The sequence below is a fragment of the Scyliorhinus canicula genome, chromosome 14 (genome assembly GCF_902713615.1).
Source record: "Scyliorhinus canicula chromosome 14, sScyCan1.1, whole genome shotgun sequence".
In the NCBI taxonomy this organism is placed as follows: Eukaryota; Metazoa; Chordata; class Chondrichthyes; order Carcharhiniformes; family Scyliorhinidae; genus Scyliorhinus; species Scyliorhinus canicula.
The window spans coordinates 122,850,751-122,922,839 of record NC_052159.1 but is presented as its reverse complement, the minus strand read 5'-3'; the positions used below and the strand labels follow the sequence as shown (position 1 = coordinate 122,922,839).

The following is a 72,089-nucleotide window of genomic DNA, read 5'->3' as shown; positions in this document are numbered from 1 at the left end:
GGATTATGAGGAGAGGTTGAGTAGACTGGGACTGTACTCGTTGGAATTTAGAAGGATGAGGGGGGATCTTATAGAAACATTTAAAATTATGAAGGGAATAGATAGGATAGATGCGGGCAGGTTGTTTCCACTGGCGGGTGACAGCAGAACTAGGGGGCATAGCCTCAAAATAAGGGGAAGTAGATTTAGAACTGAGTTTAGGAGGAACTTCTTCACCCAAAGGGTTGTGAATCTATGGAATTCCTTGCCCAGTGAAGCAGTTGAGGCTCCTTCATTACATGTTTTTAAGGTAAAGATAGATAGTTTTTTGAAGAATAAAGGGATTAAGGGTTATGGTGTTCGGGCCGGAAAGTGGAGCTGAGTCCACAAAAGATCAGCCATGATCTCATTGAATGGCGGAGCAGGCTCGAGGGGCCAGATGGCCTACTCCTGCTCCTAGTTCTTATGTTCTTATGTTCTTATGTTCTTATGAATTTGATTGACTCATTAGGTGCATCCCTAATTGCAAACAGTACGAATGAAATTCCTTTATTCCAATCCTCTGGATAATCTTGACAATACGCCCTCAACATTGTCTTTAATGTCTGATGCCACCTTTCTCACGCTCCCTGCAATTCAGGATGGTACGCAGTTGATTTAAAATGTATTATTCCTCAGCTATCCATAACTTCTTTGAATAACCTTGAGGTAAAATTCGATCCTTGATCCAATTGTATTTCTGTGGGTAGTCCATATGTAGTAAGAATTTAAATAATAATAATAATCGCTTATCGTCACAAGTAGGCTTCAATTAAGTTACTGTGAAAAGCCCCTAGTCGCCACATTCCGCCGCTTGTTCGGGGAGGCCGGTACAGGAATTGAAACTGTGCTGCTGGCCTTGTTCTGCATTCCAAGCCAGGCGCTTAGCCCACTGTGCTAAACCAGCCCCCTCCCCCACAATCTTTTTAGCTGTAATATTACGTACTGGAATGGCCTCTGGAAACCTAGTAGACACATCCATTATAGTCAAAAGATATTGATTCCCACTCTTCATTTTCGGAAGCAGTCCTACGCAATCAATTAGGACCCGTGTGAAAGGTTCCTCAAATGCTGGAATGGGTATTAATGGTGCTGGTTTTATCACTGTTTGAGGTTTCCCTATCACTTGATATGTGTGACAGATTGACAAAATTTAATTTCATCTTTACGTAGTCCAGGCTAATAAAAATGTTTTTGTATTTTAGCTTGAGTTTTTCTATTTCCCAAATGAACTCCCACTGGTTACTCATGTGCAACGCGCAACACCTTCTTTCTATACCCCACCGGCAATACTACTCAGAACATTAAAAACTAGAAGCAGGAGTAGGCCAGCTGGCCCTTTAAGCCTGCTCCGCCATTCAATGAAATCATGGCTGATCTTTTGTGGACTCAGTTCCACTTTCCGACCTGAACACCATAACCTTTAATCCCTTTATTCTTCAAAAAACTATCTATCTTTACCTTAAAAACATTTAATGAAGGAGCCTCAACTGCTTCACTGGGCAAGAAATTCCATAGATTCACAACCCTTTGGGTGAAGAAGTTCCTCCTAATCTCAGTCCTAAATCTACTTCCCCTTATTTTGAGGCTATGTCCCCTAGTTCTGCTTTCACCCGCCAGTGGAAACAACCTGCCCGCATCTATCCTATCTATTCCCTTCACAATTTTATATGTTTCTATAAGATGCCCCCGCATCCTTTTAAATTTCAACGGGTACAGTCCCAGTCTACTCAATCTCTCCTCGTACTCCAGCCCCTCACTCTGGGATTAACCTAGTGAATCTCCTCTGCACCCCCTCCAGCACCAGTACGTCCTTTCTCAGGTAAGGAGACCAAAACTGAACACAATACTCCAGGTGTGGCCTGACTAACACTTTATACAATTGCAGCATAACCTCCCTAGTCTTAAACTCCATCCCTCTAGCAATGAAGGACAAAATTCTATTTGCCTTCTTAATCACCTGTTGCACCTGTAAACCAACTTTTTGCGACTCATGCACGAGCACACCCAGGTCTCTCTGCACAGCAGCATGTTTTAATATTTTATCATTTAAATAATAATCCCATTTGCTGTTATTCCTACCAAAATGGATAACCTCACATTTGTCAACATTGTATGCCATCTGCCAGACCCGAGCCCATTCACTTAACCTATCCAAATCCCTCTGCAGACTTCCAGTATCCTCTGCACTTTTCGCTTTACCACTCATCTTAGTGTCATCTGCAAACTTGGACACATTGCCCATGGTCCCCAACTCCAAATCATCTATGTAAATTGTGAACAATTGTGGGCCCATCACGGATCCCTGAGGGACACCACTAGCTGCTGATTGCCAACCAGAGAAACACCCACTCATTCCCCACTCTTTGCTTTCTATTAATTTTTTTTATAAATGTTTTTTTATTGAGTTTTCATATTTTATATATGACAAATTACAAGTTATTAGAGAGAGAGAAAAAAAAAAGGAAAACACAAAAATTTTTTACATGAATATTTACAGGTAAGCATCTTCATAACACTAATTGTGGACGCCCCCTTTAGCCAGCATACATATTTTACATTCCCCAATATGGCCGAGGCACATGTTTATAGGCATTTATTTATAGTTTGGTTTTGGGCCTTGGCTTGCCATCAAACCCCCATACCGAGCCCGTAGCCCCCCCCCCCCCCCTCCCCCCTCCCCCCGGCTACCTTCCCCCGATTCCCGCCCATTTTCCCCTGGTTCTTGGCCACCCGACTATTCTTCCTCATGTACGTTGGCCACAAACAGGTCCCGGAACAGTTGCATGAATGGCTCCCACGTTCTGTGGAAGCCGTCGTCCGACCCTCGGATGGCGAATTTGATTTTCTCCATTTGGAGAGATTCCGAGAGGTCGGACAGCCAGTCTGCAGCTCTGGGTGGTGCTGCTGACCGCCAGCCAAACAGGATTCTACGGCGGGCAATCAGGGAGGCAAAGGCAAGGGCGTCCGCCCTCCTCCCCAGGAATAGATCTGGCTGGTCTGAAACCCCGAAGACCGCCACTATCGGGCATGGCTCCACCCTCACCCCCACCACTTTGGACATAGCCTCGAAGAAGGCTGTCCAGTACTCCACAAGTCTGGGGCAAGACCAGAACATGTGGGCGTGGTTGGCCGGGCCTCTCTGGCACCGCTCACATTTGTCCTCCACCTCCGGGAAGAACCTACTCATACGGTTTCTCGTTAAGTGGGCTCTATGTACAACTTTTAGTTGCGTCAGGCTGAGCCTTGCGCACGTGGAGGTGGAGTTGACCCTATGCAGTGCTTCGCTCCAGAGTCCCCACCCTATCTCCATCCCCAGGTCGTCCTCCCATTTCCTTCTTGTTGCGTCCAGTACGGTGTCGTCCCTGTCTACCAGTCGGTCATACATGTCACTACAGTTCCCTTTCTCTAGGATACTTGCGTCCAGTAGGTCTTCCAATAGTGTCTGTCGTGGCGGTTGTGGGTACGTCCTTGTCTCCTTTCGTAGGAAGTTTTTGAGCTGCAGGTACCGTAGCTCGTTCCCCCCAGCTAGCTGAAATTTCTCTGTCAGTTCGTCCAGTGTTGCGATCCTGTCGTCCGTGTATAGGTCCCTGACTGTCAGTGTCCCCCCGTCCTGCCTCCACCTTTTGAAGGTGGCGTCGGTCAGTGCTGGTTTGAACCTATGGTTGTTGCAGATGGGAGCCTTGTCCGACATTTTGTACAGGCCAAATTGCTGCCGCAGTTGGTTCCAGGATTGGAGGGTGGCTGTCACCACTGGGCTGGTGGAGTGTTTTTTGGGTGGGGATGGGAGTGCTGCCGTGGCGAGGGCCCGGAGGGAGGTTCCCATGCAGGAGGCCTCCTCCGCACGCACCCACTCGGCTTCTGGCTCCTGGATCCATCACCTTACTCGCTCGGCTGTTGCCGCCCAGTGGTAGAATTGTAGATTCGGGAGGGCTAGCCCCCCCCTGGATTTTGTTTTTTGTATTACCTTCTTTGGGATCCTAGCATTTTTACCCCCCCATACGAACGGCATGATATGTTTGTCCAGCGCTTTGAAAAAGGCCTTGGGGATGTAGATCGGAATGGATCTAAACAGGAAGAGGAACCTGGGCAATACGTTCATTTTGATCGTCTGGACTCTCCCCGCGAGGGAGAGTGGGAGTGTGTTCCATCTTTGCAGGTCCTTTTTTACTTCCTCCGTCAGGCTGGTGAGGTTCCATTTGTGGACCCCTTTCCAGTCATGGTGCTTTCTATTAATTAACCAATCCTCTATACATGCTACTACTTTACCCTTAACGCCATGCATCTTTGTCTCATGCAGCAACGTTTTGTGTGGCACCTTGTCTGGAAATCCAGATATACCACATCCATTGGCTCCCCGTTATCTACCGCACTGGTAATGTCCTCAAGAAATTCCACTAAATTAGTTGGGCACGAACTGCCCTTTATGAACCCATGCTGTGTCTGCCCAAGGAACACTCCTCTCCTCTTTATTCTGTAGTATGCAACCTTGTCACTCAGAGCTGGGAGTGCTCCCACTGAGCTGCAGCAGACACAAGCACAAACCTTTCAACTGATGCCCATGTCACAAGAATGATCTTTTGAAATATTACTATTTTAAAAATGTGATTTTACAGCTGTTGGGTTTACACTTCACCACCAACGTAAAGCAGCACAAAGTTAACTGCAGGAGAGGGCTTCACATCTCTTGCTTTCTATTGCCAATTTGCCTTGAGTGATATAGTCACTTTTGTGTCAGTATGGTTAAAGTGCTATATGTAGTAAAAGTAGAAATCTGAATGATTTTAAATCTGCTAAATCTCTTCCCCTCATATCACGTTACCTGTAATTTTCATTCTGTTAAATTATCATCCTTGGATGAAGGAAATACTTGTTAATAAATCATATTCACATCCATAGTCATAACATAATATTGTTTCAATGTAAAAATGAAGTGAGAGAATAAAAGTAAGTCGAGATAGAAAGAAAGGGAGAAGAAATAATTTGCTTTCAATACTGTGTTTCATAGCGTATCCCAATGTGCTTTACAGTCAGTGAAATATTTTTAAGTGTTGTCACAATTGTAATTGCAATTTGATCTAATTCCTCCAGAATTTGGAGGAATTTCCCTGGGCAGAAATAATTGGCTCCAAAATCTAGTCATCGTCCTTCGTGTGCTGGGTTTGATTGTTGCAAATGGACAGTATGACCCTTGAATTCCATTCATTTCTATTTTATCAGGGCCGCTTGGTGCCACACTCTTTCAAATACTGTTAATGTCAAGGGCAGTCACTCTCATCTCACGTCTGGAATTCAGTGTTTTGTCCATGTTTGACCATGACTGTAATGAGGTTTGGAGGCGAGTAGTACTGTCAGAACTCAAACTGAGCATTGGTGGGAGCTAATTGATGTGTTATCTGTGTTGGTCTAACATCGACTGCAGGTGCTGCCTCGAGGTCGGAGGCCTCATTATACAGGAGGAAGAAAAGCAAATTACTGCGGATGCTGGAATCTGAAACGAAAGGGACAATGCTGGAAAATCTCAGCAAGTCTGGCAGCATCTGTAGGGAGAGAAAAGAGCTAACGTTTCGAGTCTAATGGCAGAAGGTGTAACACCTGCCCCTTTACCTCTTCCATGCTTAACATTCCAGGCCCAAAACACTCATTCCAGGTGAAGCAGCGTTTCACTTTCATCTCTTCCAATTTGATCTACTGCATTCGCTGCTCCCAATGTGGTCTCCTCGATATCGGAGAGACCAAACGCAGACTGGGTGATCGCTTTGCTGAGCATCTTCGGTCTGTGCGCATTCAGGATCCTGACCTTCCTGTTGCTTGCCATTTTAACAAAAGACCCTGCTTCATGCCCACATGTCTGTTCTTGGCTTGCTGCAATGTTCCAGTGAAGCTCAACGCAAACTGGAGGAACAACATCTCATCTTCCGGTTAGGCACGCTACAGCCTTCCGGCCTGAACATCGAATTCAACAACTTCAGATGATCAGCCCCACCTCGACCCATTTGTTTTCATTTAATTTTAACTGTCTTTTACCATTTCTTTCTTTCTTAATATACATTTAATTCCCCCCCCCCCCCCCCCCACAATCTTATCCACCTTTCCTGCACCTTTCTCCTCTTTGCTTCCCCTTCCCCTCCCCCACACCTACAGTTCATCCTCTGATGTTCGTTTCCCTGCTGTTTGACCTTTCACATCTTTTGTTCTCTCTGGGGACTGCCATTAGCACTCTTTCTCCTTGGTATCTGTGGCCATTAGCACCCGGTTTCCCTGGGTTTCTGTGGCTATGACTCATCTTTCATTCTCACAGTATAAATATTTCCCACTTTCTCTGTCTGTTAGCTTTGACAAAGAGTCATCAGACTCGAAACGTTAGCTCTTTTCTCTCCCTACAGATGCTGCCAGACTTGCTGAGATTTTCCAGCATTTTCCCTTTTATATACAGGAGGAACTTCTGTTTGAAGACTTTCCAGTTGGCACCGAGGTTGCCGGAGATCCGGAGTTGCGGAGGAGGTTGGATCTTTTCCAAGCCGCAGGATGGCTGCGTGCTGGTCATTGCAGATTCACTCGAGGTAGGTTCGTTAGAGTTAATAGCTCCCTGGTACCATGATGTGTTATCTGTGTTGGTCTAACATCGACTGCAACTGGATGCAGTGAAACGAGAAACAAGCTACCGACACAGGAGATGGTCCAACACTATTTTATTGAACCTGCTGATTGCTGTACATAATCTGCTGTGGGTTGACACTCTACAGTAGTCCCCCGTTATACCGCGCTCCGCAATACCGCGGTTCGCGATATACCGCGGGGGGGCTTATGGACCCCAACTGTCAGTTGTGTCAATTTCAGCGGCCGGCTCACTTTGATCCGGAGAGGGAAGCTGCTCTCACTGAAGCAATCAGCCGGCCGCTGAAATTGACACTGCCCACTGCTCTCTCCCTCCAATCCAACTTTTAAGTTTTAATGTTTCTGATTGGAGGGAGAGAGCAGCGGGCAGTGTCAATTTCAGCGGCCGGCTGATTGCTTCAGTGAGAGAGCAGCTTCCCTCTCTGGATCAAAGTGAGCCGTCCGCTGAAATTGACACTGCCGGCTGCTCTCTCCCTCCAATCAGAAACATTAAAACTTAAAAGTTGGATTGGAGGGAGAGAGCAGCCGGCAGTGTCAATTTCAGCGGCCGGCTGATTGTTTCAGTGAGAGCAGCTTCCCTCTCCGGATCAAAGTGAGCCGGCCGCTGAAATTGACACTGTTTTAATTGGATCCACGATGGGGGTTTTAAATTTATTTAAAAATCTATGCTAGCGCTTCCCATTGTGAGTCTACGGGGGTCTGACCTCTCCCCCCGCCCCCCGTAGACTCACAATGGGAAGCGCTAGCATAGATTTTTAAATAAATTTAAAACCCCCATCATGGATATCCGCGGCTCGGATACAACGCGGGTTGGGGTCTTGGACCCCAACACCTGCGTTATAAAGGGGGACTACTGTATTAACCTAACTGATAACCTCCTACTGGCTTGACCAGACCAGCTCTCTATCACATAGTGATGATGTTCATTGGCCTGTGCACTGTGACTATCTCCCTAGCCGTGTCCTGTGAGAGAGAGAGAGCATTAATGCCCTGTGGTCTTTATAGTGGTGGTGTCCTGTCTGGTGATCGGTTGTTCTGTGTCGTGTGTGTTCATTGGTTATCCTGTGTGTCAATCACTGCCTGTCTGCATCTCATGATATACATGATGGAAGATATAGGGGGGATGTCAGAGGTAGGTTCTTTACCCATAGGGTAGTGGGGGCATGGAATGCACTGCCTGTGGAAGTAGTTGATTCGGAAACATTAGTGGCTATTGGATAGGTACGTGGATTACGGTAGAATGATGGAGTGTAGATTAATTTGCTCTTAAGGGCAGCACGGTAGCATTGTGGATAGCACAATTGCTTCACAGCTCCAGGGACCCAGGTTTGATTCCGGCTTGGGTCACTGTCTGTGCGGAGTCTGCACATCCTCCCCGTGGCTGCGTGGGTTTCCTCCGGGTGCTCCGGTTTCCTCCCACAGTACAAAGATGTGCAAGTTAGGTGGAGTGGCCATGATAAATTGCCCTTAGTGTCCAAAATTGCCCTTAGTGTTGGGTGGGGTTATTGGGTTATGGGGATAGGGTGGAGGTGTTGACCTTGGGTAGGGTGCTCTTTCCAAGAGTCGGTGCAGACTCGATGGGCCGAATGGCCTCCTTCTGTACTGTAAATTCTATGATAATCTATGATTAATCTAGGACAAAGGTTCGGCACAACATCGTGGGCTGAAGGGCCTGTTCTGTGCTATATTTTTCTATGTTCTATGTTCTGTGAGTGGATATTATGACAGTTATTGGTAACCTACTCACATGACAGAATACTTGATGACATTGCTAATGATTGATACAACGGCACTAGTCTGAAATTCCGTGGACAGGACATACTTGGAAAAGTTTCCACTTTATCAGGTAATATTTTCCACACAATGGCAGCAATATTGTGAGGGCCCATAGCCTTTGCTGCATCCGGTGTGCTCAACGATTTCTTGATATTGCATGGAATAAATAAAAAATTGACTGAATCTGTAATGGCAAGTGTGATAACCATCACAAGGATCATGAGGGATCACTCCTTGATCTCCCTATGGAGCTCGTGCAGTACGAGTTCCCATGGTTACCGGTGGAGGCCTGTCCACCTGGGACTCATTATCGAGCCTTTTAAACATTGTCCTAGACCTGGGCTGGGAGTTTCTGTTAGTCCCAGGCTAAGACATTTGTGTTACTCCCCGTGAGTGCAGCTTTACTTTTGAGTTAAAATAAATTTGGTTTAATCTTTATCTTTGTGTCATAGATTACTACACTGGCGATGAGGAGCAAGAATGGGATTCTGGACAGCCCTGCTGAAAAGAAAAATGCCGCCGGTAAGAAGTGTACAAAGGGAACCTGGAAATACTGTTATTTGGGAAACTCAAACCTTATGATGCAGGTGTGGAGGATTGACCCCTGTGCGCCGAAATAATGTGTTATTTCTTTCATGCGAATGGCATAGAAGGGGAAGACCAACAGAAAGTAATCCCTATGACTGCCTGTGGAACCCAGATGCTCAGCATCATTAAGAGCCTGACTTACCCAGCAGCTCCAGACTCAAAACCACTGAGCTGACACGGTAGCACAGTGGTTAGCACTGTTGTTTCACAGCTCCAGATCCCAGGTTCGATTCCCGGCTTGGGTCACTGTCTGAGTGCAGTCTGCACATTCTCCCCATGTCTGCATGGGTTTCCTCCGGGTGCTCCGCTTTCCTCCAACATTCCAAAGATGTGCAGGTTAGGTGGATTGGCCGTGCTAAATTGCCCTTCAGTGTCCAAAAAGGTTAGGTGGGGTTACTGGGTTACGGGGATAGGGTGGACATGTGGGCTTAAGTAGGGTACTCTTTCCAAGGGCAGGTGCAGACTCGATGAGCTGAATGGTCCCCTTCTGCACTGTAAATTGTATGATTCTATGGTCGACTTAGTGGCAAACCACTACGACCCGAGACCACCAGTTAGTTTCCAGCGCTACAGGTTTAGTGTAGTCGGGTGGTGCTCGGGAGAGCCTGTAACTGCATCATCACCCCCAAAATTAAACTCTGGGTCAACGGTCACCCTTGGAAATGGAAGTGGACATGGGAGCAACCATCTCCATTGTGGGGGAACAGATTTTCAGGCACCTCCGAGCCGACATCGTGCCCCTGTGCCTGCGGGTCAGGGCCTGGTTGGCCAGGTATGTGTCCTTGGCAAACAAAAGGAACAAATGCAGACTTTGACCGGAATTCTCTGCTGTTCGCTGGTGGCGGGATTCTCTGGTCCTGCCAGCAGTGACTTTCCTGATGGCATAGAACAAAGAAAAGAACAAAGAAAATTACAGCACATGAACAGGCCCTTTGGCCCTCCCAGCCTGCTCCAATCCAGATCCTTTATCTAAACCTGTTGCCTATTTTCCAAGGTCTACTTCTCTCTGTTCCCCGCCCGTTCATATATCTGTCCAGATGCATCTTAAATGATGCTATCGTGCCCGCCTCTACCACCTCCGCTGGAAAAGCGTTCCAGGCACCCACCACCCTCTGCGTAAAAAAGTTTCCACGCACATCTCCCTTAAACTTTCGCCCTCTCACCTTGAAATCGTGACCCCTTGTAACTGACACCCCCACTCTTGGAAAAAGCTTGTTGCTATCCACCCTGTCCATACCACGTAATGTTTTAGACCTCAATCAGGTTCCCCTCAACCTCCGTCTTTCCAAAGAAAACAATCCTAATCTACTCAACCTTTCTTCATAGCTAGCACCCTCCATACCAGGCAACATCCTGGTGAATCTTCTCTGCACCCTCTCTAAAGCATCCACATCCTTCTGGTAATGTGGCGACCAGAACTGCACGCAGTATTCCAAATGTGGCCGAACCAAAGTCCTATACAACTGTAACATGACCTGCCGACTCTTGTATTCAATACCCCGTCCGATGAAGGCAACAATTCTGTATACATAGAACATAGAACATAGAACGATACAGCGCAGTACAGGCCCTTCGGCCCTCGATGTTGCACCGACATGGAAAAAATCTAAAGGCCATCTAACCTACACTATGCCCTTATCATCCATATGCTTATCCAATAAATTTTTAAATGCCCTCAATGTTGGCATGTTCACTACTGTTGCAGGTAGGGCATTCCACGGCCTCACCACTCTTTGCGTAAAAACCCACCTCTGACCTCTGTCCTATATCTATTACCCCTCAATTTAAGGCTATGTCCCCTCGTGCTAGCCACCTCCATCCGCGGGAGAAGGCTCTCGCTGTCCACCCTATCTAACCCTCTGATCATTTTGTATGCCTCTATTAAGTCACCTCTTAACCTTCTTCTCTCTAACGAAAACAACCTCAAGTCCATCAGCCTTTCCTCATAAGATTTTCTCATTTATACCTTCTTAACCACTCTATCGACCTGCATTGCCACCTTCAGGGTACAATGGACCTGAACTCCCACATCTCTCTGTACATCAATTTTCACCAGGACCTCTTCCATTGACCGTATAGTCCGCTCTCGAATTGGATCTTCCAAAATACATCACCTCGCATTTGCCAGGATTGAACTCCATCTGCCACTTCTCTGCCCAACTCTCCAATCTATCTATATTTTGCTGTATTCTCTGACAGTCCCCCTCGCTATCTGCAACTCCACCAATCTTAGTATCATCTGCAAACTTGTGAATCAGACCATCTGTACCTTCGTCCAGATCATTTATGTATATCACAAACAACAGTGGTCCGAGTACGGATCTCTGTGGAACACCACTAGTCACCCTTCTCCATTTTGAGACACTCCCTTCCACCACTACTCTCTGTCTCCTGTTGCCCAGCCAGTTCTTTATCTATCTAGCTAGTACACCCTGAACCCCATGTGATTTCACTTTTTCCATCAACCTGCCATGGGAAACTTTATCAAACGCCTTACTGAAGTCCATGTATATGACATCTACAACCCTTCCCTCATCAATTAACTTTGTCACTTCCTCAAAGAATTCTATTAGGTTTGTAAGACATGACCTTCCCTGCACAAAACCATGCTGCCTATCACTGATAAGTCTATTTTCTTCCAGATGTGAATAGATCCTATCCCTCAGTATCTTCTCCAACAGTTTGCCTCCCACTGACGTCAAGCTCACAGGTCTATAATTCCCTGGATTTTCCCTGCTACCCTTCTTAAACAAAGGGACAACATTAGCAATTCTAAAAAATTAGCATGGATTGGCTTGAATGGGAATTCCTATTGACAATGGTGGAACCAGAGAATCCCCCCCCCCCCCCCCCCCCCCCCCCCCCCCGCCAGTGAACGGCAGGCCCCCTCTGCCACCAAGAAACATGAGGCTGGGAGGCCGGAGAATCCTGCCCTTTGTATTTTTCATCTGAACAAAAGCTTAGTGAACAATTATTCCCTGGTTCATTCCCCAGGGCAATGTTGTGAGACCTATCAGAGTCGACATGCCCGATTTGAATTTGAACAAAGCTGAGCAGTTAACTGTTTCATGCTGTATTCTCCATGGCTGCACCTTCACCAATCAGAGTCCACTTGGCAACCAATCAGTACTCTCTTCTCATGCAGTATAAATTGCCGTTCCCTCCCAATTGTTGGAAAGATATTGTGAGTTATCCTGGTGCGTGCATTTTTCAGCAATACTCAAATTCTGTACCACCAAACAACTATAGGTAGAAGCTTGTGCAATACATCCTGACTTGTACAGGTGAGGTGGATTAGGCACATTGAATCATGCAGAGCATGCTATTAACAACAGAAAATACCTGGGGCGGGATTCTCCATTGAATGAGCATTATGGCAACATGGTAGCACGTGGATAGCACTGTGGCTTCACAGTGCCAGGGTCCCACGTTCGATTCCCCGCTGGGTCACTGTCTGTGTGGAGTCTGCACGTTCTCCCCGTGTCTGCGTGGGTTTCCTCCAGGTGCTCCGGTTTTATCTCATAGTCCAAAAACGTGCAGATTAGGTGGATTGACCATGATAAATTGCCTTGGTGACCAAAATGGTTAGGAAGGGATATTGGGTTACGGGGATAGGGTGGAAGTGAGGGCTTAAGTGGGTCCGTGCAGACTCGATGGGCTGAATGGCCTCCTTCTGCACTCTGTTCTATGAATGACGCCAAAATCGGGAAACGTGATTGGGCGGAGAATAGGTTCCGATGCCAAAATCGCGGCCGGTGCCGATTTGACGCTAAATCGCAATTCTCCATCATCTTGCCAGCGGTGTCAATGGGGTGCAGAGCGCAAGTACAGTAAACAGTGTTTGCATATCATTAGCGGCTGCAATGCTCCGCTTCCGATGGGCCACATTCCCAACGTTCACCTAGGTGCCAGCCTGGCACTGTCAAGGTTCCCAGGTAGCACTGCCAGCAGGAAGGGCCACTGCCAGGGTGCCAGATTGGCACTGCCAAGGTGCCAAGCTGGGATATTTTGTGCATGCTCGGTCGGGCCGTGGTTGCCCGGTGTGGGTGTTGGTGGGTGCAGCGGGTGTGGGTGGAGGCGGGGACCCTCCCATGTTGTATTCTGGCTCAGGGGAAGCCATGTTTCCCGGCAGTGTGAGTGCTGGGAAACACGTGGCTAAACGCACTCGCTCGGCAACTTTGTTCCCTTTTGGGAAGATTGTGCCCTTAGTCTCAGGAATGGAGAATCCAACCCCTGGTCTTCAACTCAACCTTAATTAAATGAAAGAATCTCACAATCATTTATTTATTTATTTTTATTTTATTTATTTTAAAGTATAGCCAGAAAGTGAGATATGAACATTTATTTTGCATAGCAGGGCCACAAATTGGAGAATTAGATGCGGAACAAAGTGAACAAAATCTGGACCATAAATCAAAGCTGAAAGGGTAGAAATGCTGAATAACGGACACACTGTACTGTAACCTAGGCTCTCATCACGCAAGCTGCAAGTTTGCCGTTTACACTGCACCAATTGTTTAAAATTGTTTAAATTGTTTAATTGTTTAAAAATTGTTTAAAATTGGATTGTTTAAAAAGGTTTCAAATGAAGCCGTAATGCAGCTTTGGCATCATTCTAAAATACATAGATTTTGAAAAGTGGAAATAAAACTCAACAGCGAAATTTGCGATCTAAGTAAAAATGAAATGTAACTTCAACAAGAGTTTTAAAAATGTAGTTGCTGTGACATGGACATCACTAGCAAGGCCAGAATCACCGTGTCTTGACTGGTAGCACTCCCATTTCTGAGTGAGAAAATTCCATTTGAGATGGATGCAGAAAATCGAAATTTGAACCGCAGTGAAACACTGAGGAAGGGTGGCATTGTTGGAGGTGCCAACTTCAGGTCAGCGATTAAACTGATACCCAGTCTGTATTTTGAGGTGAATGTAAAAACTCTGATGGGGCTATTCTGAAGGAGATGAGTTCTCTCTGGGGTCCAACCAATATTTACCCTCCACAAACAATACTGGTATAACAAATTGGCCAAAGGCTGAAAACAAGAACTAAAATGGATGCTGCGCTAATAAGACTTGCCTGTTTGGAAGTGTGTATTTAGCACACAATGATCAGGCTAATTGATGAGCATCATGATTTAAATGTGCCTGCAGCTACTCAAATCACCATCCACAACGTTGAGCACTGAAATGCTGATTGGACACAAATTTCCTGCCGCTTATATGTCGCCTGCATTTACTTAATTCCACTGGTGTTGTGGAGTGCACTGGCTAGGAAAGAATTGAGCAAAGATAGCGGGGGATTTAAACACCCTAATACAAACTGGAGATAAAATCAGTATGAAACGTTTGTAGGGAGCAGAATTCCTCAAATGCATTCTACACTTTTGCAGAATGCAACAAGACTAACTTGTGAAGGGGCATTCTTATGATTGGCTTTAGGAAATGAAAGCAGGTAGATGGAAAGGGTATCAACGGGTGAGAATTTTGTTGACAGTGACTATAACTCAGTTAGATTTAGCACAGGAAGGAGTACAGCCAAATAGAGACCAATAAGGTAACTTGTTTGAGGAGGTGGAAAACATGAGCCATGATTAATCAATCAGCAATTTCTTCATCAATTTCTTTAATAACCTGAGGTAGAAATCTTTTGCGTCATTAGTTTTTCCACAACCATTATTTTAATATATTTGAATTAACAGCATGGTAGCACAGCAGTTAGCACTGTGGCTTCACAGCGCCAGGGTACCAGGTTCGATTCCCAGCTTGGGTGACTGGCTGTGCGGAGTCTGCACGTTCTCCCCGTGTCTGCGTGAGTTTCCTCCGGGTGCTCCGGTTTCCTCCCACAAGTCCCAAAAGACGTGCTGTTAGGTAATTTGGACATTCTGAATTCTTCCTCTGTGTACCCGAACAGGCACCGGAATGTGGTGGCTAGCGGCTTTTCACAGTAACTTCAGTGCAGTGTTAGTGTAAGCCTACTTAGTCATAGAATTTACAGTGCAGAAGGAGGCCATTCGGCCCATCGAGTCTGCACCGGCTCCTGGAAAGAGCACCCCACCCAAGATCAACACCTCCACCCCATCCCCATAACCCAGTTACCCCACCCAACACTAAGGGCAATTCTGGACACCAAGGGCAATTTATCATGGCCAATCCACCTAACCTGCACATCTTTGGACTGTGGGAGGAAACCGGAGCACCCGGAGGAAACCCACGCACACACGGGGAGGATGTGCAGACTCCGCACAGACAGTGACCCAAGCCGGAATTGAACCTAGGACCCTGGAGCTGTGAAGCGATTGTGCTATCCACAATGCTACCATGCTGCCAATACTTGTGACAATAAAGATTATTATTATTATAAATTAGTACCCTCCCTTAATTTATTTTTTATCTTTCCTTGTACCTTTTATCCTCATCCTCTTCTATAGTGGTCAATACCGATTAACTATTTAGTTAGTCAGCTACTTCCTGATTGCCAATTACAACATCACCTACGTCTGTCATTAAGGACCTTGTTCTTAGAAAGTCTTTGTCTTAATATATTTGTTGAAGTCTTTTGTGTTGCCCTTGATGGCCCTTGCAAGCTTTTTCTTGTATTTCATTTTGCCGTTCTTATCACCTTCTTCATACAATGTTATGAGATGGCAGAATAAGAATAAGTTGCTGTCTAAAAGCTGAAATAAGCGTATTCCATGTACTGTAATTAAAATTTCTTTTAGTTGCTTTGCTGGATCACAGAATAACTGACTGAAAAGGGTTTGAAAAGAAAAGAAAATTCCGCCACTTTTAAACACAAACAGGTGCCCAATCAGCAGGGATTTGGAGAGTATTGAACGCCACAAATAAACTGCAAAGTCTGTAAAGATGAGATTTAAAGCCTTTTTTAAAAAAAGAACAAATGAATCTCCCAGCTTTGCATTCACTTTCATCCCTTGTGCTGTATTGATACTGTTTATTTTCACATCCAGTTTGTGCTGTACATACAAGAATCAGTGTACTGTTTGGATTAAATTCTTTCTGCCAGATATTTCCAGTTTCGATAGGTTCAGTACTTGAACAAGACAGTCTGTGATAAGGCCATCGTCCATCATGCTTTGTAACTGTCAAAACTAACAGATTAGTTATTAGGGTAACATGAATATGAGGTGTACATTATTGCATTTCACTACCGTTTATTTGCCTCATGAGATGTGCTTCATATGTGCATTTCAAACTACATCATTCTCTATTCGAGTAAAACAGGAGCACTAAATAGAATGTGAGGTGAAGAACGTGGTAACATTTGTGAATTACTTCAGTTTTCATTTAATCTGCATTGACAATATAGTTGGTGACTAAATATTAGCATAAGTATTCCTATGATTCTAATACTTACATATGCACTGCATTTCCCAATAGGTTATTTCCAAAAGATTAATCATACGTGAAAAATTGCTGAATAAACAGTGTCTAGGACATTGTGATGGGAGGATTAAGGTAAAACTACTCATGCTTTTGACATTCAAAGGGAACATTTATTTTGTATTAACCAAAGTAAATGCTGGAAATGTGAAATAAAACCGAGATGCTGGAAATACTCAGCTGGTCAGTCAGCATTTGTGAAGAGAGAGAATGAGGTTGTTTCAGGTCAATGACCTTTCAGCGGGTATTCTGGTGAAGGGTTACCAACCTGAAATGTAAATTCCCTTTCTCACTTCCCAGCTGCCACCCGCCTGCTGAGTCTTTCAGGAACTCTATGGTTTTATTCTTTATTGTGTACTTCCTGTTTGAATACAAATTCAAGCCACTTACACGATTGTAGAGGCTGCACTTGCAACCTCTACAATCCCACGTGCAGCACAGTCTGAAGAACAAAAGTATATTTTTAGTGTACAAGCTATCTATCATTTGGCAGGTCATTGTAGTTTTTAGTTCACCAATAAGATGACAATAACCATAAGAAATCACAATGACAGACAGCACTGTGGCGCAGTGGTTAGCATTGCTGCCTCTTGGCGCTGAGGATCCTGGTTCGATCCCAACTCCGGGTCAGTGTCCATGTGGAGTTTGCACAATCTCCCCGTGTCTGTGTGGGTCTCACCCTACAGCCCAAAGATGTGCAGATTAGTTGGATTGGCCACGCTAAATTGCCCCCTTAATTGAAAAATAATTTTTAAAAAATAAATCACAAAAGTCAAGATTTCAGCCAATGGGATGCTGCTTTGTTAAACATATTTTTATCAAACTGTCTGGGAATTATTTTGACTTTTGGTGATATCGGACAAGATGTATAAAAGGTCCGTGGATCAGTATTGCATGTCTTATACAGTTGCCCAGCCAAATTTATCCCCACAGCGACAAAGTGAAATAAAAATTGTTCCACTAATATATCGTCACCTTTGCAGATGCAAGAAAACAAACAAAGAACTTGCATTTACATAAAATCTTTCTACAACCTCAGAAGGTCACAGTCATTGCTATAATGGTTGGTGCACCCAAAGATCCCACAAAGAGAAATTAGATAAATGACTATACAATCTGTCTTTAAATAACGTGGTTTAAGGATGAACATTGCCCATTAACAATAACTGGAAAAATTCCCCAGCCCCATTTTGAATAATTCCGTTGGATATTTTACATCTACCTGACAGACTGGGTGGACTCTTGATTCAACATTTTATCTGAAAAATGGCACTTCCAACACCGTAGCACTCCCTCAGTAGTGCACCGAAATGTCAACCTAGATTCTACGTTCAGGTCTCTGAAGTGGAGTTTTAATCTATGACCTTCTGATTCAGAGGCAGGAGGTGATCACTGACTCATGACCAACACACTTGACTCAGTCATCGCAATATATTTAAATATTTTGGAATTTTAAAATTACATGATTGTGAGTGTTTTCTTTAACAAATGACTAGTGACAATCAACAATAAGAATAGAAGGCTTCCGGTTGTGACATATAGGTGGAGCTCACATGTTTGGTGACTCCTGCCTTTTTGAACTCATTACACCCAATTTGGATGAAAATTTAAATGTGAGAAGTTGTGGGAAGGTGTGAGGCATTTCGAGAATATCAAAAACTGGAAAAACGAAGCCAGGGAGAAAGGGAGTGAAAGTCTTCCGTCAAACGTGGCGAGGAGTTGAGTGCGAGGAAAGTTGGTGGGAACGAGCTCGTCAGGTGGAGCCGCGCCCATCATGGTGGAAAAGATGGCTGAAGCGATGCCAGGGGAGTTTGAGCTGTTCTCAAAACATGTTGAAAGGCATCGGACAGATGTCCTCACTAAAGGAATGGGTGGGTGAGACCCTTGCCCGATAAGGCAGCATGGTAGCATGGTGGTTAGCATAAATGCTTCACAGCTCCAGGGTCCCAGGTTCGATTCCCAGCTGGGTCACTGTCTGTGCGGAGTCTGCACGTCCTCCCCGTGTGTGCGTGGGTTTCCTCCGGGTGCTCCGGTTTCCTCCCACAGTCCAAAGATGTGCGGGTTAGGTGGATTGGCCATGCTAAATTGCCCGTAGTGTCCTAAAAAGTAAGGTTAATGGGGGTTGTTGGGTTACGGGTATAGGGTGGATATGTGGGTTTGAGTAGGGTGATCATTGCTCGGCACAACATCGAGGGCCGAAGGGCCTGTTCTGTGCGGTACTGTTCTGTGTTCTATGTTCTAAGACAGGAGTTGGTGAAGATTTTGATGGTGGTGCCGGGGCACGGACAGACAATGAAGCATGTGGAGGAGGCCTTGTCGCAGCATAGTGACCAGTTCACCTCGATGGGTGAGCAGTAGTGGAAAGTGGCAGAGATCAACGGAGGGCTGTGGGCCAAAGTAGAGGACCTGGAGAACAGGTCACAAAGGCAGAATTTGAAGTTTGTGGGTGTGCCTGAGGGTGTGGAGAGTACAGAGTACTTCATCGAGATCCTTGCGAAGTTGATAGGGGAGGGGGAGGAGTCCTCCCATTATGAATTGGACAGGGCCTATCAGTCACTCCAGCCGAAACGAATACTGAATGAACCGCTGAGAGCTGTGATTGTCTGCTTTCACAATTTTCAAGTGAAGGAGAAGGTGCTGAGGTCGGCGAAGCAGAAGCGGGAGGTGGACTGGGAAGGCAATGGTATCCGTATATACCAGGATCTGACGACGGAGCTGGCGAGGAGACAGGTGGCCTTCAGTCGAGCTAAGGCGCCGTTGTATAAATGCAACATGTGGTGGTTTGGTGTGGTCTACCCGGTGAAGCTGAGGGTCCCGTACAATGGCAGGGATTACGACTTTGAGGTGGCGGCGGTGCCGATTATGAAGGCAGAAGGCCTGGGACTGGACTGAGTTTGGACTTTGATGGTTTTTAACTGGGTTTTTCCTTTATGTTGTTCTTTCCCTTTCTGGATTATGGTTAACTGTTTTGTGTAAATGTGTTTGTGTTGGGGTGGTTTGGGGAGGACGGCTGGGATTCATGATTTGTTGGGTTTTAGGACTTTTTTGGATGTATGGTGTTGGGGGTTTGAATGGGGTGGGTGTGGGGGGCTTCGGAGTTGGTGTGTTTTTTTGATGTGGGGGAGGAGGCTCTGGCAGAGGCCACCGCACTTGCAAACATAATGTTGGTAATGAACGGGAGCAAGGTGGGGGGAAGGGTGGCGGTCATTGGAACCTGTATGGGCAGGTTTCAATGGGCCTGGAATGTGTGAATGGAGGGGGGATGGGGATGATACTGGATGAGAGTTTCCATGGGGAAGTGATTGGGCGTTTCTGGGAAGCAGGGGGGCGGGGCGGTGAAGGTGACTAGGGCTGGGGCTCAGGGCCTTGGGGGGGGGGGGTGGTTATGACAGGTAGGAAGGGCAGAGGTGGTGACGTGGAACGTGCGAGGGCTGGGGGTCCACTGAAGAGAACATGGGTTTCCTCGCACTTGAAGGGCCTGAAAGCGGACATGGTGCTGTTACAGGAGACCCATCTGAGGGTACAGGGCCAGATGAGGCTGAGGAAGGGCTGGGTGAGCCAGGTGATTCATTTTGGCATCGATAGCAGGACCCGGGGGATGGCAATGCTGGTGGGTAAACGGGTGAGGTTCCAGATGGAGATGGTGGTGACAGATCGGGGGGCAGGTATGTGACAGTGATGGGTGCGTTGGAAGGGAGGCTGGTGGTACTAGTCAGGATGTATGCCCAGGGTTTGTGAGGAAAATGCTACCACCCATGGTACCAGATTTGGATACTCACCAGTTGATATTGGTGGGAAACTGGAACATGGTGTTGGACCCGAAGGTGGATAGGTCCTGGCCAAGCGGTGGTGGGGGGATTGCAAAGTGTTGACCAGATTCATGAAGGAGATGGGAGGGCTGGATTCTTGGAAGGTTTTACATCCACGGGATAGGGGGTATTCGTTCTTGTCGTTGGTGCATAAAGGTGCACTCAAGGATGGACTTTTTGTGGTGGGGAAGGCAGAGTATTCGCCGATCGTGATATCGGACCAGGCTCCGCACTGGGTGGATGCGGTCTTGGAGAAGGTCCAACCCAGAGGCCGTCATGGAGCCAGATGTGGGTTTGTTGGCAGAGCCGCACTAAAATGGGGAAGGTGAGTGAGGCGTATCTGGTTTAACCGGAAAGGGGACGTCTCACCGTCGGTGGTCTGGGAGGCGTTGAAGGCGGTAGTGAGGGGCAAGGTCATTTCATTCAAGGCAAATGTGAATTGGGAGGTGCGGGAGGAAGGGCAGTGGTTGGTAGAAGAGATTTTGGAGGTAGATGGGATATATGCAGAGGATCCGAAGTCGGGACCTTTGGTGAGGTGAAGGAGTTGCAGGTGAAGTTTGATCTTCTATCCACGAGGACGGTGGTTCGGCAGCTGAGGCGAGTGAGGGGGCCGTCTATGAGTCTGGTGAGATGGCCAGTCGATTGCTGGCAGGCCAACTCCGTCAGCAAGTGGCACCGAATGAGATGGTGCTGATTAGGGATGGGACAGGTGGGTTGGTGGTGGTGCCAGCGCAGGTGAATAAGGTGTTTGAAAATTTTTATAGCAACTTGTAAAAGTCAGAGCCGCCCGGGAATGTGTCGGAGATGAGGGAGTCTCTGGAGCGACTGGAGAGGGCGGGATTGGAGGAACCAGTGGGGGTGGAAAAGGTGCAGGCAGTGATTGGGAAGATGCAATCGGATAAGGCTCCGGGGACGGATGGGTTCCTGCTGGAATTTTATAACAAGATGAAGGATACATTGGCATCAATGATGGTAGAAATGTTTGAGGATGCGATGATTAGGGGAGTATTGCTGGAGACGATGGGACAGGCATCCATCTCACTATTACTTAAAAAGGATTTGGTGGAGTGTGGATCGTACAGGCCCATTTCTTTACTGAATGTGGATGCTAAGATATTGGCGAAGGTGTTGCCGTTGAGGCTGGAGGAGTGCCTTCTGAAGCTGTTGGGGAGGATCAGACGAGGTTTGTTAAGGGCAGGCAGCTATTTTTGATTGTGCGGCGGCTGCTGAATGTGGTGCTTTCTCCGGCAGAGGAAAGGGAGCTGGAGGTGGTGGTGGCATTAGATGCGGAGAAGATGCTTGACTGAGTGGAGTGGAGTTATCTGTTTGCGGCGCTGGTGAAATTTGGAATTGGGCCTAGGTTTGTGGCGTGGGTGAAATTGTTACACAAGGATCCGACAGCATGTGTACGGACGAACGATATGAATTTGTGGTACTTTCCACTATTTCGGGGAACATGGCAGGGATTCCCATGTCCTCCCTTCTTTTCACACAATGATTGAGCCCTTGGCCATTGCGCTGAGGGGTTCGGACTTTTGGAAGGGGATAGTGGGGGGGGGGGGGGGGGGGGGAGGAGCACCGGGTGTCTGCACGCGGACGATCTGCGGTTGTACATCTCGGACCCAAACGCATAATGAGGGATATAATGAGGTTGCTAAGGAAACTCCAAAAGGGGTGGCAGTCGCGGGTGGTGAGGGTGAGGGGTGTGGCTCTTCCAAATTTGTTATACTATTACTGGGCGGCGAACGCGGTGAATTTTCAGGGCTGGAATAGAGAGATGGAGGCCTTGTGGGTCCTCGCTGCTGGAGGAGATATTGTTGGTGAGGGGCTGGGGGGGTGTCGTTTCGGTGATCGATGATAGGATCATGGAGGAGGATAAGGTGTTCATGGAAGAGATTAGGTCAAATAGGAAGAAGGGGTGGGGATGAAGTTGGAGGAGGGATTATGGTGCAAAGTGCTGCAAAGGATCAATGGCTCAACCAGTGCGCGAGTCTGGGGGTGATTCCATTAAAAGTGGTGTACAGGGAGTACTTAACGAAGGCGAGGCTGAGCTGGCTGTTTGAGGGGGTGGAGAAGAGCTGCGAGCAGTGTAGGAGGGGCCCAGTTAATCATGTTCATGTGCTCTGGTCCTGGGAGGCTGGGTTGCGGCTGTGGGGGCACCCGTACAGCCAGTGTCACTCTGCAGAACCAAGGGCCAAGGTGGGTGGTCAGTGGGGTGCAAGTAAGATGGCTGCCTTGCACACTGCGACAATGGTAGTCCATCACTGGACACGCCCAGTCTCGTGGGAGGGGGGGTCACCACCAGCCAACGGCCCATCCCCCTGTCAGCACCCCCCCTTTCCCCCTCTCCCCCAGCCCTGGCAGCCCCCCCCCCCCCCCCCCCCCCCCCCGCCCAGCCACCCAGCCAGCCAATGTCATGACTGGCAGTTACGGTCACGCCTCTCCGTGTCCTATCGCCTTTCTCTCCCTCATCAGCCACAGCACCTCTTTCCCAATTTAAAAATAAATAAATTTACAGGACCAATTAATTTTTTCCAATTAAGGCAATTTAGCGTGGCCAATCCACCTACCCTGCACATCTTTGGGTTGTGGGGGCGAAACCCACGCAAACATACGGACAGTGACCCAGAGCCGGGATCGAACCTGGGACCTCAGGGCCATGAGGCAGCAGTGCTAACCACTGCACCACCGCGCTGCCCGTTTCCCAATTTTTAAAAGCGCAAGTGAAACTGGTCGCTGGGAATTTCCCCCAGTGGAGGCGGAGAATCGCGGAGGCCCCAGAAAATAATATCAGGCCTGCTACTGAGATGCCAATGGTGTTTAATGTATGTGTGGAGTGGAATGTATTGATGCCGCACTCGAGGCATCGGTGAACAGCGATTTTACGTGAAATCGGCGCCCTCCATGATTTCGCTGTCAGAACTGATTCACCGCTGAATCGCATTTCCCAATTCCAGTGTCGGCCGACGAAGAATCCCACCCACAATGTTTTGGCCTCATCTAACTTTTGTGGTAACAAATTCCACAGGCCGACCACTCTGTGGGTGAAGATATTTCTCCTTGTCTCTGTCCTAAATGGTCTTCCCCGTATCCTCAGACTGTGACCCCTAGTTCTGGACACACCCACCACCAGGAACATCCTTCCTACAGGGAGCACGGTGGCGCAGTGGTTAGCATTGCTGCCTCAAGGAACCGAGGTCCCAGGTTCAATCCCGGCTCTGGGTCACTGTCTGATTGCCCCCAACGTTTCCTCTACCAGGTGTAGGCCATCCCAATTCACAAGGTAGGCCAAGTTTGCAACTTTCCCTCTTGAAGCAGATGCCTGACTCAGAAAAACAGCAGAGGGCCTCTGCCAGGTTGCTCAGGTGCACCCCTTCTGTGGCTCCAGTGACCATCATCCAGGTAGTCCACCACACACAATAGCCCTCGCAGGATGTTCTCCATAACATGATGAAATATTGCGCAAGTCGACAATCGTCCAAATGGCAACCATGGATATTAATGGTTACCTAATGACTGGCATCAGCGTCCAGCTTCAGCTAGTGGTAGACATGGCTCATGTTGAGCTTGGAAAGGAATGGCCACCAGCCAACTTCGAGTATAGGCCTCCTATCCGCGGCATTGGATACCTGCCCTGGGGCATGGTGCCACAGTGGTTAGCACTGCTGCCTCATGGCGCCGAGGACCTGGGTTCGCTCCCAGCCACAGGTCACCAACCATGTGCCATTTGCACATTCTCCCCATGTTTGCATGGATGATCAAAAAGCAAACCACTACCCGAGGGACTGCTTCAGGTGGGAGACCAGGCCCCAGCACAAGGGAACGAGAGTAGCGGAGAGGGGAGAGCAAGCGAGAGGAGTGCTGAGATGGATGGGGAAAGAACGGGCAGAAAACTGCAGAGGCCGGGCAAGGGAGAGGCGAGACGGTAACTCCCGAGAGAGGGGCCACTGCACTAGCAGGAAAGCTAGCGCCGGGGACATGCAACAAAGCAGGGCCATAGCGCACCCCCAACAGGGGGGAAGGCGCAAGGCAGGGAGGAGGGGGACGGCTCAATGGAGGTAGGGGAGCAAACGGGGATAGGAACATGGGAAAGAGGGACAAAGGAGGTTGTCAAAGGGGTGGAAAGGGAGGGACGGGGTGGTGGGGGGAACACAGGGAGGGCGGGACCGGCGGGGGGGGGGGGGAACACAGGGAAGAAGGGACAAACAAGGCTAGAAAGGGAATTAGCAACAGGGCTTCAAAGTGCCACAACTAAGGGCTTGGAACAAGGAATCGCTGCAAGCATTCACCCAGTACTGTCTCTGGGCAAAGGGAAACCCCGGAGCGCAGGGGGCTACCCGTATGGCGGTCGCACAGCGGGCAGCCACGTCGGGTGCCCCCTTAACGAAGGGAAACCCCGGAGCGCAGGGACCCGATCGCATGGAGAGAGCAGCGACAGCGGCCATCCTGAACGCCCCCCTAGCAAAGGGAAACCCTGGAGCGCAGGGACCTGATCGCATGGAGAGAGCAGCGACAGCGGCCATCCTAGACGCTCCCCCTAGCAAAGGGAAACCCCGGCGGGCAGGGGCCCGATCGCATGGAGAGAGCAGCGACAGCGGCCATCCTAGACGCTCCCCCTAGCAAAGGGAAACCCCGGCGGGCAGGGACCTGATCGCATGGAGAGAGCAGCGACAGCGGCCATCCTGAACGCCCCCCTAACAAAGGGAAACCCCGGAGGGCAGGGGCCCGATCGCATGGAGAGAGCAGCGACAGCGGCCATCCTAGACGCCCCCCTAACAAAGGGAAACCCCGAAGGGCAGGGACCTGATTGCATGGAGAGAGCAGCGACAGCGGCCATCCTAGACGCCCCCTAACAAAGGGAAACCCCGAAGGGCAGGGACCTGATCGCATGGAGAGAGCAGCGACAGCGGCCATCCTAGACGCTCCCCCTAACAAAGGGAAACCCCGGCGGGCAGGGGCCCGATCGCATGGAGAGAGCAGCGACAGCGGCCATCCTGAACGCCCCCCTAGCAAAGGGAAACCCCGGAGGGCAGGGGCGCGTCCACCAGGTAAGTATGGTTAATCCCACAGGAGTGAGGGGACAGAAGCCCCCCAGGATAGTCACCTGGAACGTATGGGGACTCAACGGCCCAGTGAAGAGATCCAGAGTTCTCACTCACCTAAGAAACATGAGGGCCGATATAGTCTTCCTCCAAGAGACACACCCGAGAGAGCAGGACCGACTGCGGGTAAGAAAGGGCTGGGTGGGACAAACCTACCATTCCTGCTATGGGACGAGGGCCAAGGGGGTGGCAATCCTGATCGGAAAGATGACGATGTTTAGGGCGACAAAGACGGTTACGGACCCTGGAGGACGTTACGTCATGGTCAGCGGGGCCCTGGATGGGGCACCAGTAGTACTAGTTAACGTGTACACGCCCAACTGGCACAACACGAGCTTCATCAAAAAGACCATGGCAGAAATCCCAGACATAGCAACGCATCAACTAATCATGGGGTGGGGGGGGGGGGGGGGGGGGGGGGGGGGACTTCAACTGTGTACAGGATCCAATGACTGACAGATCAAACCCCAAAATGGGGAAAACCTCAAACATGGCAAGGGAACTCAGTCACTTTATGGAGCAGATGGGAGCGGTGGACCCCTGGAGGTTCACCCACCCAGGGGAGAGAAGGAGTTTTCCTTCTTCTCCCCAGTACACAACGTGTACACCAGAATTGACTTCTTTGTGATGGGGAAAATGGTGCTTCCGGGGATAGACAAAATGGAATACTCCGCAATTGTGATATCCGACTACACTCCACACTACATGGACGTGAGGCTGGAGATGGGCAGGGCCCAATGCCCCACATGGGGGTTGGACGGTGCCTAAATACTCGGACCATAAATACTCCGAGGCCCCGACCGTAGAGCTCCTGGCGGAGAGGAAAGAGCTACAAAGGAACTTTGACCTGCTCTCCACCAGGAGAGCAGTGCACCAACTCTGCCAGGCGCGCGGGACCCTGTACAAACACGGAGACAAAGCCAGCCGCCTGTTGGCACACCAGCTGGGAAAGCAGGCAGCCACCAGAGAAATTGCACAAATCAGGGGTACCGGAGGCACGTTAGAAGCAGAACCAGGAAAGATCAACAAAACCTTCAAGGTCTTCTACCAAGGGCTGTACACCTCAGAGCCCCCAATGGGGGAGGCCCGGATGAAACGGTTCCTTGATGGACTGGGCATTCCAGTCGTGGGAGAGGGCAGAAAACGGGGCCTGGAAGCACCACTAGCACTGGGAGAGATCATGGACAGCTCCATGCAGACGGGGAAGGCGGCGGGACCGGACGGATTCCCGGCGGACTTCTACAGAAAATTTGCGACTGCACTGGCCCCGCACCTGAGGGAGATGTTCACAGACTCTCTAGCTAGGGGCACACTGCCACCCACGCTAGCACAGGCCTCAATCTCGCTGATACCTAAGAAAGATAAAGATAAAGAATGTGGGTCATACAGACCCATCTCACTGCTGAACGCAGATGCCAAAATACTGGCCAAAATCCTAGACAAAAGGCTAGAAGACTGTGTACCTGAGGTGGTCACAGAGGACCAGATGGGCTTTGTCAAAGGTAGACAGCTTACATCGAACATCAGGTGCCTGCTGAACGTGATAATGACCCCCTCCGGGGAGAGAACACCGGAGGTGATCATCTCCCTAGAAGCAGAAAAGACCTTCGACAGGGTTGAATGGAAATACCTCATAGAGGTACTGGAGTGGTTCGGGCTTGGAACAGGGTTCACCTCCTGTTCACCAGCTCCTATACAACTCTCCCATGGCGAGCGTACAGACCAACAACACCAACTCCCAATACTTCCAGCTGCATAGGGGCACCAGATAAGGATGCCCACTGCCCCCTCTGCTGTTCGCTCTAGCGATCGAGCCACTAGCTCAGAGCAGCAAAAAGCTGGATGGGGATCCGAAGGGGAGGCAGAGAGCACAGAGTCTCACTCTATGCAGATGATCTGCTCCTCTACATTTCGGACCCACAGAGCAGCATCGACGGAATCATTGCGCTCCTGAAAGAGTTTGGCGCCTTTTCGGGCTCCAAACTCAACATGAGCAAAAGCGAGATCTTCCCGGTACGCCCACAAGTAGGGGGGCAGCACTAACGGGACTGACGTTTAAACAAGCCCGACACAAATTCTGCTACACAAATAGCCATGAGTGGAAAGGGATCCACAAATGGAACCTCAGCAGTCTGACAGAGGAAGTAAAAAAGGACCTGCAAAGATGACACACACTCCCACTCTCCCTCACGGGGAGAGTCCAGACAATCAAAATGAACGTACTGCCCAGTTACCTCTTCCTACTTAGATCCATTCCGATCCACATCCCCAAGGCCTTTTTCAAAGCACTAAACAAACTAATCATGGTGGGGGGTATGGGGGGTGTGGGGTTGGGGGAAGAATGCTAGGATCCCAAAGAAGGTCTTACAAAAAACAAAATCCATGTTAGTCCTCCCAAACCTACAATTCTACCACTGCGCGGCAGAGAACTCCTGCATGGGGGCCTCCCTCCGGGCCCTCACCACGGCGGCATTCCCAGCCCCACCCAAAAAACACTCCAGCAGCCCAGTGGTGATAGACACCCTCCAGTCTTGGAACCAACTACAGCAGCAATTTGGCCTGACCAAAATGACGGACAAAGCTCCTACATAATGTATATCTACCTCCCCAGTCACCCCCCCCCCCCCCCCCCCCCCCCCCCCCCCCCCCCCCACAGCATAAACAGATGCCTACTTATGTGTTGTAAATAATATTGCCAACTGTACAGAGTTGCTGGTGCCTAATACTTTATCAGTTACTTTATTTTATATTTTATTTTTGTTTATTACATCTTTTTTCTTTTTATGGTATGTTTGTGTGTGCCCTGCTCTTCGATATATATATATATCTTATTCTGTGTACATAACGATAAATATACTTTGTTCAAAAACCCAATAAAAAACATTTATTAAAAAAATGTTTGCATGGATGTCAACCCCACCACCCAAAAGATTTGCAGGGTAGGTCAATTGGCCACGTTAAATTGTCCCTTAATCGGAAAAAAAAAGATTTGGGCACTCTAAATTTTTAAAATTAAAAAATGGATATCTGTCCAGACAGAAGGCCTTGCTTCCAGTCAACTTATAATCACCGCCTGGGCATATAGTTTTGTCAGGTTTTCGTACTGGGACTATAGGCGCTGACCAATCATCAAACTCGGATGACAGAGGCCTTCCAATCGGTTGAGTTCATCCTCGACTTTCGCCAGCAGTGCATACGGGACCAGGTGGGCCAGAGGTGCTTTGGCTGGGCCTCAGGATCCCTTAGATTTGCCCAGGCCTTCCTGGAAGACTTCTGGGTACTTCCCCAAGACTTCATAACGTCCTCCAGTCCCCGTCTGGAAGATCTGTTGTCAGTCCAACTGGAGGCGTTATAGCCAGTCGCAGCCCAGCAGACTTGGTCCGGGGTCCCTCACTATTATTAATGGCAGTCTAACGGACTAATTGGGCCATCTATGTGGGTCTGGTGGGGGTTATAACAAAAACCTACCACTTTGCTTCGGTTTTTGGTCATCTCCCCCCACATCTCCTTACGAGGATTGGTGTCATATTCTGGGAAGCACCTTGATATGTTTTAATTACATCAAAGGTATCCTATAAATATATATGTTGTTGTTGTTGACATACTTCAGTATCAAAATAAAAGGAATTGTCTTTTACAATCCAGCTGAATTCAAAGGCAACATTTCTTACCCACAAAGCAACTTGTAGTTACATCACACACGCAGGGTCAGAGGATGAAACTCCATACTGCGTCTGAAACCCACAGCTTGGTCAGAGAGACGGATTTTCCAGATTCCTTAAAAGCAAAAAGAGACATGAAGAGAAGGAAAGGTTTAGAGAGGAAATTCCAAAGCTTTGGGTTTATGCAACAGAAGGCCGAGCCACGAAGGTGGAACAATTCCAAGTAGGGATACTCAATAGGGTAGAGTTGGAGCACCACATAGTTCTTGGAGGAGTGTAGGGTGGAGGGAGATTTAAGGGATGGGGAGGGGTGAGGGCCATGGTGGGATTTGAGAACAACAATGAGAATTTAGAAATGGAGGCATTGCTGAACGGGGAGCCGAAGTAGGCTATTGAGCACAGTGATAATGATATATGGGGTTATGAATTAAAACATATTCCCTGTTGGAGGCAATGGTCATTAATTGAGGCACAGTCACCACAACAGCAATGGTGCATGACACTCGCATTGAAATATGGGGTGGCCCACTCCTGCTGGGTGAAGTAAAGGTGGAACCAGAGCGACAATCCATGTTTACATTTCACCCAAGAAATCATAGGCACTGTGCTTTGATGGCTGGATGGCTTGATTGTACGGCACTCTGTTCTTTCTGTCTTTCTTCATTTATTTGTCACCCTTATTGCTTCTTTGTACTGAATCTTTCCCTTTGGGCAGCATGGTGGCACAGTGGTTAGCACTATTGCATCACGGCGCCATAGACCCGGGTTTGATTCTCGGCTAACTGCCTGCATGGACTTTGCACGTTCCCCCGTGTCTGCGTGGGTTTCCTCCCACAGTCCAAAGATATGCAGGTTAGGTGGATTAGCCATGATCAATGCACAGGGTTACGTGGATAGGGGGTGCGATTCTCCGCTCCCCAGGCCGGGTGGGAGAATCGCGGGAGGGCCGCTCTGGCACCCCCTGCAATTCCGCCACCCCCCCCCCCCCCCCCCCCCCCCCCCCCCCCCCCCCCGTTTTTTACGGCGACCCGCGATACTCCGGCCCGGATGGGCCAGCGGCCTCCCGTTCCCGACCTGTCCATGCCAGCGGCAACCACACCTGGTCGCTGCCGGCGTGAACAGTGCGCGAAAGGTGAGTTTGGGGCCTGTGGGGGGCGGAGAAGGGATTGAGCACCACGGCCGTGCTCGGGAGGGGACTGGCCCGCGATCGGTGCCCACCGATCGTCGGGCCGGCGTCTCCAAGAGGCGCACTCTTTCCCCTCCGCCGCCCCGCAAGATCCAGCCGCCACGTCTTGCAGGGCAGCGGAGGGGAAGACGGCAACCGCTCATGCGTGGGTTGGACCAACATGCGCATGCGCGGCTGACATCATTAGGCGCCGCCGGCCGCGTCATTCTTGGTGCACCGCCTTGACGCCAGCATCAAGGCCCGGCGGCCGAGTTCTCCGCAATGCCGCTCCTAGCCCCCCCCCCCGGGGGGGGGGGGGGGGGAATAGGGGGCGAGGAGCGGCCTTCGACGCCGTCGTGAAACACTCCGGGTTTCACGACGGCGTCGGCCGTTGCGGAAAATTCCGCCCCCTAGGGAGTGCGAGTGGACCTAGGTAGAATGCTCTTTCGGAGGGCCGGTGCAGACCCGTTGGGCCCAATGGCACCTTCTGCACTGTAGGGGTCATATGGATTGACTATTCTCATTGTTTGACAGACACCAGCTAGCAACCACAGAGTATCTGGAGGCTCTGGATGATTGTCTCAGAAGATGAATTCCATGAAAAAACAAATTTTTGTTTTAAAATCTCATTAGTTTCTTCTATTGTTGAGGCCTGTGAGGTGTTTAGCTCTCCTAGTGGAGAAGATGGCTGGTTAGGTGAAGGAAGTTGTGCAGAAAGGGGTACGTATGGTCTAAGAATTATTCCAGGGAGTTGGATCATTGGCATTCTGAGATGGTGATGTGAGGCTGGTCTCCTCATGATCATCAGTGCAGTATGCAGAATCACTAAAGCCCTTTGGAAAAATGGGGCCTGCAGTCTGCTCCAAATGCTTACCAGAAGAGGTGGTAAGATCATTGTCATCCAAGGATGGTGGCATAAGATTCTTCCTGTTGGTGAAGACTCACCAAAGTCAGTTGGAACACTGGGAACTGTTACATCTAAAGCTACCTCATGCCAATTGTACAACACATTTTATTCAACCCAGTGCTTTCAATCAGGGCCTTTACTTTACTATTAGAAATGTGCCAAGTGCAGCACTACTGTTGATTCAGACTCACCCAGTAGAACAGATCCATGACCGTCACAGCACAAGTTCAGTGAGCTATTCTTGAAGGCAGATGGTGAAATTTTAATTAAATAAAAATCTGGAATTAAAAATCCACCTGGTTCAGTGAAATCCTTTGGGGAAAGAAATCTGCCGTCCTTACATGATGATAATCTTTATTAGTGTCACAATGAGGCTGGTGGTTGACTCTTAACTACCCCCCACTGAAATGGCTGAGCAAGACACTCAGTTCGAGGGCAATTAGCGATGGGCAGCAAACCAGCAGGGGCTGGTTCAGCACCATGGGCTAAACAGCTGGCTTGTAATGCAGAACAATGCCAGCAGCGTGGATTCAATTTCCGTTCCGGCCTCCCCGAACAGGTGCCGGAGTGTGGTGACTAGGGGCTTTTCACAGTAACTTCAGCCTACTTGTGACAATAAGTGATTATTATTATTTTATTATGCTGGCCCAGCCTGCGACGCCCACATCCCATGAAAGAATTGTTAAAAAGTGGCTGGGAATTTGGGTCCTCCATTTCTGGTTTCCCTTCTCAAACATGTGGCTATTCAGTTTCCTAAATAAACTCCCTATCGTTGAAACAAGAACTTGCATTTAACTGGCACCTTTAATGTATCAAGATATCCAAAGGAACTTCAAGAGTGTGCTTGCAGCCGAGGTTACTTGTTGAATCTTCTCCAGTTTACTAATTAACTTGTTCTCACTACCAAACTGGGAATGGAAGTGTAGTGGTCCTGTTGAGCGATATCGACCCAAGTGGGGACAGGTTGCCGTAATGCACGCGATTAACTAAGAAACAATCCGTGATCTAATGCCCAACCGAGTAGATCAGGGGTCTCAGTGGGTAATGCACAGCCAAAACCGCACTCAGCACCATTTTCTGCACTATGGAGTTCCACTCGCCGGAACTCCCCAGCACAGCGAGAGATCGGGATGCCATTTTTAAATGGCACCCAGAGCACTCAAGCCCCCAACACGACCCCTGAACATCTCCCCCCAAGCCCCAACTTTCTGCCCCCAAACCCAGGCAGGGCACACCCCAGCCCAATCACCACCAGACACAAAAATGCTACTTTTGAACCTTGGCAGTGTCCCTGCCACCTGAGCACCTTGACAGTGCCAGGTTGGCACCCAGGTGCCACTGCCTGAATGCCAGGCTGGCAGTGCCATGGTACCACTCTACCCAGAGGGCAGGCACCTGGGAGACCCCACAAGTGCCATTCCATCTGGTCCCCGTTTGTGGTGACCAACACTATATGGCGCTCACTCACCCGAGGTCTCCAAGGCAAGGGAGTTAGACCCCAAGCCTTGGTTAGCTCTTGGGAACCCATGTTAGAGCAAAACTAGCATTCTCACTCCAATATGCAGATTTGCCAGAAAGTGATCCCCCCACAATGGGTGGGACTCACATCGCAACATCCCATGAGATTGCGTTAGATCTCGCGGGGCACGGCAAGCCGGGTCGATCCAGGAAGCTGGAACTCCTGACATCTACCAATCGCATTGTGCCATGCCGCACTGCTTTTCAGGCAACCAGTAGATCCCGCCCATTATAAGCTAATAATCCAAATGCCTGAACTCGTGCTCCAGAAACATGAGCTCAAATCCTACTGCAGCAGCTGGCGGAATTTAAATTCAATTAATAAATCTGGATTTTTAAAAATTGCTAGTCCCAGTAATGGTGACCATGAAATTATCAAACTATTGTAAAAATCCATCTGGTTCACTAATCCCCTTTAAAGAAGGAAATCTGCCATCTTTACCTGTTCTGGCCTACATGTGACTCCAGACTCAAGGCAATGTGGGTGACTCTTAACTGTTCTCTGGCATGGCCTAATCAACCACTCCATTCCATACCCTGGCAGTGACCTAAGCAATGGAAACAACAAAGGCACACCCTACCTTGTAATCCCTGCAAAGCCCTCCTCACAAGAATCTGGAATCCCGTGCCAGAATTGGGAGACCTGCCCCACAGTTAAACAACAGCCTGATCCGATCCTGCTCCCCGAAACATAATTTACAGCCAATGGCCTAGACTCTTCCATCAGCATCCCAGAGGTGGCAGCATTGGGTATACAATCTGGAGAGAGTGGAAACGAGAATACTTAAAATGACCTCTGATCCCCAGGAGGAAATGTTATTGTAACAAACCCTGCTGATTACCACCTGCAGCTCTCCCTCACATGATGAATCCTCCATGTTGAATGCCACTTGGAAGAGGTATTGAGGCTAACAAAGACACAAAACGTACTCTGGATGAGGGGCTTGAGTGAGATTTCAGAGTGACTCGATCGCACCATTATGGAACATAGACACACAGGATTTAGGATTAGGAATAGACCATTCAGCCCTTCGTGCCTGCTCCACCATTCAGTAAGACCATAGATGTTCTGGTTGTGGTTACAACTTCACTTTCCCGTCTGCTCCTGGTAACCGTTCAATCAAGTCCGATACGGAGCTTATATTTATCACCTCCTAATCCCCTAAATTTCAACCGATATAGGACCAAGCTGTTTCAGTTCCTGAACTCCCTCCCTAACAGCACTGTAGATGTACCTACACCACATGGACTGCAGCAGTTCAAGAAGGCCGCTCACCACCACCTTCTCGAGGGCAATTAGGGATGGGGAATAAATGCTGACCTGGCCAGCGTTACCCAGATTACATGAACAAATTTTAAAAAGTCTTCATAAGATAAGCCTTTCATTCTAGACATGAGTAAAATAAATCTAATGCCATTATTTTTCCAAATAAGGAGACCAAAGCTGTACCCAGTACTCCAGATATGGTCTTCCCATGGTCCTGTACAGCTGCAGTATAACTTCCCTACTTGTATATTTAATTCCCTTTGCATGAAACATCAATGTTCCATTTGTCTTCCTAATCACTTGTTGTTCCTGCATACTAACTGTGATTGAGGCTTACCAGGACACCCCATTCCTCAGAACCACTGGGTTCTGCCATTTGTCTCCATTTAAATAGTATACTACTTTTCTAATCTATCTACTTGAAAATCGCTTGTTGTCACGAGTAGGCTTCAATGAAGTTACTGTGAAAAGCCCCTAGTCACCACATTCCGGCGCCTGTTCAGGGAGGCTGTTACGGGAATCGAACCGTGCTGCTGGCCTGCCTTGGACTGCTTTCAAAGCCAGCGGTTTAGCCCAGTGTGCTAAACAGCCCCTTAAGTGGACTTAAGTGGGCGTGTTCACATTTATGCACATTATACTCCGTCTGCCAAATTTTTGACTGGTCACCCTTATCTCTATCCGTTTGGGAACTCTCCACCTTCTCTTGCCAATTTTCCTACCTATCTTGGTGTCATCAACAAATTTAGCTGCTATGCATTCAGTCTTTTCATCCATGTCATTTGTTTAAATTTAAAGTACCCAATTCATTTTTTTCCCAATTAAGGGTAATTTAGCATGGCCAATTCACCTACCCTGCACTTCTTTGGGTTGTGGGGGTGAGACTCATGCAGACACGGGAAGAATGTGCAAACTCCACATGGACAATAACCCAGGGCTGGGATCGAACCCAGGTCCTCGATGCCGTGAGGCAGCAGTGCCAACCATTGCGCCACCGTGCTGCTTTCATCCATGTCATTGATACAGATTGTAAATAGTTGAGGCCCCAGTAATAATCCCTGTGCTATTCCACTAATTATAGCTGCCAAAACAAAAAAGACCCACGTATCCCCAATCTCTGCTTCCTGTTGGCTAATCAATCCTTTTCCATGGTACGGTAGCATGGTGGTTAGCATAAATGCTTCACAGCTCCAGGGTCCCAGGTTCGATTCCCGGCTGGGTCACTGTCTGTGCGGAATCTGCACGTCCTCCCCGTGTGTGCGTGGGTTTCCTCCGGGTGCTCCGGTTTCCTCCCACAGTCCAAAGATGTGCGGGTTAGGTGGATTGGCCATGCTAAATTGCCCGTAGTGTCCTAAAAAAAAAGTAAGGTTAAGGGGTGGGGGGTTACGGGTATAGGGTGGATACGTGGGTTTGAGTAGGGTGATCATGGCTCGGCACAACATCGAGGGCCGAAGGGCCTGTTCTGTGCTGTACTGTTCTATGTTCTAATATGTTACACCTGAACCATGTGCTCTTATCTTGTGTAGTACCCTGTGATGTGACACTTATCAAATGCCTTTTGCAAATCCAAGAACACCATGTTTACAGGTTCCTGTTTATCCATCTTGCCGTTGCTTCCTCAAAAAACTCTAATAAATTAATTAAACATGATTTTCCTTTCACAAAGCCATGTTGGCTCCACCTGATCACATTATAATTTTCTAAGGATCCTGCTATAACTCCTTAATTATGGATTCTAGCAACTTTCCTATGACAGGTACCTGGATGAGCACTTGGCACGTCATTACATTCAAGGTTATGGGTCAAGTGCTGGCAAATGGGTTTAGGTAGACAGGTCAGGTGTTTTTCATGTGGTGGTGCAGGCTCGATGGGCCGAAGTGCCTCTTCTGTGCTGTATTATTCTGTGATTCTGACAGGTATTAGGTTAATTGGCCCATAGTTTCCTGTTTCTGTCTCCCTCCTTTCTTGAATAAAGATGTTACGTCAGCTATTTTCCAATCCATAGGGGCTCTTCCTGAATCAAAAGGAATTTTGAAAGATTATAACCAATTTATCTATTATCTCTGCAGCCACTTCTTTTAAGACGCAAGGATACAGACCATCTAGTCCTGGGGATTTGTCAGCCTTTAGGCCTAACAGTTTTCCCGAACCTTTTCCCTGGTGATGGTAATTGTTTTAAGTTCATCTTTCCCTTTCATCTTTTAGTTTTCAAGTACCTTTGGGAAATTTTCTAAAATCTTCTACAGTGAATACACACACAAAATATCTATTTGCCACCTCTGCCATTTCCTTCTTTTCCATTATCAATTCCCCAGACTCACTCTCTAGAGAACCAACACTAGCTTTCTCTGCCTGAATACTTACTAAAACTCTTACTCTCACTACTAGCTAGCTTTCGTTCATACTCTATTTCCCCCTCTTATATTAGTTTTTCCACCATATTTGTTGGTTCTTAAAATCTGACCACTCTTCTAACTTATCACGAGTCTTTACAGATTTGTAGAGTGTTCCTTTCAATTTGATATTGGCCTTAACTTCCTTATTAACCATGGACGATACATCCTTCTCAAAGAGTCTTTCTTTGGATCGGGCTGAGTTCTGAGGACATATTCGCCAAATTGGGCCTGGGACTGGTAATAAGGGAAGCAACAGAAGAGAAAAAAACTTGACCTAATCCTCACTAACCTGCCTGTCACAGATGCACCCTGTCCATGAAAGTATTGTAAGAAGTCTTACAACACCAGGTTAAAGTCCAACAGGTTTGTTTCAAACACGAGTTTTCGGAGCGCAGCTCCTTCTTCAGGTGACTGGAGAGGTATGATCCAGAAACATTTATACTGTATAGACAAAGTCAGAGATGCTGGACAATGCTTGGAATGCGAGCATTTGCAGGTAATCAAATCATTACAGATTCAGGGAGAGGGATAATCACAGGTTAAAGAGGTGTGAATTGTCTCAAGCCAGAACAGTTGGTGGAATTTTGCAAGTCCAGGCCAGATGGTGGGGAGTGGATGTAATGCGACATGAATCCAAGATCCCGGTTGAGGCCGCACTCATGCGTGCGGAACTTGGCTATAAGTTTTTGCTCAGCAATTCTGCGTTGTCGCGTGTCCTGAAGACCGCCTTGGAGAACGCTTACCCGGAGATCAGAGTATTAATAGGGTGACCTTTGCACTGTGCTTGTGAGGAGGACGCCCCAACTTCACATTGAGGATATCCTCCAACATGTTCTGCGGCACGACCATCGTGCTAAATGCGACATATTCAGAACAGATCCAGCAGCTCAAAACTGGGCATCCATGAGATGGTCATGACACGGTCATCAACGGTAGCAAAATTTTATTCAACCACATTTAGGCCTCACGGTAGCATGGTGGTTAGCATCAATGCTTCACAGCTCCAGGGTCCCAGGTTCGATTCCCGGCTGGGCCACTGTCTGTGTGGAGTCTGCACGTCCTCCCTGTGTGCGTGGGTTTCCTCCGGGTGCTCCGGTTTCCTCCCACAGTCCAAAGATGTGCGGGTTAGGTGGATTGGCCATGCTAAATTGCCCGTAGTGTAAGGTTAATGGGGGGATTGTTGGGTTACGGGTATATGGGTTACGTGGGTTTAAGTAGGGTGATCATTGCTCGGCACAACATTGAGGGCCGAAGGGCCTGTTCTGTGCTGTACTGTTCTATGTTCTATGTTCTGTAATCTCATGGTCTGGCATATCCCTCACTCTATCATTATCATCAAGTCAGGAGGTGTTACCCTGGTTCAATAAGCTGTGCAGGAGGGTATAGGGTGGATACGTGGGTTTGAGTAGGGTGATCATGGCTCGGCACAACATTGAGGGCCAAAGGGCCTGTTCTGTGCTGTACTGTTCTATGTTCTATGTTCCTTCATTATCACTGGGTCAATGCCCGGAACTTCCTCCTTAACAGCTTTGCGGATGCATCTGAATCACGTGATCTGTGATGGTTCAAGAATATGGCTCACCAGCACTCTCTCAAAGGCAACAAACATGCCAACGACCCTCACATCTCATGAACAAATAGAAAACAAGAAAACAAGAACTCTAGGGATGTAAAAATAGCAAGTAATTCCTTTATTATATCAATTGGATTTACCATCATGGACATCAGTGGCTCAAACCGATCACAAAGGAAGCATCAGGTGGAAGGTGTTTCACGGACAGCATGAATAGATTTAACAATGAATTGCAGGCACATGCGCACCTGGTCATTCATAATTTTTCACTTTTCATCAAACTCTTTTAAAGCATTTGAGAACATATAGGGGGATCCAGGGGGTTATGCAGAAACAATTATGAGGAATTAAAATGGGGCAGAATTTGGTGGTTCCTTTCAGCTGAGAAGCAGAAGGGAATTAGCACAGGAAAGTCAATTCTGTACCATAAAACAAATCGTTGGAGGAGAAAACTGGTAAAGCAGCAGTACATGCCAGGGAATGGGCATTGGTCAGCTCTCATGGAGGCTTGGCTTTTGGAAGTAACATTAAAATACTAAACATGGCTGCAATACACCATGGGAGGTAGAGGAACTTACACAAAGGCAGATAGGTGATTGGCAAGGGAAGAGATGAAACATAGCAACGGAAAGGCACAGATTCACATTCGCAGCAAACAAGTACGCCAGCCCCAGAGTGATGGAATTTCTCACAAATAGCATTGCACTTTACTGAAAGTTCTGATAAATAAATTATAGATGACTGCTCAAAAATACTCCCATCTGAAATAATTTCATGGTTTAACATTAAATTTTAAATCTTCAATGACTCTCTGGCAGAGCATGCAGCTTGAATGTTTCAAAAGTCATGCTGAGTGAATATCCAGTGAGTAATAGTTTATGGTAACATTGTCACACATGCCTGCAAAAAGACATGCATCTCTGCAAAATGGTGCTGCCACTGATGGTTGGACTGACAGGCACCCTCCAATGACACCATTGACTTGAAAACGGCATGTTTGAGCAGATGCAATAGAAGAAGGGTGCACATGCATAAATATAGGCATACAAAAAGGTGGACCAATATCAGGAAATATCTTAAGGGCATTCATGGTGTGTTTTTCATGATTGGGAACCTTGAACTGGGGTGGTCAGAGCCTCAAAAATAGCAGTAGGGCATCTGGGCGGCACGGTAGCACAGTGGTTAGCACGGTAGCTGCGCAGCACCAGGGTCCCAGGTCCCACAAGTCCCGAAAGATGTGCTGTTAGGTAATTATTTATTTATTTTTTTAAACAAATTTAGATTACCCAATTATTTTTTCCAATTAAGGGGCAATTTAGCGTGGCCAATCCACCTACTCTGCACATTTTTGGGTTGTGGGGGCGAAACCCACGCAGACACGAGGAGAATGTGCAAACTCCACACGGACAGTGACCCAGAGCCGGGATCGAACCTGGGACCTCAGCGCCGTGAGGCGGTTGTGCTAACCACTAGGCCACCGTGCTGTTAGGTAATTTGGACATTCTGAATTCTCCCTCTGTGTACCCAAAAGGTGCTGGAATGTGGCAACTTTGGGATTTTCACAGAAACTTCATTGCAGTGTTAACCTCAGCCTACTTGCGATAATAAAGATTATTATTATAATTATTATTTAGGAATGATCTTTGGAAAATATTTATTCTGAAAAGGATTGTGAATCTTTGGAATTCTCTACCGAAGAGAGCTCTGGATGCTCAATCATTGAGTATGTTCAAGTCAGATACCAACAGGTTTTAAATATAAGGGAACCAAGAGTTATGGGAATAATGTGGGAAGGTGTGGTTGCAGTACAAGATCAGCCATGAGGGGGTCAAGAAGGTATAGTCCTGTTCATATTTCTTGTGTTCTTTTTTTTTTATTAAGGGGCAATTTAGCATGACCAATCCACCTACCCTGAACATCTTTGCATTGTGGGGGTGAGATACACGCAGACACGGGGAGAATATGCAAACTCCACACGGACAGTGACAGGGATGGAACCCGGGCCCTCGGCGCCATGAGGCAGCAGTGCTAACCACCGTGCCACTGTGCCGCCCCTATTTCTTACGTTCTTCACTGCATTAAGTTTGGTCTTCAAGATGATGACATACCCACTCATTTGATTAGGTTTTCTCTCAGATGTGCTCACACATCCTGATCAATGTGAGCATTACAAAAAAGCAAATTTCCCTGCTGGGTGAATTGAATCATAGTTCTATGCCATCAGTAAGGAATAAGATGGAGTACAGGGTGGAATGGATGCTGAAATGAGAAATGGAAGTAACTGGGAGGGACAAATGTACTGGGCTATTTAAATGTGAAGTGGATCTTTACCTGAGAAGTGACACCATTAAGGAATATGGAGAAAAGGCAGACAATGGAATTAGAGAGAGCTGCTATGCCTAAGAAAATGGTTGAGCAGACTTTAAGAGTTTGTTTCTGTTCCTGTAAGATTTTCCCAATGCGACTTCCGGTTGCGGCTATGCGGAGCTAAGCCGCACGTTCGGCAGCTCCCGCTAGGAACGGACCTTTGGGCTCTTTTTAGGGCCCCCAGCGGCACTTTTTCGACCATTTCCGATGTGGGAAGGAGTTAGCAGCAGTTCCCCATCGGTGTATGGCCTGGACCAGGAGTGGGACAAGCAAGAGAGCGGTGGCAGCGCCTAAGAGAAAGTGAGGGAAGAAGCACAAGATGGCGGCCGGCGGAGACCTAGAGGAATGGAGGCAGTGGGCGCAGGGGCAGCAGGGGACTCTCCAGCGCTGCTTTCGGGAGCTCAAAGTAGAGCTGCTAGAGCCGTTGAAGGCATCCATTGACAAGCTGCTGGAGACTTAGACAGCCCAGGAGGTGGCAATCCGGGAGATCCGACAGCAGGCCTCTGAAAGAGAGGATGAGGCCTCAGCCCTGGCGGTAAAGGTGGAGATGCATGAGGCGCTCCACAAAAAGTGGCATGAGCAGTTCAAGGAGATGGAGAACCGGTCGAGGCGGAAAGATTTGCGGATCCTGGGCCTCCCGGAGGGGCTGGAGGGGTCGGACTTGGGAGCCTACGTGGTCGTCCTGCTGAATTCGATGATGGGAGCTGGGTCCTTCCAGGGGCCCCTGGAGCTGGAGGAGGCCCACAGAATACTGGCAAGAAGGCCCAAGCTGAATGAGCCGCCACAGGCGGTGCTGGTGCGGTTCCACCGGTTCGTTGACCGGGAGTGTGTGCTCAGGTGGGCCAAGAAGGAGCGGAGTAGCAGGTGGGAGAACACGGTGGTGCGGATTTACCAGGACTGGAGTGCGCAGGTGGCTAAGCGGAGGGCCGGGTACAACCGGACGAAGGCAGTGCTACACAGCAAAGGAGTGAAGTTTGGCATGTTGCAGCCGGCGCGTTTGTGGGTCACCTACTTTTACTTTGAGTCCCCGGAGGAGGTGTGGGCCTTTGTGCAGGCCGAGAAGTTGGACTCAAACTGAGGGTTGGGTGCGGGGGTCTGTATGTAACTGTTATTTTCTGAGGGGGGGGGGGGCTTTCTGTTAAATGCTGGTTCTGTGTGGTTTTCAGGGTGGGCGGGGCACTGTCTTTTTGCGTGGGTTCGGTGGATGGGCTCGAGGTAGGGGGGTAGATTTGTAGTGTGGGGAGCTGATGGTGGGAAGGGGGCTGGGGCCCGACAATGGGAGCTGCCTTAGAGGAGGCGGGGTCGGGCAGGTGGAAAGCGCGGGCTTTTTCCCGCGCTGAGGGTGGATGGGGGCGGGGTTGGAGCTGAGAAGCGCGGGCTTTTTTTTCTTTTTTTCCCGCATGAGAGCGGGAGGGGGAGGAGGAAAGCCTGCTGGTGGGCACTGGGGAGGAGGGGTAGCCCCACGCTGGGAGGGGTCAGAGGAGTGGCGGGAGTTGCCGGGGTCAGCAGGAGTCAGCAGACATACGGGAGTATTATGGAGGGAGTAACGCGGCTAGGAGGGGTCCTAGCTTGGTGGGGGAGGGGGGTACCGGGTTGCTGCTGGAATGGCCAGGAAGGAGCTGGAGTATGCAGGGGAGATCGGGATGGGGGTTTGCCGCCGTGGGGAACGGGCCGAGCGTGGGGCGCTGGCCAGTGGCGGGCAGGGGAAGGGTTATGGCTAGTCGGCGGGGGAGGGGGGCAGGGAGCCCCCTGATCCGGCTGATAACTTGGAATGTGAAGGGACTGAATGGGCCGGTCAAATGGGCCTGGGTGTTTACGCACCTGAAGGGGCTGAAGGCAGACGTGGCTATGCTTCAGGAGACGCACCTGAAGGTGGCGGACCAGGTTAGACTGAGGAAGGGATGGGTGGGCCAGGTGTTTCATTCGGGGCTGGATGCAAAAAATCGGGAGGTGGCGATTCTGGTGGGAAAGAGGGTGTCGTTTGAGGCGTCAAAGGTGGTGGCTGACAGCGGTAGGAGGTATGTGATGGTGAGCGGCAAGCTGCAGGGGGAGCGGGTGGTGCTGGTGAACGTCAACGCCCCGAACTGGGACAATGCGGGTTTTATGCGGCGCATGTTGTGCCGCATTCCAGATCTGGAGACGGGGGGCCTGATAATGGGGGGGACTTCAATACAGTGCTGGATCCCCCATTGGATCGATCCAGGTTCAGGACGGGTAGGAGGCCAGCGTGTTGAGGGGGTTTATGGACCAGATTGGAGGGGTGGATCCTTGGAGGTTTGCGAGGCCGAAGGCCAGGGAGTTTTCATTCTTCTCCCACGTGCATAACGCCTATTCCCGCATCGATTTTTTTATTATGAGCAGGGGGCTGGTTTCGAGGGTAGAGGATGCTGAATATTCGGCAATAGTCATTTTGGATCATGCCCCGCACTGGGTGGACCTCGAGCTGGGGGAGGAGAGGGACCAGCGTCCGCTCTGGTGCTTGGAGGTGGGGCTGCTGGCAGATGAGGAGGTGGGCGGGCGGGTTCGAGGATGTATCAAGAGGTACCTGGAGGCCAATGATAACGGGGAGGTCCGAGTGGGGACAGTCTGGGAGGCATTGAAGGCGGTGATTAGAGGGGAGTTGATCTCCATCCGAACCCATAGGGAGAGGGGGGAGCAGAGGGAGAGGGAGAGACTGGTGGGGGAGCTGTTGAGTGTGGATAGGAGGTACGCGGAGGCTCCGGAGGAGGGATTGCTGGGGGAGCGGCGTAGTCTTCAGGCCAAGTTCGACTTACTGACCACCAGAAAGGCGGAAGCTCAGTGGAGGAAGGCACAGGGAGCGGTGTACAAATATGGGGAGAAGGCGAGTAGGATGCTGGCGCATCAGCTCTGTAAGCGGGACGCGGCCAGGGAGATTGGTGGAGTTAAGGATACGGGAGGGAATGTGGTGCGAAGGGGGGCAGACATCAATGGGGTCTTCAGGGACTTTTACGGGGAATTGTAGCGGTCTGAACCCCCAGCCGGGGGGGGGGGGGGGGGGGGGGGGGGGATGGGGCGCTTCTTGGACAAGCTGCAATTTCCGAAGGTGGGGGAGGGGCAGGTGGAGGGACTGGGGGTGCCGATTGAGCTGGAGGAGCTGGTCAAGGGGATGGGGAGCATGCAGTCGGGGAAGGCGCCGGGGCCGGATGGGTTCCCAGTCGAATTCTATAAAATGTATGCAGACCTGCTGGGCCCCCTGTTGGTTAGGACCTTCAACGAGGCAAGGGAGGGGGGGGGGGGGGGGGGGGCTTTGCCCCCGACTATGTCCCAGGCACTGATTTCCTTTGTCCTTAAACGGGACATGGACCCCCTGCAGTGTGGATCATATAGGCCGATCTCGTTGTTAAATGTGGATGCCAAGCTGTTGGCGAAGATCTTGGCCACAATGATAGAGGACTGTGTGCCGTGGGTCATCCACGAGGACCAGACGGGGTTCGTGAAGGGAAGGCAGCTGAACACCAACATACGGAGGCTCTTGAATGTCATTATGATGCCGGCGGTTGCGGGGGAAGCGGAGATAGTGGTGGCGCTAGACGCGGAGAAGGCCTTTGATAGGGTCGAGTGGGGGTACTTGTGGGAGGTGCTGGAAAGGTTTGGGTTTGGGGAGGGGTTTGTCAGATGGGTGAGGTTGTTATATGAGGCCCCGATGGCGAGTGTGGCCATGAATAGGAGGAGATCGGAATACTTTCAGTTATACCGAGGGACGAGACAGGGGTGTCCCTTGTCCCCCTTGCTCTTTGCATTGCCGATCAAACCCCTGGCCATGGTGTTGAGGGAGTCGAGGAACTGGAGGGGTCTGGTGCGGGGTGGGGAGGAGCACCGAGTGTCGCTTTATGCGGATGACTTATTGCTAGATGTGGCGGACCCAGTGGGGGGAATGCCGGAGGTGATGAAGATTCTCAGGGACTTTGGGGACTTCTCAGGGTAGAAGCTCAACCTGGGTAAGAGTGAGCTGTTCGTCGTGCACCCGGGAAACCAGGAGGAGGGGATGGGTAGGCTCCCACTAAAAAGGGCGGAGAGGAGCTTTAGGTACCTGGGAGTCCAGGTGGCCAGGAGCTGGGGGGCCCTACACAAACTTAACCTTACAAGGCTGGTGGAGCAAATGGAGGAGGAGTTTAAAAGATGGGACATGTTGCCGCTGTCGCTGGCGGGCAGGGTGCAGTCCGTCAAGATGACGGTGCTCCCGAGGTTTTTGTTTCTGTTCCAGTGCCTCCCCATCCTTATCCCGAAGGCCTTTTTAGGAGGGTCAATAGGTGTATTACGGGATTTGTATGGGCGCACGGGATCCCGAGGATGAGAAGGGTGTTTTTGGAACGGGGCAGGGATAGGGGGGGGCTGGCGTTGCCCAACCTCTGTGGGTACTATTGGGCTGCCAACGCAGCGATGGTGCATAAGTGGGTAATGGACTGGGAAGGGGCAGCATGAAAGACGATGGAGATGGCGTCCTGTGTGGACACGAGCTTGGAGGTGCCGTTGCCGCTCCCTCCAACGAGGTATACCACGTGCCCGGTGGTGGCGGCTACCCTCAAAATCTGGGGGCAATGGAGACGGCACAGGGGGGATGTGGGGGTCTCGATGGGGTTCCCGATACGGGGGAACCACCGGTTTGTTCCAGGGAGAATCAATGGCGGCTTCCTGAGTTGGCACAGGGCAGGCGTCAGGAGGTTGAGGGACCTGTTTGTAGATGGGAAGTTTGTGAGCCTGGGTGAGTTAGAGGTGAATTCTGGACTTCCCCCGGGGAACATTTTTAGGTATATGCAGGTAAGGGCGTTTGCCAGGCGGCAGGTGGTGGGGTTCCCTCTGTTGCCCCCATGTGGAGTCGAGGACAGGGTGCTTTCGGGGGTGTGGGTTGGAGGGGGGAGGATTTCGGACATATACCAAGTGATGCAGGAGGTAGACGAGGCCTCGGTGAAGGAGTTGAAGGGTAAATGGGAAGAGGAGCTGGGTGAGGAGATTGAGGAGGGGCGTGGGCGGATGCTCTGGAAAGAGTGAACTCCTCCTCTTCATGTGCGAGGCTTAGCCTCATACAGTTCAAGGTGCTGCATAGGGCTCATATGACCGGGACGAGGATGAGTAGGTTCTTTGGGGGCGAAGACAAGTGTACTAGGTGCTCGTGGAGCCCAGCGAACCATGCCCATATGTTCTGGGCATGCCCAGCACTGGGGGAATTTTGGAAGGGGGTAGCAAGGACGGTGTCGAGAGTGGTAGGATCCAGGGTCAAGCCAGGCTGGGGACGCGCAATATTTGGGGTTGCAGTGGAGCCGGGTGTGCAGGAGGCGAAAGAGGCCAGTGTCCTGGCCTTTGCGTCCCTAGTAGCCTGGCGGAGGATCTTGCTTCAATGGAAGGATGCGAGGCCCCCAAGCGTGGAGGCCTGGGTCAATGATATGGCGGGGTTCATTAAATTGGAGAGGGTGAAATTTACCCTGAGGGGATCAGTACAGGGGTTCTTTATGCGGTGGCAGCCTTTCCTGGACTTCCTGGCGGAACGGTAGGGGGAAAAAAGGCCAGCAGCAGCCCGGAGGGGGGGGGGGGGGGGGGTCATTTCGGTGGGTTGGGTTGAAGGGGCGTGTACATGTGTTCTTTGGTTATGAAGGGTATTAATCGTTTTCTTCTTTTTGCATTTAACGGGGAGGGGGGTTTGTTCTTTTTTGTTTTTCTTAATTGTTAATAATTTTGTTTTTTGTTAATATTTTCTGTTGTTGATATTTTGTGAAAATCTGAATAAAAATTATTTAAAAAAAAAAGATTTTCCCAATGCCAGTTAGTCCATTTTCTTCAGCCTGATGGTGGGGGTCATAGTTCCCACTTATTTGGGATGCTGGTGCATTATCAGATGGATATATCACTGATCATGCATCTCTGATATGAATCAACTGCTGGAAGCAGCCTATCCTTCTGTTCTCTTGCGCTAGAAACTGCGGGTTCAAGTCCTACTTCAGGACTTGTTGACCATGGAAGGCGTGATCATACTTGCCCCAAAAAATTGATAACCATCCTGCCAATCCTTCCAATGTCAGGGGGTTCAGAGTGGAAGAGATTCCTGGTCACCCTGCTTGATGCAGAGTGATGTCTCGAGAGAGATGATTGTAGCTCATTGCTTAACAATACCAATGTTCTCCTAATTTACATACCCATCAATATCTTTCAATGGTGTGTGTTAAGAAAATGCAATCTCGTTTTGCACGCATAATTCTCCAACAAGTTGTTAATTGCAGTGAACAAACCATTATCCTCCTGGTTATCTTGATTCCAGCACTAACAAATTTCCAGCCCACGTTAAGTTCCATTCAAATGAGAAGATACATCTTAAATGTACGAGGAGGATGAAATTGTGACTCAATTTGCAAGAATAAATCCATGTTAAAAGCAACAAGTGACCAAACTATAAGGTTTGGGCTAATATATGACCTACATTTCTTGGGCAAAGAGGTTGAGTCATGAATCGGTACCAAACAAATCTGTGCTTAAAGTTGTACATGAGCCTAACCACATGATTGAAGCCAATATTTCTACCTCTCCCAATTCTTACTGTATTTGATTCTTGCCAAAATTTGTAAAATCAATAATTTCAGCTTTACCGAGGGGATAGAGGGGATAGTCTTAATTTATCGTTTTGGGGAGAGAACATTCAGAAGACAGAACCCACAAGGGGTTGAGCCACTCTCTAACAATCTTGTAGCCTAAATATTAACTTGCCTTTCACTTTCCACGTGCTGATGAACATATCCATATATATATATATATACATATACCAGCTTTCTTTCTCCCGTAAGTTACCAATTCATTTTCAGTGCACCTTAAGATTTACACCATATATTTATTTTGTTTAAAGAGCGAGAAGAAGGTCAATGGCTTCGTCAAGATTTTTCTTCAATACTTCATAGGAGCTGTAACAGGGCTATCATCAAAAGGATTCTGGCAAACGTTCTTCTGACTTCTTCAAACTTCACTAAACTTTGCGAAAGAGAGGAAAGTCACAACATAACCTTTCATCCCAACTTTTGTACAAAGTCACCATGATTAAGCGAAATTTTAGGTTACTCCAGGTAGAAGGACAATCCTCTTCTACGGTTCAATCCAGTTGCTCTCCCTGCCCCAAGAATTAAGTGAAAATGTGTTCAGGTACAATTGTGCTATGTCCTTTGCTGTAATATTTTATCTCCTGGCGAGGGTTGAATTATACTTCAAGATTTCAAACTAAAGTGTCGCAGATGCATCGCGAATTTATATCAGAAAGTGCAATATAAGTGAAGGTTCTCCTCCTGTTAAAAAGGCCCATTAACTTTATACAAATCTCAACAGCACCATTCAACCGTCTCCGTTCATCAATAGTGTCACACACTTGCAATTTGCATTTGGGACTATAACATTTAAATCAAATCAGTGGCGGTGATAAGACAATTGAACTCTGGTGGTATTTGAGATCGCAGTTTCAGCATCTTAGAACAGAACCGTGGAATTCCTACAGTGCACAAGGAGGCCGTTCGGCCCGTCCAGTCTGCACCGACCCTCCGAAAAGAGCCGACTATATTATCGTGGAGCTCAATAGAATTCGTTACAACTTCCCTGCGTCCGTGCTAGTAAATGCTGAAGGCTGCTTCAGCCTCGGCAATGCTGAACCTCCAACACGTATTTTCGGCTGGCGCATGACAGTAAGAATATAGCTGCCTGGTAAACATCCTGAACTGGGGCTTTTCTATCTTTTCAAAAAAACTTCCCTCACTCTCCCATTCATTTGCATAACTCGAACTCCACCTTTTCCCATTCAATCCAGCAAAGCATATCTATTCAGAAGGCATTTAGTCCATTTCTTTCTCGGCCGGTAAACCTATTCATCAATTGTTCTGCCTTGTAGATTGCATTCTAATGCTAATCTAGCGTGTTAAATATCTTTTTGTTCTCCTTTCACCGTTTTGTTATTCACTTTATCCAGTTTTGGTCACCCATTTATTTATTTATGCGCCTGCTTCTATTCAGCGGCTCATGTATTTTTTATTATGTTGTTTCACTGTCATGCAGTGTCAACTTAGTCTATTCAATAAGGGCTACTTGAAGGGCTAGCGGGACAAAGCATGTACACATTGCACTGCTATTCATTCTGGCCAGCTGGATCGGCTGGAAAAAAAAACCTTGTGAAAAGAATCCCCTCACAAAAGACAAGAATAACTGCACAATGCTAACAGTTTTCCAAATACTACTGATTGGTTTCCACACAATGAGGCAAAAGCCGCCGGTTTTTCTTTCTCCTCTTCAACAAACAACACTCTCACAAAACCTCCCAACCCAGGGTTTTGTTCAGCCACAAAACCTCCTCGACTGGATAAACGCGCCAAACGAAAGTTCTTTTCAGATCCGTTTTCTACGTCTGCTGGAGAAAAGAATGAAAAGGAGAGAGTGAAAGAAGGGGAAAACGAGGGAAATAAACGGTGAATTAATATCGGCCTTTATACTCTTACTGACCTCTGCAGTTTTGTTTAGGGAAGGGACTGCAGCAATGAGACAGTTATTCTGGTATTCACCATATTCAGTCAAACAGGTTGTTTCCATGTCTGACATATGTAAAGAGCAACAATATTCATATTAAACCAAGCCGATTGGGTTTCCTTGGTTTATTATTTCTGCCCCCCCTCCCGAAGGCAAAACAACAACAATAACAAGAAAAAAACCGTCATAACAATCTCCAGTTATTGTGGCTGACGGTTGGCGTCTTTAGTTTCCTATCCTTACACACACACACACACATAGCTGCAAACTCGTTGTTTCATCAACTACTGGCAAATGGCTCCGAGCACGTCTAAACTTTGCAGGGAGCCAGCGTTCCCAGATTCGCTTCATGCCCTTGCAGGATTTTTGAACACTGGGGATGTCAGACAAAATAAAAGTGGATTGTGAAACTTTCGCAAAGATACTGGGACTTTCCCCTCATTTCGACTCCCTCCCCAACACCCCATTCGTTGATGTCCTATCTGAATGCAAGTGTTCTTTCCCTATATTGCTATTATGGGAATCCCTGGTGAAAAGATTGTTAGTTCGCAGATTTAATACATCTTTCTTGTTGTTGTTGTTGTTGGAGGAGTATTTCAAACAGGTAACTTCCTTTCACACGATATGCTGATTCCCCCCCCCCCCCCCCCCCCCCCCCGACGGGGTTTTGAGGCGAATGATCTTCTCTCCCACATGTTCCGCACACATTCTCATACTGTATACAGTCGCCACTCACAGATAGCTCAAAGCGAGCGCCTCTCTTCCCTCCCCTTCCTCGGGAGTCTTGCAGCCACCATGAAAGAGGAAGTTCCGTGCGGCGAAGTGCTTGTGTATGACAACTGCAAAGTGGCGACGAATTGATAGGTTTAATTAACCATGTCGGAGATAATTACTCTGGACACAGAAATTAGTTCGCTATGATCACCCAACTCCATATTAAACAGGTCAAGGGTCATTTCATTTCATACCATGGCAGTTCATGACAAGCGTGAAAGAGAAACGGAGAGATGTCTGAAAATCCTGATGGATGAAAATTATTAAGCCACATTTGCAAAATTAAAAGGAACATCTTTATTTGAAATGTGTTTTAAATCACAAGGAAGCACAATCCACGAGGCATCTACTTGAGTGTTCATTCTAAAACCACGAGATAAAACAGCTATTTTTAAGAGTATGCTTTCCAAGTAAATGGGAAATGGAGCTTATAAAGTTATATGAAATGTACTTCCAGCGTTAAGAAGGCGATGCCGGGTTGTTTGAATTCAAGTCAGTGCCCTTATTTTCGATGGTCTAAAACTGAACAGAAAACTTTATCTCTCCCCTTTCTTTTGCTTTTCAAAATATTTCGCGCCGCATTAATTTTTGGGAGGTAAAATATTGACAATGTCTGAGAGACCTACTGAAATTGCAGCCTCCTCAAGCAGCCTGAGTTTCTGAGATGGTCAATGACATGCGCGTCTCCTGATGGAGAGCAGCAAAGTGCAGCTTCTGGCTGGAAATCGGTGCCAATGTAAAAAGGTGTGATGTTGCCATTGGTTTTGTGTTATGTAATTGCAGATGAAACGTTTCTCAGACCTGGTCACACTATGGTGGAGTGCGTGAGCTCAAAAGAGAGGCGGCGCAAAATGTATCTTGTATCCTCATGGAGGGGTAGCTTTCAAAGCTGCTTTTAATTTTAAAGCGGGAGGATTTGATTGCTTTAAGGAGCTTACAATTTACGGACGTGGCTATTGAATCCTGTGATGGTGGAGGCGGAGAGATGGGCGCCTCGCATTCCCAAACCAACGCTGTGCCATTGCTGTAAGATGCCTCCCGCCGCAACCCTGGCCATAGGCATCACAGCCCCTGACCAAAGGAATTCCCCACGTCCCTGAAGCCTGCTCACCTACAGCCTGTGGGTTACAGGCCTACCTTGGGATTCCTCAACGCCAGCTTCTCCTCCCCCCACAACCCCAAACCCTCAACCAGTCACCACGACACGTGAAAGAACAGCCCCCACTCACATTAATTTCAAATATCTCCTGGGCAGGCAGACGCAGTCATGTGCTAACACAGGAAACCCCAAAAGTTACAGGTGCTGTACTGCACATTTGGTACTTCTAAGATAATCCTTTTTGGTATCGACTAAAATTGCGCAGTCTTATAAATTACTTATAAAACTGACAGGCGAGAAAATAGATAGAGATTATCATAAATCAGCTGGGTGAAGGTACAATGGCACTTGGCACCGTTTGAGAGTTAAAATGTGCTATGGGAGTGGCGCTGCGGATCTATACAATGGGTGGATTATCAGATAATAACATAGACTGCGCGGAGACTCTTTGAATATAACGCAAAATATTTTTTTTAAAAGTAAAACCTAATCTCCTCAAGCATTCAATGCCCAGCGCAAAGACAGGTCGCCGAAATAGACTGTCAAAATAACAATCCACCTATCCACAGCATCCGTACGTGTCACTAAATTAATTTCACGGGGTGAACTGCGGACTATCGGCTGGATCGCTGCGAATTGGCAACACAATATTTATACTCACTCTGAGGATTTAAAGAAATTATTTTCAGATTTGCATTTCCTGTCAATGATGCATTGAGAAGTGTAACTGTGGATAGGTGATGACCGCTATGTTTTATCATGCCCTTTGCAAACAAATTGTGGCCGGTTTAATTCAGCATTTTAAACTATATAAGGCAGCATATCTACAAAAATATTCAAAACATGTCTTCAATATCACCATCTAACGCCACAGGTTGAGAAATATACAGTGGTGTCAACATGCCATCTATTTAAACACACTTTATATGTTGTTGACATACTTTGTATGTTATCTGCATTATTACAGTCGCCAAATGACTGAACACCGTTCTTGTTTGCACATGTTACTAAATTACAATTAGTTAAGCATGTTTGCGAGCTTAAATGTGCATTGCATTTCTTCGTCAGTCAACATGAGCAAGAACGGCTTTTAAATCCCCACTAGTTGAAATTCTGCATTCTATATCGGCTGTTATGTACAAGCACAATTGTCATCGGCGATTTTAAATTGTAAATGATAATATTTCATGGTGTAAGGACATCTTGCCTGTTGCTGCCAGAATACGCAGGAGACACGTGTAAACCAGACTGGCCTAGTTACCCTTTGAAATAGAGTGCAATGTTTCAGAAACCGTAGTTTACAACTTACTGATATCTGGATTTAACTGGAAGAGGGTACACCACCCTCTCTTGGTTGCACGCTCGACACTTTTCATCCTTTCGCACCCCGATCTAACAATCCTCTTTAAGGTTCCTAATTGGATTAGGACGTCCCCAGTGATGGACAGGACATGATTCATGTTCTGTGCCAAAAGTATATTTACCTCCTGTTGGTCCTGCCAATTGGTTCATACACAGATATACAAGAACAGGCCAGACGGAGTCAGATTTCCTCGGCTTGTTAGGAAGCATAATTTAGTGTAGAGTGCAGCGGGTCGGTCTTGTATCTAATTCATATCATGAGTTTAATTAACAACAAATAAAACGTAATTATTTATGGCAATAAAAAAAATCAGAGTGCTCTGTTGAAACAATTTGCAAAACTGTTTTATATAAAGAAAATATTGGCAATTATTGGACGTTGATATATAATATTTTAAACCTTAAAATGTTTTAATGCATGTTACAGCAAAATGATCTTTCCAAATCCAGTTACACTCACCCACCAGTCCAAGAGTCTGTACACTTGGCGATTGGTTTAAATACTTTACCCTTTTGCAAAGTACTTCCGCATTCATCATGAGTTACTCACCTCTCAACATTAACTGTTTTGCTATCAACATTTCCCAGCTTTATAAGAGCATCTGTCAAATCCTATCAATGGCGATCTCTTGATAAGCCATCTTTTAGTACAGAAACTGAACCTCGAATATTTAAAATCCATTCGATATTTATCTTTTTATTTTTAAACCCGGCCTGTAATCGTTACAGTTGATCTCCGATCCTTGCATGACTGGGACTGGCTTGTTTAATAATAGCTTCCGATAACACTTATCACTTTGGAATCAGGTAACTCTGATAACCCTGCTTAACAACGAGGCAGTTCACAATTAAATTAGGAGCCAAAACATTGTGAAGCAATAAAAACAAAGGCAAATAAAACTGAGATTGTGTCAGGGCAGCCTTGAAATAAATGAAATATGGCTATTAAAATAATGATGTGTGTGTGTCTACATATTTAAAAGAATCTTGGCGATGTGCTTGACCTGCTCGCCATTGGATAAACATTTAATTAACAACGCCTTAGTGATTATGTGAGCTTGCGTGCGAAAGACTGCGCATGTCTCGGAGTCTACCTGCTTTGAAGTTAGGTTCACATGGTCTCCTGTGATCAGCAGACTTTCCTCATTCCCAACTTACTGCATCCTCCGCTTAGAAGGCAGCCAGGTTCAACAGACAGCGGAAGGAGCGCTCGGGGGGAGGTTGAGGAAACGTGTCCACTGGACCCAGCGGCTCCACTACAGCCTAAAGTAAACTCAGCCATACCTGGCGTAGAATTCTCCCCTTCTTGAAAACATCCAGCCACTCCGATTTTAAAGAGAGAGGATTTGTTATGACTTTGATCGGTTGACAAAGGACGAAAAAGGACACTCAAGTGGTCCAAAAAAAAAGTTTGCTGGCAAGTTTGGGAAGTGGAAGCACCTGCTGGGGATTTGCTTTTTCGGGTGGAGGGGGGTTTATTTTTGGTTTGAAAATTTTGCTGTCACTATGTCGAAGCCTGCGGATCACGTTAAACGGCCCATGAACGCTTTCATGGTCTGGTCCAGGGCGCAGAGGAGAAAAATGGCCCAGGAAAACCCCAAAATGCACAACTCGGAAATCAGCAAGAGGCTGGGGGCCGAGTGGAAACTTTTAACCGAATCGGAAAAGAGACCTTTCATCGACGAGGCCAAGCGGCTGAGAGCGCTGCACATGAAGGAACACCCGGATTACAAGTACCGACCCAGGCGCAAGCCCAAGACTTTGCTGAAGAAGGACAAGTTCGCCTTCCCCATGCCCTACCTGACCGATCAAGACGGCATCAAATCGGCCGCCCTGTCCGCCAGCGGGCTGCCAGACTCCTTCCTCACCTCGGCAGAGAAAGCCAGGCTGTTTTTCCCGCACGCCACCGCCAGCCCCTACTCCCTTTTCGAGGCCAGCCACCTGGGCTCCAAAATGAGTGAGATCTCGGCCAGCTCGCTGCCTTCGCTGCAGTACGCCTCTCCCTTGGCTTACCAGACCGGGGCGAGTGCTGCTGCTGCTGCCGCTGCTGCTGCTGCTGCTGCCGCCGCTTTCGGTGGGGGTCACACTCATACACACCCTTCACCCGGCAACCCAGGCTACATGCTGCCCTGCAACTGCACCGCCTGGCCGCCTTCAGGACTGCAACCTCCGCTTGCCTACATCCTCCTCCCGGGAATGAGCAAACCTACACTAGAACCTTACCCTGCCTATGCGGCTGCATTATGACAGGAGGCAAGACAGTTCATCTGATCGGGAAAACATGACCACACATGTTTGTAAAGGGAACATTAGAAACAAAAGTGAAACAGACACTCGTGGTCCGGCAGGAGGGAGCTTTCTGTGTTAGGCGATCACTTGGAATGAACTGTTTCCCAGAAAAATTGTTCTCCCAATTATGAGCGAACTTTCTTTTGAGGGGAGGGAGGGGGGGGGGGGGGCGTCTGTAATTAATTGTAAAGGAAAACAAACCGCCAATTCTAATCGATTATTGAAACCCGTATGTGTGTGTGTATGTGTATAGAAATATATTTCCAATCATGGATTTGGATGAAGCAGACAGACAACTGTTCCATGTCTGCGGTTACATAACCACTGGACGAAAAGTCGAAGGAAATACTGTAAATCTGTAAAAAGAATCGCAGTGGCCAGCTTTCTGAATATTGCACATCCATATATATATATATATATACATCTGTGGAAGTAACCTGCTATCATCTTTTGTTCCACTGCGTTGAGCTGCGACAGGACCCAAACTTAAGACTTTCAATCAAATTGTAAATCTGTAAAAACAAAACACACACACGATTGCTCTGTCCATAGCTGGGCGTATTTGGTGACATGTATGATCGGAGGCCTCAATAAACTGGACAGGCAACGGGAAAGAACTGTACATTTTGTAAATGTAGCTGTTAGACTGCAACTTGTTACCTGGTTTCTGCAGCATCTAACTTCCTAAAAGATGGCAGCTGTGGAACTGTACGCCCCATCCTGACATCTTCAAGGCATTGCTGCAGATTGGGGAGGGAGGGGGAGAAGGAAGTTGAAAAGATATTGTAAATGTGTATATTTCGATGTTTGCCGTTGCATGATTAGTTTCCATTTTGTATAATTTCCCCTCACAGGAGCCAGTCCTGGTCCCGCATACTTGACTTCTTGGGTTAAATGTAAACTTACCTGAGAACGTGACCTATCTCCAGAGTAACAAAAAAGAGATCAGGTGGAGGAGGTACTGCTTCAATGTGAAGCACTCACCATTCCGACTGGCTGATATTTGTATTTATTGCTTAGATAGACTAATTATTTTGTATTTTACCCCCTCGGATACTGGACTATTTTTTTTTAGTCCTTGCGAGTAACGTTTGCACATTAAAACGGTCATATACGACCGTGGCGGTCAATATAATGTAACGATCAAACTCAAAACAGTGCAAATAAATAGGAAAAAAATAGACAAAATATCACTGCACTATAGTTACTAGAATAGCCACTACAGTTGTTCCAAGTTCTTCATGGTAGTACTGTGTGGGCCACACCGGAATGACCTCTGACACTGCCATCTAGTGCTACCCTTGTTATTGTTTATTAGTATTTAGTATTATTGCAGGAACAAAGCAACTTCCGAGTCACGACAGCTGCTGAATCTGTTGACTTTTCTCGGATTGAAAACAGCACCAAACACTGACGAATGCTGGTTGGAGGAGCAAAACCCTTGACAAATATCTGAGCAGAATTTGATCTCCAGCGGCACAAAATATGCGGACGTCGGCAATATTTTATTTTATTTCAAAGGCAAAAGTGTTAGTTGACATCTGTGAATCTTCTGGTACACAGTCTAACATGTTGCTTTCTTATTGCCGCTCATTTTCAAAGCAGCAATCACCACCATTGCCGTAAACTTATTTCCTTGCTTCAAAAATTCACTTGATTTTATGTTGTTCGCTGTTATGTGTAATTCAAGTGTTGCCTAATCCCAGCATGTCATTACTTCATAGAATGTTGGCGTTTCTGTAACAACATACAAAAAGCATTTTTAAAGTATGCGTTTTGCGAATCTTTATGAAGTTTTAAACGGTGTGGTATTTTTTTGTTTTTAATTTAACAGTAGACGCTGAACATTCTTGTACATTTTAAGGTCTGATTACTACCCTGTTCATTTGTTGAACACAGCGTTTTAATAAAGAAGAGACCACTGAAAAATCGAATTCTTGTGCAAGCAACACAATTTGTATCTGGATAGCCCTCGCCTACTTTGTCCAGGTGAAGTGTAAGGTATCCTCCAAAGGGTGTCTTTGTTCGCGATTTGAATAGAATTACTCGGAAATCTAAATCAAGCCATTGTTACACAGAGCAGAAACCTGATTTATCACATTTTTATACTGAATGGGAAATAAGATAAAACCATTTTGTTGTCTTTTTAAAACATTCACGGTTGGTAAAGGATAGACGAGCTGAATACAATACCGCTGTTCAGGAGAACAGATAGCTCATTGATTCAAGCAACATTTAAAAGCTGAATTTGCCTTTCGAGCCAATCTGTTGGTGTAGTTTCACTAGTTAAATCCTTGTAATTCTTTCCATTGCCCGAGGAGTTCTTCTCATTTACACCTTTGTGTCGTTCCACCCCCCTCCCCCACCCTTTACTCTATTCACCAGCGATTGTGGAGAGACGGGAGACAGACATTCCCTTTCACTCGAGCAACCGTTTTTTATGACTTATGTAGAGTGAAGAAACTTTCAGCACCACGCATTTGGGGAACGTTCTTTGCTCTGAAGGTGAAGAAAACTGCAAATGTTAGGACCCTGAGATATTAAAACCAAACAGTGATTTGCTGAGAATGCGCTATAAGTTCGCCGATATCCGCAAGGAGAAAGGATACACTAACAAGGATACATTTGAGAATTGAACAGATGGATGAAATCCACATGTTAATATTATTTCATTGAGTGTATCATTCTAAAACGCGTGTGTTGTATCATTATATTTGAATGCAACATTACCAGGAACGGTGTAAATACAATCCTAGATGTGTACACACCATCACTCCTGTGTGACTGACTCCCTTTTTCATTAGTAATGTGTGGTATGATGGTCAGCCTGTGCTATACTGGAGGATTTCTACCTCAAAGCAGCTATTACTAAGGCTAAATATGGTAATGAAAAAATGATTAAATAATCATTCATAGTACCACATTTTAATTTCAGACAAAAAGCTACGTGACTTGAAGAGAACAATTAATTTCATTTGAAAAAAATCAAATGAAAGTCTCATAAAGCTCTGCGCTAGTAATGAAAATCTATTTCTCATCCTTTTGTATTGAATATAATGTAGGTCTCCTTTTTATTAAGGAGGTAAGTAATCATGGAACCCTTGTGATTGGAAGATACATTTCAATTAATTCTGCCACAATCGTCTAATCTTTTCTTCATCAGAAGCTATTATGGTGTTAAAATTAACAATTATGCAACCAATGTCTGTCTGAATCCACAAGGGGACGTCGAAAAAGCTTCAGATAACACGACACGTATAAATCATTCATGAGAACAATTCATGTAAAAAAATTTATCTGTGTTTTGAATGACATTGGAAGAACTAAATGGAACTCGTTCTGTGAAGGGACATTTTAACTTCATTGTCTACCTTGGTCTTTTCTCTTTTATTCCAGTGTAATATACATTTTCAAAATTAATTAAGCATTAACAGCAAGATAAATGCTTCTCTTTTATGCCGAGAAACAGTCGCCTCCTTCCTGAAAGCTTATTTCACTTGAACAGCATCATTACAATGGCCATTGCCAGATAAGGTGAAGAATTATTCTTTAAACGAGAAACAAAAGCTTTGACAGATGGCTGGATGATTACACAAAAAAATAAATCCAAAAACATGTAACCTGGATTTTAACCCACCCTCATTTTCACCCTTTTGCAGTATTTTATGTAGCTAGAAACAAAATATGTGCATGGTGTTTCATAGCATCACACGTGGACCCATTTCATTAACACATCGTTTATTTAACCCGTTTTAGGTGCAATTCTCATTTAATATTCCTTTACATTGCCTGACAATTACAGACGTAATCGAATTGTTTGGTAAAATAGCAGATATTGCTGCATGTGATCATGATGCTTCGCCAGGTTTCCCAAGTACATTTCTACTCTGTTTCCATATTTGGTCGACTTATCTGAAAACAGAAAATGCAAGAAATGCTCTATTGTAATCATGTTATCTACCCGAACACAAAAACAGAAAATGCTGCAGATAATAATCTTTATAACTATATAATAATAATCTTTATTAGTGTCACAAGTAAACTTACATTAACACTGCAACGAAGTTACTGTGAAAAGCCCCACCTCAGGACTTTTTACTTCATTGACCTGGTGCATCTGATGTCTTGCTTCTGTGTGAATTTCTGTATGTAGATTGCTTTCTTTAAAAAATGATATAAGATTGAACTAAAATTTCCACAATTTCCACATAATATAAAATGGAACTAAAAGTTCTCTCTCAGCAACTGCAAACGATGCTCTTTAAAAGCCCAATAATTATATCACAAATACTCCTCAATGTTCAATTTATTATTTACATTCATAAAACAACGGAGTTTCAAACACAGAATAAGAATGAAGCAATTGCCGCATACTAAAATAAATAGATAACGGTTATCCTAACATTTGACCACACACAAACCTCCGAACATTGTAAAACTACAATAAATTGAATGTAATAAACTTTTGAAAATCTGTCACGAGTAATCATGAATAGACCTAAGCAATTTCAAAGCCAGATCTTATATTAGCATTCAGACAATTCAGATAAACTGAGCTCTGAACCGTGGTTAACATGTTAGCCGAATCGTGCAGCCAGCCTCGCCAATCCAGGTTGTGTATAATACGGATATTGATGATCTTGGTAAAACAGAATACATTATCTGGAGACCTCACACATATTCTCTTATATGATTGTCCCGCTTTACAGTGGTTGAATTGGACACCGACTTACTTTAATTCTCAATGATAAATGTGTTGTGGATCCATTTCAATGTAAAGGTAAGCATTTTGGAGGTCGGTTTTATATCGACGCGCATTTGGATACTTGACAGGGTAACCTGATCTTGGATCATTTCCTGCACAATTTCCATATTGCTTGCTGCATTCACCTGTCGCCTGTTTCAATGTAACGTTTGCTATTCAAATCTATCATAAAATGCACATAAACTACAATCAGTTTGCCTTCTATTATGGACCAGAAAATTAGTTCAACCACATGGATTCAAACCCAGTGTGGCATGCAATCTCTATATAACTTTCTGCAAACACTTCCACTTTGTTTCACAAAATCAGAAATTGTTTGGCAAACCAAAACACGTGAATAGGTAAAGTTAGTGTCAACATGAAAATGATTGCATAGTAATGTACGGTTAAACATTTAGTGACAAAACTCACGTATTCTAATCCCTGTAGAATTTTCAAGTAAATCGGGAACGTTGATACTGAGAGTGGATTTTGCACCATGTTCGAGTTAACTGAATAAAATTTACAATATTACACCCTTTCCCATTAAGGGCAGCATGACTTTTGGCAGCATAGCTTTTGCATTTTCCTATTTTTATTAAAATGAATGATTTTATCTTTACAAAAAATTAAACATTTGCTTTTTTCATAGTAATTTCTGTAAAATATCCATGTTCAAATAGTGGACTGAAACATAAAGCAGCGAATACATTTGTTATACATCTGTTAAATATATTGCTACTATTAAATTATCAATAGTTCCCTTGATAATCCACTTGGTGCTTGAACTATAATGTTCAGGAAACTCTTAGATTTAATCCTCTATTTTATTTAATCTTCATTGGAGTGAAAGTAGGCCTTGGTGCACAGGCTTAAATGGTTTCCACTTCTGATTGCTATTTAGAGTCACCTTCTGGAAGCATTTGGGCAGCACGCTGGCACAGTGGTTAACACTGCTGCCCCACAACCCCAGGGACCCAGGTTCAATTCCGGCCTCGGGTCACTGTCTGTGTGGAGTTTGCATTTCCTCCCTATATCTGCGTGGGTTTCCTTTGGATGCTCCGGTCTCCTCCCATAGTCCAAAGATGTGCAGGTTAGGTGGATTGGCCGTGCTAAATTGCTCCTTAGTGTCCAAGGAAGTGTATGTTAGGTGGGGTCGCGGGGCTGGGGCTAGGGGGTGGGAGTGGACATAGATAGGGTGCTCTTTCAGAGGATCGGTGCAGGCTTGATGGGCTGAATAGCCTCCTTCCGTATTGTAGAAATTGTATGGTTCAATATTAAGAGTCAATTCAGATCCCACAGTTGTAACGTATAGACTGAACAAACAAGTACTGTTAGTGCAATAACATGTATATGTATATATATTTCAGTATTTTCATCAAGGCGTTTTAAATGTCTGTACTTTCAAATTATAGGATTTGAGCATACTGCACTTTATATTCTTGCAGTAAAATCCTAAAGGAATTGTGCTAATCTTGTATGTATTCTTTATTAGAATTTCAGAGGGAGCCAATATTCACTTGGATGATATTAATCATTTGACTGATTAAACCAGTCACATGAGTCCTCAAAATGTTAATGAAACTAATAATAATAGGGCAGCATGATAGCATGGTGGTTAGCATAAATGCTTCACAGCTCCAGGGTCCCAGGTTCGGTTCCCGGCTGGGTCACTGTCTGTGCGGAGTCTGCACGTCCTCCCCGTGTGTGCGTGGGTTTCCTCCGGGTACTCCGGTTTCCTCCCACAGTCCAAAGATGTGCGGGTTAGGTGGATTGGCAATGCTAAATTGCCCGTAGTGTCCTAAAAGTAAGGTTTAGAGGGGGGAGGGGGTTGTTGGGTATAGGGTGGATACGTGGGTTTGAGTAGGGTGATCATTGCTCGGCACAACATCGAGGGCCGAAGGGCCTGTTCTGTGCTGTACTGTTCTATATCCTTTATGCACATTGCACCATCACTAAAAGCTACAACATAATCTGGAACAGAATATTAAAGTGGCGTGCTGTTACTGATAGAGGAACAGGAAGTGGGCGCTATTTCCATTCTCTTGTTTTGTGTCCGTTCTCATTCGATTCTAATGAAAATCTAAAGTGCCGACAGTGTCCATGGGAGACATTTGTGATCTTGTGGTGGAAGAATGTTTTCACTGGTGAAACCCATTTTCCACTGACAATGTAGCAGGTATGGTTGGCTATGAAAGAGTCTCCTGGACAAACAGGAAGGCACTCCAGCATGGCCACAATATTCCTGCCCAACTCCATTGCCATCATTGAGAGCACAAATGTGGTACTGATGTTTTTCAACTTTAAATATCATTTTGCATTTGTTTCATTTTATTCACATGGGCACCATTGTTATTTTTTGAGGCTCACGTAGTCAGAGAGCGAAATGGATTAGCATGCTACATGCTGGCAAATATTGATGGCTACATGGAAGCCAGGAACATTTCTTCATTGTGGAAGGAACAAAGTTGTGTTTTTGTGTTCATTCTTTAGTGAAAATTCATGTTAATGATAATAATAATAATAATCGCTTATCACTTCCGGTGGCGGCCATGGAGGAGTAGGTTGCACATTTGATAGCTCCCGCCTATAACGGACTTTTGGACCTTTTTACTCCCCCCCCCCCCCCCCAGTTTTTTTTCGGACTTTATGGGATAAATCAATGAAGAATGAGACAGGAAGGAGAAATCCCCATCTGGTGTATGGAGAATTGGACCAGAAGGGAGACGCAAGCAGAACTGGTAACATGGGACATCATGGCGGAGAGCAAGATGTCGCCATCTCATGGCGGGTGATGGCACAGTGGTCGACGGAGCAGCTGGTGAAGTTTTTCGAGGATTGCTTCGCCAAGCTGAAGAAGACACTGATGGAACCATCAATTTAGCGAACACGTGTAGTTGGATCTGAACAGAGGCTTTAATACACTTACAATAGAGCCAGCCTATTCGTCGTTGAACTTCAGGTGAACTGGCACTGATCTTTATACATCGGTCCCAGGGGGAGGAGTCCTGGGCGGAGCCAAGTGAGGAGCCCAGTACAAACTGTCGCGTACTCCCAGAGTGACTCCCCCTGGTGGTCAGATAGTGCAACTGCACTTACAATGGGTAGATAACGAACATATATACATGGAGTGATATTGGCAACTATAATTAGTGTGAATCACATTCACCACATTCACCCCCTGTTAAAAAAATCAAGTCCGGCGGGGGTGATGGCTCAAAGAGTCAGTCTGTCCGGTGGATGAATTGTCCGTTTTGATCTGCGGAGCACCGGGGTTGCAGCCTCTTGCGGTGGCTGGGCGGGCATCGAGGTCTGGGGTACGGTTGCCGGCTCCGAGGCGAGTCTTGTCCGAGCCTCATACACCTCCTGGTCGAATGGAGACTGGGGGCGCGGGGGGCGGGCTGGTGCTGGCGCTCGGGACTGGTGGGGAGAGCTCGCAGAATCGGGGGCGCAAGGGGGCAGCCGCATAGGGAACGGGGAAAGGAGTTCCTCGGTGGGGGTAGATGGGGGGCTGGATCCAGCGGGTGCCAGGTCCCGGAGGGATACTGTGTCCTGGCGACCATCCGGGAACTCAACAAATGCGTACTGTGGGTTGGAATGAAGCAGGCGCACCTTTTCAACAATGGGGTCGGTCTTGTGCGACCTGAGGTGCCTCCATAGGATAACCGGGCCTGGCGTCCTCAGCCACGCCGGAAGTGAGGCCCCTGTGGTAGTGCCCCTGGAAAAAATGAAGAGCCGTTTGTGGGGGGTTTGGTTGGTAGCTGTACACAGGAGGGATCTAATTGCGTGGAGCGCGTCAGGGAGGACTTCCTGCCATTGGGAAACTTGGAGTTTCCTGGACCTGAGGGTCAGTAGGACGGTTCTCCCTCTCCACCTGTCCGTTCCCCCGGGGTTGTAACTGGTAGTCCTGCTCGAGGCGATGCCCTTGTCGAGCAGGTACTGACACAGCTCGTCACTCATAAAGGACGCACCCCGGTCACTGTGCACGTAGCTGGGGAAACCGAACAGGGTGAAGACACTATGCAGGGCCCTAATGACTGTGTGGGAGGTCATATCGGGGCATGGGATGGCGAAGCGGAATCGGGAGAACTCGTCAATAATGTTAAGGAAGCAAATGTTTTTGTTAGTGGAGGGGAGTGGCCCTTTGAAATCGATCGCAAGGTGTTCAAAGGGCCTAGAAGCCTTGACCAGGTGAGCTCTGTCTGGTCTATAGAAGTGCGGTTTGCACTCCGCACAGATCGGGCAGTCCCTGGTGACTGCTTTTACCTCCTCGTTGGAGAAAGGCAGGTTTTGGGCTCCGATGTAGTGGGCGAGCCGGGTGACCCCTGGGTGGCAGAGGTCATCGTGGATGGCTTTTAGGCGGCTGATTTGCGCGCTGGCGCATGTCCCCGCGGGATAGGGCATCCGAGGGCTCGTTGAGCTTCCCCGGTCGATATTTGATATCGTAATTGTAGGTGGAGAGTTCAATCCTCCACCGAAGAATTTTGTCATTTTAAATTTTGCCCCTTTGCGAGTTGTCGAACATGAAGGCGACCGACCATTGGTCGGTAATGAGGGTGAACCTCCTACCTGCGAGGTAGTGCCTCCAGTGTCGGATAGCCTCCACGATGGCTTGTGCTTCCTTCTCGACTGAGGAGTGTCGGAGTTCTGAAGCGGATAGGGTACGGGAGAAAAATGCAATGGGCCGCCCTGCTTGGTTTAAAGTGGCTGCTAGCGCTACCTCTGAGGCGTCGCTCTCAACCTGAAAGGGAGTGGATTCATCCACCGCCCGCATGGCTGCTTTGGTGATGTCGTCCCTGATGCAGCTGAAGACTTGGCGCGCCTCGGCAGACAGGGGAAATCGTGTGGCCTTGAAGAGTGGGCGGGCTTTGTCCGCATATTGGGGGACCCACTGGGCGTAGTATGAAAAGAGCCCCAAGCACCGTTTGAGGGCCTTGGGCCATGGGGGAGGGGGAGTTCTGGGCCCAGGACTCCGTTCTCCACGACGTAGCCGAGGATGGCTAGTCTGTTTGTGCGGAATACGCATTTCTCCTTGTTATATGTAAGGTTTACTTTTTGGGCCGTCTGGAGAAAACTGTGGAGGTTGGCATCGTGGTCCTGCTGGTCATGGCCGCAGATGGTAACATTATCCAGATACGGTAACGTGGCCCGCAGCCCGTACTGGTCTACCATTCGGTCCATTGCTCGTTGGAACACCGAAACCCCGTTAGTGACGCCGAAGGGAACCCGGAGGAAATGGAAGAGGCGGCCATCGGCCTCGAACGCCGTGTAGTGGCGGTCCTCCGGGCGGATTGGGAGCTGGTGGTATGCAGACTTCAGATCCACCGTGGAAAATACCCAATATTGGGCGATCTGGTTTACCATGTCTGCGATTCTGGGGAGGGGATATGCGTCTAGGAGCGTAAAGCGGTTGATGGTCTGGCTATAATCGACGACCATGCGGAATTTTTCCGGCCTTGACGACCACCACCTGAGCTCTCCAGGGACTGTTACTGGCCTCTATGATCCCCTCACTGAGCAGCCTTCGGACCTCCGTTCTGATAAATACCCTATCCTGCAGGCTGTACCGCCTGCTGCGGGTGGCTACCGGTTTGCAATCCGGGGTGAGGTTGGCGAAGAGAGGAGGGGGGGCGATGCGCAGCGTGTCGAGGCTGCAGATAGTGAGTGGGGGCAGGGGCCCGCCGAAGCTGAGGGTGAGACACTTGAGATTACATTGGAAATCCAAGCCTAAGAGGAGTGGCACGCAGAGGTCGGGCAAGAAATACAGTTTAAATTTGGAATAGCTAGCGCCTCGAATCGTTAGCGTTGCTGTAGTGCGGCCTTGGATTTGGATGGAATGGGAGCCCGAAGCGAGGGTGATAGTTTGGTTGACGGAATAAATAGGGAGGGAACAGCGTCTTACCAGCTCTGGGTGTATGAAGCTCTCTGTGCTCCCGGAGCCGAAGAGGCACGATGTGTTGTACCCATTGATCAGGACCTCCGTCATCTCAGATGCTTGGGGCGAGATTGGTCGAGGGTGACCACGTTGAGTTGCGGGCCGCGTGGTGGGTGCCCGGGGGAATCGAATTCTTCCGATCGGGCGTCCTGTCGAGTAGATGCCGCTGCGTTTTGGCGCGCTTGATGCAGGAACACTGCGCTGAGTTGCGGGCCATGTGGTGACTGCCCGGGGAGGTCGTCCTCCTCCGATGAGCTGTTTGAGTCTGGGGATGCAGCTAGGGCCCGTGGATCGCACGTGGAGGGTGGTGATGAAGATGGGGTCCAAGATGGCAGCCCCCATGAATCGCATGTGGCCGGCGGCATGGTGGAGGTTTGCCAAGATGGCGGCCCCCATGGATCGCACGTGGCGGGAGGGGGCGGAGCCTGAGCGTAGGCCGCAGCGTTTCAGGCCCCGTGGTCCTGCTGGTGCTGGGGGCGATGTTTTTTGGACTGTTGGGGTGTTGAGGGCTGGGGCCCTTCTGCCGAGGCACACTTTAGCATAGTGGCCTTTCTTCCCGCAGCTGCTGCAGGTCACGGATCAGGCTGGGCAGTGCTGCTGCGGGTGCTGGCTTTGTCCACAGAAGTGGCAGGCTGGAGCAGTTGAATAACTGGTTTGGGGAGCTGAATAGTGGCAGGCTGGAGCAGTTGAATAACTGGTTTGGCGAGCTGTGTAGCTGGCTGGGGGAGCTGAGTAATTAGCTGGAGCAGCAGGATAGCTTGAGTAGTTGACTGGGACAGTAGGACCGGCTGTGGCAGCGCGATAGCTGGGGGGCCTTGCGGCACAGGCTTGGGGGGTCCTCAGGTCGGGGGCCCATGCGGGGTTAGCGGGGTCCGCGGGAAACGAGTTGAGGCTGTGGAAGGAAACTTCCATCGTAATAGCAGCCTCTACGGTAGTCTCTAAGCCCTGGGCCCCATTTTCTAATAGTCTCTGTCGTACATAGCTAGATCGAAGGCCCGCTACAAAAACGTCCCGCACAGCAAGCTCCCTATGTTCGGCCGCGGTTACGGCCTGGTAATTGCAGTCATTTGAGAGATTGTTCAACTCGCGTGCAAATTCAACTAAAGTTTCAGTAGCTCATTGTCGCCGAGTCGTGAACACATGGCGGGCAAAGACCTCGTTCATGGGCCTAATATACATTTTGTCCAAAATCGCCAGCGCAGCGGTGTAGGAACCGGCTTGATTTAATTGTGTAGAAATTCTGTGGCTTGCCCTCGTGTGCAGTAGGCTGAGCTTTTGTTCCTCCGTAGTGCTGATCTCGGCCAGGTAGGCCTTAAAACATTTCAGCCAGTGGCAGAAGGTTTCTTTCGCCTCTGCATCCTGCGGATCGAGTTCTAGACGTCCTGGTTTTAGAGCGGATTCCATTCTTTACTTCGACAGTTTCTTAAGTGTATTAAATTGATGGAACCATCAATTCAGTGAACACGTGTAGTTGGATCTGAACAGAGGCTTTAATACACTTACAATAGAGCCAGCCTATTCGTCGTTGAACTTCAGGTGAACTGGCAGGCTGGCTCTAAGGCACTGATCTTTATACATCGGTCCCAGGGGAAAGAGTCCTGGGCGGAGCCAAGGGAGGAGCCCAGTACAAACTCTCGCATACTCCCAGAGTGACTCCCCCTGGTGGTCAGATAGTGCAACTGCACTTACAATGGGTAGATAACGAACATATATACATGGAATGATATTGGCAACTATATGAGGAACGGGACTTCTACTTTGAAACACCAGACAAAGTATGGACCTTTATTAAAGAAATGAAGCTGGAGGCGAATTAAAAGACATTTAAGCCTTGGAGAAGTACTGTGGCAACAATTTGTGGTGCTGGATTGTATAAATTTAAGTAGCTCTATGTGAAATAATGGTCTGTGTGGATGGTTAAAGGTTGATCTGTCTTGCAGAGACCTTGTTGGGGGGGGGGGATGGGCTTTAAATTTAGTTCTGCATTTTGGGTGACTATTTTTCTGAAGTGACAGTTTCTTCACTGTTTTTTCTGTTGTTTGTTTACTGGGGAATGTGATGCTTTTAAAATGTTTATTCATGTGGGGGGGGGGAAAGAGAAGAGTACAATAGGGAGACAGACGGCTTGGTGCCATGGGTGGGAGCTATCGAGTCAGCATGGGTCAGCTGACTCTCAGAAGCACAGTGGGGGGTGGGCAGGTGAGCTGGAGCTTGACTTGAGGATTGGGTTTCTAGTGTTGTTGCTGGGGGGGGGGGAGGGAGGGGGCAGTTGCTTTGCTGACAGGGGAGGAACTGTTACTAGGGGACAAATGGGAGGTCGGGAATAGCGACAGCCCCAGTGGGGACTCGAGGAAGCAGAGGGTGCGAGCTGAGAGGACTGAATGTGCCAGTCAAGAGGGCTCGCATGCTCGCGCATTTGAGGGAACTGAAGGCGGACGTGCCAATGCTACGTGTTGGCTAAGATACTGGCCACAAGGATCGCAGCATTCCTCGCAGCACAAGGGGCAGCAGGGTAGCATGGTGGTTAGCATAAATGCTTCACAGCTCCAGGGTCCCCGGTTCGATTCCCGGCTGGGTCACTGTCTGTGTGGAGTCTGCACGTCCTCCCCCTGTGTGCGTGGGTTTCCTCCGGGTGCTCCGGTTTCCTCCCACAGTCCAAAGATGTGCGGGTTAGGTGGATTGGCCATGCTAAATTGCCCGTAGTGTCCTAATAAAAGTAAGGTTAAGGGAGGGTTGTTGGGTTACGGGTATAGGGTGGATACGTGGTTTGAGTGGGGTGATCATGGCTCGGCACAACATTGAGGGCCGGAGGGCCTGTTCTGTGCTGTACTGTTCTATGTTCTATGTTCTATGATCGAGGACTGTGTCCCGGGGGTGATAGGGGAAGACCAGACGGGATTTGTTAAGGGCAGGCAGATCAAAGACCGGGGGGGGGGTAGTGATCTTGATCAGCAACCGAGTGGCATTCGAGGCAGGGAGAATCATGTCAGACAAGGGGGTAGGTACATAATGGTGAGTGGAAAGCTGGAGGGGGTGCGAGTGGTCCTTGTGAACATATATGCTCCAAATTGGGATGACGAGGTATGAGGTGGGTGTTAGGTAACATCCCAGACTTATGTGACTTAGAGTCACATAAGCTGATCATGGGAGGGGACTTCAGCACAGTCATTGATCCGGAATTGGACCGGTCAAAATCTAGGACAGGGAGGAGGCCGGCTGCGGTAAAGGAATTGAAGGGTTTTATGGAACAGATGGGAGAAGTAGACCCATGGAGCTTTGCACGGCCGAGGACGAAGGTGTTTTCCTTTTTTTCACATGTCACAAGGTAAACTCTCGCTTCGACATTTTTGTTCTGAGCAGGGCGCTAATACTGGAGGTGGTGGATACTGAGTATTCGGCAATCGCAGTGTCGGATCATGCCCCACATTGGGTGGATCTACGGGTTGGTGTGGAGAGAGGGCAACGCCTGCTGTGGAGACTGGATGTGGGGTTGCTAGCGGATGAAGCGATTTGTGGGCGGGTTAACAAATCCATCCAGGACTACCTGGAAACAAATGATACAGGGGAGGTCTCTGCAGCGATGGTCTGGGAAGCTTTGAAGGTAGTAGTCAGCGGGGAATTCATCTCGATACAGGCCCACAGAGAAAAGGTGGAACGGGCTGAGAGGGATAGATTAGTAGAGGAGATACTCCAGGTGGACAGGAGATACTCGGAGGCCCAGGGTGCGGGGCTACTGAGGGAGCGGTGAAGGCTACAGGCGGAGTTTGGGCTGTTGACCACAGGGAAAGCAGTGGAACAGTTGAGGAAAACAAGGATAGAGGACAATCTATGAGTGCGGAGAAAAGGCAAGCAAAATGTTGCCGCACCAGCTTAGGAAAAGAGAGGCGGCTAGGGAGATAGGTGAAGAGTAGAGACGGTAATACTGTCCGGACCCAGCGGGGGTGAACGAGGTGTTTAAGGACTTTTATAGTAAATTATATGAGTCGGAACCCCCGGCTGGGGTGGAGGGGATGAGGCAATTTCTGGATCAGATGAGGTTATCGAGGGTGGAGGAGGACCTGGGGAAGGGGCTGGGAGCCCTAATTGAGATTGAGGAAATAATCAAGGGGCTGGAGGGCATGCAGTCGGGCAAGGCCCCAGGGCCTGACCGGTGGAATTCTTTAAGAAGTTTTCAGAGATATTGAGCCCACTGCTGGTGAGGATATTTAACAAAGCAAGAGAAGGGAGTCCTTCCCCAAACAATGTTGCAGGCCTCGATTTCATTGATCCTGAAACGGGAGAAGGATCCGGAGCAATGCGGGTCATCCAGGCCGATTTCTCTACTGAATGTGGATGCTAAACTGCTGGCTAAGATACTGGCCACAAGGATAGAGGACTGTGTCCCAGGGGTGATAGGGGAAGACCAGATGGGATTTGTTAAGGGCAGGCAAATCAACGGCAATGTTCGAAGGTTTCTAAATATTATTATGACGTCCTCAGAAGGAGACGAGGTGAAGATGGTGGTAGCGATGGATGCGGAGAAGGCTTTTGATCGGGTGGAGTGGAAGTACCTGTGGGAGGCGCTGAAAAGGTTTGGATTTGGTGAGGGCTTTATTGACTGGGTGCGGTTGCTCTATCAGGCACCAGTCGTGCGTGTGTGTCCGAACCGGCTGAGGTCGGGGTACTTCAAACTACACTGAGGGATGAGGCAAGGGTGCACTCTCTTCCCGTTACTGTTTGGTCTGGCCACAATGCCATTGTTCATGGCGTTAAGAGCCTCTCGGAACTGGAAAGGGGAAAGGGCTAGTTCGGGGGGTGGTGTGAAGCATCGGGACTCGCTCTACGCAGATGACTTGCTCTTGTACATGTCGGATCTGCTGGAGGGGATGGGGAAGTAATACGAATCTTGGGGGAATTTGACAATTTTTGGGGGTATAAATTGAACATGGGGAAAAGCGAGGTGTTTGCGATCCAGGCAAGAGGACAGGAGAAGAGACTGGAAGAGCTGCTGCTTAGAATAGTAGGGAAGAGCTTTCGCTATCGGGGAATCCAGGTGGCCCGCGAATGGGAGGCACTGCACAAGTTAAACCTATCCCAGCTGGTAGAACAAATGGAAGGGGACTTTACGAGATGGGACATGCTCCCGATATCACTGGCAGTGAAAATGACGGTCCTCCCCAGATTTCTGTTTGTCTTTCAGTGCCTCCCCATCTTCATCACGAGGGCCTTTTTCAAGCGGGTGAACAAGGTTATTTTGGGCTTTGTGTGGGCGGGTAAAACCCCGCGAATGAAGAAAGTGTTGCTGGAGTGCAGTCGGGGGGAGGATGGGTTGGCGCTGCTGACCTTCTGCAATTACTACTGGGCGGCTAATATAGCCATGAATAGGAAGTGGGTAGTGGGGGACGGGCGGCATGGAAGCGGATGGAGGTGGCGTCATGTAAAGGTACCAGTCTGGGCGTTCTTGCCGGCCCGATACTCCACAAGTCGGTAGTGGTGGCTCTGAGGATCTGGGGGCAATGGAGGAGATATAAGAGAGTGGAGGGAGCATCGATTTGGACCCTGATTTATAATATCACAGGTTTGTACCGGGTAGGCTTGATGGCGGATTCCGGAGTTGGCAGAGGGCAGGAATTAGAAGGATGTGGGATCTATGTATAGATGGGAGCTTTCCCAGCTTGAAAGCTTTGGAGGATAAATTTAAATTGCCAGCAGGGAATGGGTTTAGGTATTTGCAGGTGCGCGACTTCCTGAGAAAACAGGTGCCGGCCTTTCCGCTGCTGCCGCCACGGGGGATACAGGATTGAGTAGTTTCCAGTACCCGGGTGGGAGAGGGGAAGGTATTGGATATTTACCAGGAGCTTTCGGAGACAGAGGAAGCGCCAGTGGAGGAGCTTAAGGGTAAGTGGGAGGACGAGATAGGGAAGAGATGGAGGCAGGCTATGGGCGGATGCCCTAAGCAGGGTTAATACCTCCTCATTGTACGCCAGACTTAGCCTGATACAATTTAAGGTAGTACACCAGGCACACATGACTGCGGCTAGGATGAGTAAGTTTTTCGGGGTAGAGGATAGGTGTGTGAGGTGTGCGGGAAGCCCAGCAAATCATGTCCACATGTTGTGGGCATGCCCGCAGCTTAGAGGGTGTTACATAAGAACATAAGAACATAAGAACTAGGAGCAGGAGTAGGCCATCTGGCCCCTCGAGCCTGCTCCGCCATTCAATTAGATCATGGCTGATCTTTTGTGGACTCAGCTCCACTTTCCGGCCCAAACACCATAACCCTTAATCCCTTTATTCTTCAAAAAACTATCTATCTTTACCTTAAAAACATGTAATGAAGGAGCCTCAACTGCTTCACTGGGCAAGGAATTCCATAGATTCACAACCCTTTGGGTGAAGAAGTTCCTCCTAAACTCAGTCCTAAATCTACTTCCCCTTATTTTGAGGCTATGTCCCCTAGTTCTGCTGTCACCCGCCAGTGGAAACAACCTGCCCGCATCTATCCTATCTATTCCCTTCATCATTTTAAATGTTTCTATAAGATCCCCCCTCATCCTTCTAAATTCCAACGAGTACAGTCCCAGTCTACTCAACCTCTTCTCATAATCCAACCCCTTCAGCTCTGGGATTAACCTAGTGAATCTCCTCTGCACACCCTCCAGCGCCAGTACGTCCTTTCTCAAGTTAGGAGACCAAAACTGAACACAATACTCCAGGTGTGGCCGCACTAACACCTTATACAATTGCAACATAACCTCCCTAGTCTTAAACTCCATCCCTCTAGCAATGAAGGACAAAATTCCATTTGCCTTCTTAATCACCTGTTGCACTTGTAAACCAACCTTCTGTGACTCATGCACTAGCACACCCAAGTCTCTCTGAACAGTGGCATGCTTTAATATTTTATTGTTTAAATAATAATCCCGTTTGCTGTTATTCCTACCAAAATGGATAACCTCACATTTGTCAACATTGTATTCCATCTGCCAGACCCGAGCCCATTCACTTAACCTATCCAAATCCCTCTGCAGACTTCCAGTATCCTCTGCACTTCTCGCTTTACCACTCATCTTAGTGTCATCTGCAAACTTGGACACATTGCCCTTGGTCCCCAACTCCAAATCATCTATGTAAATTGTGAACAATTGTGGGCCCAACACGGATCCCTGAGGGACACCACTAGCTACCGATTGCCAACCAGTGAAACACCCATTAATCCCCACTCTTTGCTTTCTATTGCT

At 48.0% G+C, this 72,089-nt stretch overlaps 1 protein-coding gene and 1 long non-coding RNA gene across 2 annotated transcripts; one reads left to right on the top strand and one right to left on the bottom strand.

Moving 5' to 3' along the window:
* Positions 1-15,784: 15,784 nt before the first annotated feature.
* Positions 15,785-52,847, bottom strand: LOC119977063. The gene is made up of 3 exons (XR_005463107.1): positions 51,849-52,847; positions 28,984-29,089; positions 15,785-16,109 (listed from the first exon to the last, which is right to left on the bottom strand). It is a non-coding gene; the product is annotated as an uncharacterized LOC119977063 (long non-coding RNA).
* A 135-nt stretch (positions 52,848-52,982) lies between these two features.
* On the top strand, positions 52,983-54,342 carry sox21b (SRY-box transcription factor 21b). The gene has a single exon (XM_038818598.1). It carries the CDS (start codon positions 53,408-53,410, stop codon positions 54,146-54,148), a length of 741 nt encoding a protein of 246 aa, XP_038674526.1. The 5' UTR covers positions 52,983-53,407; the 3' UTR covers positions 54,149-54,342.
* Positions 54,343-72,089: the final 17,747 nt, after the last annotated feature.

What these genes read in the sequence shown, in the direction of transcription:
- sox21b (XM_038818598.1), top strand. Translation starts at nt 53,408, where the DNA reads ATGTCGAAGCCTGCGGATCACGTTAAACGGCCCATGAACGCTTTCATG.